This window comes from Miscanthus floridulus, chromosome 6 (assembly GCF_019320115.1).
Source record: "Miscanthus floridulus cultivar M001 chromosome 6, ASM1932011v1, whole genome shotgun sequence".
In the NCBI taxonomy this organism is placed as follows: domain Eukaryota; kingdom Viridiplantae; phylum Streptophyta; class Magnoliopsida; order Poales; family Poaceae; genus Miscanthus; species Miscanthus floridulus.
Window position 1 is genome coordinate 143725809 of NC_089585.1, and position 72089 is coordinate 143797897.

General features: G+C 44.7%; 1 protein-coding gene and 2 long non-coding RNA genes across 5 annotated transcripts; 1 reads left to right on the forward strand and 2 right to left on the reverse strand.

The window, feature by feature from the left end:
* Positions 1 to 6418: 6418 nt before the first annotated feature.
* On the reverse strand, positions 6419 to 18329 carry LOC136460039 (uncharacterized). Of its 2 annotated transcripts, none has more exons than XR_010760311.1 (5): positions 17946 to 18329; positions 17426 to 17598; positions 17243 to 17337; positions 17063 to 17154; positions 6419 to 6963 (listed from the first exon to the last, which is right to left on the reverse strand). It is a non-coding gene; the product is annotated as an uncharacterized lncRNA (long non-coding RNA). The 2 variants fall into 2 exon arrangements; XR_010760310.1 differs by having other exon boundaries at positions 6419 to 6967.
* A 705-nt stretch (positions 18330 to 19034) lies between these two features.
* LOC136460040 (U-box domain-containing protein 1-like) lies at positions 19035 to 20767 on the reverse strand. The gene has a single exon (XM_066459879.1). It carries the CDS (start codon positions 20389 to 20391, stop codon positions 19393 to 19395), a length of 999 nt encoding a protein of 332 aa, XP_066315976.1. The 5' UTR covers positions 20392 to 20767; the 3' UTR covers positions 19035 to 19392.
* A 1402-nt stretch (positions 20768 to 22169) lies between these two features.
* On the forward strand, positions 22170 to 38326 carry LOC136460041 (uncharacterized). Of its 2 annotated transcripts, XR_010760312.1 has the most exons (4): positions 22170 to 22525; positions 22632 to 22689; positions 24173 to 24266; positions 37994 to 38326. It is a non-coding gene; the product is annotated as an uncharacterized lncRNA (long non-coding RNA). The 2 variants fall into 2 exon arrangements; XR_010760313.1 differs by lacking the exon at positions 24173 to 24266.
* Positions 38327 to 72089: the final 33763 nt, after the last annotated feature.

Below are 72089 nucleotides of genomic sequence, written 5' to 3' on the forward strand. Positions count from 1 at the left end.
CCCGAATTACCCGACCCGAAAAAATCGGGTAACCCGAACGCCCAGGCTTGTTTGAGAGCACACTAACATAGGGTAGTGTCATAGCTATTGCGTAAATAGATACTATCTAAACTAGAATTGTGGTAGGTAGCTTGCATTTTGAGTAGGCTAACGCAACTCTTGCTTTGCCTCATAATTGTCTAACCATTTAGTTAAGTGTTGTTGTAGAAATTTTATTAGGCTATTCACCCTCCTCTAGCTATTAGGACCTTTCAGCGGTGCATGGAGTTATTCATGAGAGGACGCCACCATACTCACCATAGTCTAATAGGATTACAGAGAGAAAGAACCATACTCTAACTGATTTGGTTAATGCCATGTTAGAGACTGTGGGGCTATCTAAGGAATGGTGGGGTGAGGCTAGATTGACAGCATGCCATGTCCTGAATAGAGTGCCTACAAAGAACAAAGAAATTACACCATTCGAGGAATGAGAGAAGAAGAGATTAAATCTCTCTTATCTGCGAACTTGGGGTTGTTTGGCAAAGGTGAATGTGCTAATAAACAAAAAGCAAAACCTTTGACCAAAGACTGATGATTGTGTCTTTCTTGGTTATGCTATTCACAGCGTGGGTTATAGATTTTTAATCATAAACTCTAGTGTTCCTGAGATGTCTATTGATACAATCATGGAATCTAGAGACGCTATATTTTTTGAGAATGAGTTTCCCATGAAAAATACACCTAGCACGACTAGTCACGAATTTATAATTCCCCATGAGCATAAAATTTTTACTCTGATAGAACAAACTGAGGAACCCTATATGTAAAATCCTGAGGGGGATGACACTATAGTCATAAGAAAAAGTAAGAGACAGGACTGCAAAGTCTTTTGATGATAACTATATTGTGTACCTTGTGGATGACACACCAATGACCATTGAAGAGGCATATTCCTCTCCTGATGCTGACTTATAGAAGGAAGCAATATGGAGTGAGATGGATTCTATTATGTCAAATGGAACTTGGGAAATTATTGATCGTCCATATGGGTGCAAGCCTATAGGGTGCAAATGGGTGTTCAAGAAAAAGCTTAGGCCTGATGGTACTATCGAGAGGTACAAGGCAAGGCTTGTGGCCAAGGGTTATACTCAAAAGGAAGGTGATGATTTCTTTGATACTTATTCACCGATTGTCCGATTGACCACAATTTGAGTTTTGCTTTCCTTGGCAGCCTTTTGTGGTCTTATCATTCATCAAATGGACGTTAAGACACTTTCTTCAATGGAGAGTTGGAGGAGGAGATTTATATGGATCAGCCAGATGGGTTTGTAGCAAATGATCAAGAAGGCAAGGTGTGTAAATTATTAAAATCATTATATGGCCTAAAACAAGCTCCTAAGCAGTGGCATGAGAAGTTCGACAGAACTTTAACATCTGCTGGCTTTGTTGTGAATGAAGCTGACAAATATGTGTACTATCGGTATGGTGGGGGTGAAGGAGTTATTTTGTGCTTATATGTTGATGACATACTGATCTTTGAATCCAACCTCAAAGTGATCGAGGAGGTGAAGGAATTTTTAACTAATAATTTTGAGATGAAAGATTTAGGAGAGGCTGATGTTATTCTTAATATCAAGCTTCTGAGAGAAGGTGGTGGTGGGGTAACTCGGTTACAATCCCACTATGTGGAAAAGGTGCTGAGTCATTTTGGGTTTAGTGACTGTGCACCTACTCCTACACCTCATGACCCTAGTGTGCTATTGAGGAAAAATCGGAGAATAGCAAGGGATCAGTTGAGATATTTCCAGATCATTGGTTCGCTCATGTATCTTGCTAGTGCAACAAGGCCTGACATCTCTTTTGCTATGTGCAAGCTAAGCCGGTTTGTGTCAAACCTGGGAGATGATCACCGGCGCGCTCTTGAGAGAGTGTTACGCTATCTAAAAGGCACCATGAGCTACGGTATTCATTATATCGGACATCTAAAATTGTTGGAAGGCTATTGTGATGCCAATTGGATCTCTGATGCTGATGAGCTTTATGCCACAAGTGAATATGTGTTTTTGCTTGGAGGTGGCGCTGTTTCCTAGAAGTCTTGCAAGCAGACTATCTTAACGAAGTCTACAATGGAAGCAGAACTCACAGCATTATACACCGCTGGCTCTGAAGCCGAGTGGCTTCGTGATCTCCTTATGAATTTATCGGTTGTTTAAAAACCCATACCGGCTATTTCTATGAACTGTGATAACCAGACTGTGATTACGAAGGTTAATAGTTCTAAGGATAACATGAAGTCTACAAGACATGTTAAGAGGCGACTGAAATTTGTCAGAAAATTAAGAAACTCTGGAGTAATAGCGTTGGACTATATTCATACATCTAACAATCTGACAGATTAGTTCACTAAGGGTCTATTACGCAATGTGATAGAAAGTGCATCGAGAGAGATGGGTTTGAGACCCACTTAAAATTTACTATAGTGGTAACCTGTTCTATGTGATCGGAGATCCCGTGAAGTAGAATGGTGAAACAAGCTAGTAGTAAATTATGAGGAAAGATCCTTAGTAAGACTCATTTCTGATGCATATCTTTCCTATCTGTAAGGCATGTTGGTTTTTACCTTAATGTGTTCCAAGTGGCTTGCTAAAGCAAAGATGTTGTCCTACAGAACATCTTTTGAGGAGCACACCTATATGAGTCAGGCTGCTGGTCACAGTCTATAAGATTTGGGTGATCTCTAAATACTCATGAAAGACATTGGAGTATGACTTATATGCTTCAAATAGAGGGGATGTTTTTTTACAGCCAAGTATCAGCTAAGGACTTTAATGACATTCACCTCACACAAAACTGGCAATTCAAAGCCTAGTCCATTGTTCAGTTGTGACAGAGTAAAACTATTGCTCTAGATGGATGTTCAACTTAACAGCTCCATCGAAACACTGGTATATAAAAGAAATGTGGTTCTGAGACTATTTTGTTACAAACCCTAGAGTTTGGTGGGGATTATTGGATATAATATAGGCTTGACCCATATAATATTTAATAAATTAAATAAAACTCTATGGTACGTAATATTAAGCGTTGTATGGTTTAATACCATACGGAATTTTGACTGAACGTTGACTCAGCTTATATGGTTGAAAATTATTCATATAAATTGAGAAGCTGAGAAAATGATAAAGGCGTGCCACACGCGCGCGCGCCGCCGGCCGGGCCGTGGCCGTGGGCGCGGGCCGGGCCGAGGCCGTGGCCGTGGCCGTGGCCGTGGCGAGGCGAGGCAGGCAGGCGGCGACCGAGCGGACGGGCGTGGCCAGTCTTTTGCCACATAATCACGAGAGTTATTTTCTTTGATAGTGGAGGCGAACTGATTGCGTCGGTTACCGTTCTTTCCGTTTCTCCGTCTTCTGGGATTCTCCGCTGCCTCTCTCCCTTCTCGTCACAGCCATATATCCGCAGTCATCCGTCTTCCAAAAATCGCTCCCAATAGAAACCACATCTCAGCAGCCTTCTGGCTTCCCCGTTCCGTACCTCTGCGCGCACGGAGCAGTGGGAGAGTAGGTGCCTCCAAAACCCTCGTCCGCTTGAAAACCTTGCACGGGGTGTGCGGCGATTAGTTTTTTGGGGAGCGATCCGCGACTGCTCGTCCAAGTACGTCTTCTTCCTAGTGGTGATCGCTCTTGGATCCCGTCCTCTCTTCCCGGTGATTGCCTGCGGAACATCAAGGCGTCTTCTTCCTGGTGATCCATTCGTGGGACTGCACTGTGAACATCGTCATGCACCGACTGTGGTCCACGACTTTGAGCAACGCACTATGTCGACTAGTGCGAATAGAGCCTCTGATACCCTCGGCATGGGACCCTCCGCTGGGTACAGTCTAATATTTCTGATTACTGTAATCTGCGCTTTTACTGTATTTATCTGTATGTTATCTCTGTATGCTGTAGCGTTCGTTAGAGATATACACATGCACATATATGCCGTCACGAACCTGCTGATGTTATTTTTCTGGATTAAACTGATAATAAAAATGCCTAAATTTCTAACATATTTAGTCGAAGTTGTTTTCCTAGAAGTGAAAACGACAGATATTTAGGGACTATCCTTGAAAGAATAGATTCCTAGTAAGTTTAAGACACATTAGCACATAAGAGAAAAGACCTTGTTACCCTTTATTAAGCCTATTAACTTTAACTGAAGTCACCACTTGCCGAGAAGTTGAGCAATAAGTTTTGGTGTTTCCAATAATATATTAAATGTCGTTGCACCCACCACATCAACCATTGGAGTATGATGTCCTGTAGGAATAAATGAGTATATGTTGACCGCTTGAAACTCTGAGGAAATAAATGGGTCCGATGAGCAGTGATGGCCTAGAAGTTGATTTATTCATAGATAAATTTTTAGTCTAGAAATCTATTATTTCATAACATTTCAGGGACAGAAAGAGTAAGCTGCTAAAGCTGTTTTGGCATCCGGCCGATCTCGTCATTCCATCACCCTTCACCCAGCGGTGCGGCCGCCTGGATGCAATGAACCCCCAACAAGTGGTAGTCCTAGATTAATACAAGTAGTATAGTACATATTTGTTCAGCACGGTGCAACTAGGTAGGGCATGGGCTAGCCAATCTCTACGATTTGTAGTAAGCGGGAAAGCATTCGACATGCTCTTCAACTAATTGTATAATTATGCAAAATTCTTGTGGTTTGGTGTCGCTCTATATATTCTTCCAACTTCAACTTGCATGGAGGTCTGGCTTTCAACCGGGTAGTCTATAGTCCTCTGACTGGTTTCAAAGGTAGCTCTCGATTTTCTAAAAATAACAAAAACACTGGCTTAATCTCTAAAATTCATAACTAATTTAGTTTAAATAAAAAAAGGAAACTAGTATGATTTCCTTCTAAAAATGTTATCTATATGTTGGTGCTATATTTGGAGTTATTTATTTAGATCTTATTTGTTTTAAGTATAAATAATGAGCATGGCTACAAGCAACAAAACAATAAGAACATAAATAAATAAGTTAAAAATAGAGCTATCATTCCAAGCTTGTGATTTGCATGAAGATACCGAAATAGAGTAGTTTGCTATCATTCAATAGAGATAATAATAACTTAAGATAAGAGAGAACAAGAAGTGAATCTGTCAAGACCTGGTGAGTCCAGTTTGACTCAAGCTTGTAATCGAATGCTCAAATGCGGTTGGACCAAAGCCAAGCTTGGTAAGGCTGTTCTACACTTAGAGTGCTTCAATTTCATTAGTTGGTTCGAGTATAGGTTGAGTAGAGCATCATATTTAAGAGGGGTTTCGTTAGCTTGGGTTATTGTGGTTTAAGCCCATAGCAATTGTGGTAGATGGTCACTCTGGGTGGTTAAACGGTTCAGGTTGATTTGAGTTAAAACTTTGTTAGTGGTTAGGGTCTCAGTGGATATGAATTGATTAGCAAAGGGGGATAGAGCATGTGGCTTCTCTATTTGACTGCCATCATGCATTTTGTTAAATGAATGTGGTTGTTCTAGTTCAATTTGGTGAAAATGTTGTTCCTCTTGTAATCCTCTAGGGGAAGAGTATTTATAAGTTATAACCACTATTGATTATTGCCGTGAAAGTTTGTAGCGTAATGGTTGGTCTCGTGGTTTTAACATCCCAGAGTGAGGAGGTTTTTCACGTAAACCACTGTGTTAATTGTGAATGTGGTTAGTATTATTCCGTTGCTAATTCAGTGATTGATGTGCTCCTTTCCATTATCACCGAAAAAAAGTACGAGCAAGCAGCACCTTTGCTCTGACGACAGTGAAAGAAACCGACGGTCCGGTTCCCTGGCCCAACCGACCCACATGAACACATGACCAGCTCTTTATCTCGAGGCCCAGCCCAACCTAATCGTATGTTCACGAGAGTCTGGTTAACACCGGTGTTTGTCCCATGATGAGGTGAGATAAAAATGGGCCGTATTTGGCAAAGATGCCTGTGATCCCGGGCTTTCCCGGCCCGGTCCAACATAGCGTCTGCCGACGCCGATGCCACCGCAGGACAATTCCACGGCGGCCACAGCCACAGATGTGACAGGTCAGGTACACTGCATGGGAGTGGGAGCTGACGAGATGCTGAGAAAAATCTCGAGGGGGTTGACGGGATCAATCCTAGGATCCTTCCTCGTACAGTGATCTGATTTCCAAATCGATAAAAATGAAGCACCTGCAATTCTTGGTGCTATTCAACCTAAACAAAGCTGAAAATAGAGTAGTTTGCAATTTGAATGCGACTATACATTCCGTCTCTCTTATATATATATATATATATATATATATATATATATATATATATATATATATATATACACACACACACTATAAAAGAGCGAATGAATTGAAAAATAGCTCTCACGTAAAGTTTCATACCCACCTTATTCAAGGACCCTCGGATGATTTATATCTTTAAATCTAACGGCAGATGTTAATCTAATGGTGGGCCATGTATGTAAAAAAGGTCTTACAGTCACGTCTTACATGTTCCTGCCATCGCCCTCCCTCGTTATGTTTTTTTTACCAAATAGTTTTCCAACCGCCCGCCGTACCCACGTCGCCCCTCCCGAGTCCTGACCACCCAGAATTGCTTTTCGCGGTTGTCCTATATTAAAGAATCAATAACAAAATTGGATTTTCCCTCACGTAATCATCCTCTTCCTGTAGTCCTAAAATAAAACCTCACGTATACCGGGCCTCGGCACAGACTCACGTACGCGCAACAGGAAGATCAGGAAGTCCGCCGTCTCCTTCCGGGCCTTCGCATACAGCACGTGTCATGAATGCGGCTGGCGGCCGGCGCCACCTTCACATCTGTAGCGGTCGACCTGCCGTCGTGGACACCTTCAGCTCTCTGCCTGACACATCAGAAGATTACAGCTGCGGGTCCCCAGTGGCCGGCGCCGCCTTCACGCCTGTAGCTGCCGACCTGCCGTCGTGGACACCTTCAGCTCTCTGCCTAACACATCAGAAGAATGATTAATGCAGGTGTACAATTATTTATTTTTGTGTTGATATGAACTAGTAAAGATTGATTACGATCTAATAAAGATTGATTAATATAATATGCCATGCATGTTTATAAAAAATATTCTGACATCTCTTTCTCCGACTTGCATGTTGCAACTAAACTGACCCCTCTTTCAACTGTCTGTTTCTAAAAAGTAATCTATTTTCCGACTTGCATGTTGCAACTAAACCTCAATTGCTTAAAATTTTGTCGCTTGACTCTATATGTTGCAACTAAACTGACCTCTCTTTCAACTGTCTGTTTCTAAAAAGTAATCTATTTTCCGACTTGCATGTTGCAACTAAACCTCAATTGCTTAAAATCCCGTCGCTTGACTCTATAACATATTTCTAGTTTATGCATTTAACTTTAATGTTTTGATTCACCATTGCTTTAAAATTCCTTGATTGCAGTGCTCCGTATTAACAATATAAACAAGACAACCTAAACCTTGTTATAGCTTCGACCACAAGACAAGATGTGTCGGGTACCATAAAACGGGGTCCCCTAAGCAAGGACCGAAAAAATCGCTTAGACCTTGTAAACATCGAAGCCAAGAGACAACCACCGGCAAACCCCCACCTTATCCGAGGCCCGGCTGGATCACCCGGCCCACCTCAGACAGTATCCCGACTCACCCGAAGCGAGCTCGGCCCAAAATGAAACCGTGAGGCCTCAGACGAGGTACCGATTCTCCGACTCGCTCGAGGCCCCGCCCGTAAGGCCTCGGACGAGGTACCGATTCTCCGCCTCGCCCGAGGCCCCACACGTAAGGCCTCGGACGAGGTACGGTATCGATTCTCCGCCTCGCCCGAGGCCCCGCCCGTAAGGCCTCGGACGAGGTACCGATTCTCCGCCTCGCCCGAGGCTCCGCACGTAAGGCCTCGGACGAGGTACCGATTCTCCGCCTCGCCCGAGGCCCCGCCCGTAAGGCCTCAGACGAGGTATCGATTCTCCGCCTCGCTCGAGGCCGGCTCGGCAACAACCCCATCGCCTCTGCCTTGACCGACTTCTCTGACAGGACGTCACGTCCAACTAACGCGATCAACCACTCCAGCGACATCAGCCGAACGATGGCTCGATACAGCGGAGTGGCCGACGAGACGTGAGTCACATCGACGCCATGCCATCCGGGACAGAACGGGGCAGGGGTTACCGGCCGCTGTGCTCGGCACTGTACCCACGACTGACACCCGTGCTACACTGTGCTGCCTAACCCCTGCTCCGAGGACAGCGCGGAGTGGAGTCATGTCCGGGTCCCTGTAGCCTCGGAATCGACGTACAAAGACCAACTGCTCCCTCCGAGCCTCGGCTATCCGCTTTGGGGTCTCGATAGCCTCGGGACTCGCGCCCGCCGAGCCCCCACAATGGTTCAGCCTCTGCACCAACTAGGCCTCGGCTCTCTACGTTGTCAACATACAGCGACCGGCACATCGTCCGCAGTACGCACCATACCCTGCGTCAAGCCGTAGGAGCTCCCACATCGCACAGGATCAGGCGTGACCGACGTGTCGCTCCAGTGCACCAAGGACAAGGCCGCTCCACCGACCACGCCGCCACAGGGACAAGCTACAGGGCTCGGACATGCCGCCTCTGCTCACAAAACGCCACGTAGCCAACCCATGTACCGCCCCCGTGCCTCCCTTCGACTATAAAAGGGAGTGACCGGGGCCGCTTCTAGACAGGGACACACGCGCAAGCTACGCACAATGCTCTGTAACACACACGCTTCCTCACTACAAGAGATCAATATCTCAAGCAACCCACGCCGCTCCACGCAGAGACCTAGGACTAGCTCCCTCTCTCGCTCAGCTTATAAACCCCTACTACAAGCACCTCGGTGCAAGGAATACAAGATCGCTCTCTCAGACTGGACGTAGGGCACCTATTACCAAAACCAGTATAAAACTTATGTCTCTTTGCATCACCATCCGAGATTAGGGGCACGCAGTACATTTTCACTAGTCGGTTGAGGGCTCGCCGGTCCAAGACACCGACAAGATGGTAATCTGACCACAATATCATATGGCAATGTTCAAGGTGGTATGTTATTTGGTTTTTAAAAAACAGTCTGTTTGGATTATTTATTTCAAAATCAATTAACCTTTTCAAATATTTGTTAGAGGATGAAGTCGGCTTGGAGAATAGAAATTCAATAAGATGTAAAAGGAAACGTGAAGCACAAGCTACTAATGTAATTGTAACACCCCAGGTGTTTGCCACCAGTTAAGCAATGGGTTTGAGCTCGAACATGGCATATTAAGTGATGATGAAGATGTCAAGGTCCAACCTATAGAAACGAGCCCCAACCTAAACTTGGATATTGCACCTTTGCTCGCCTATAGACCTCTTTTTAAGATATATGCTTGGGTGGTGTGATTGGGATATCTTCATGTGTCTCACATCAATACCCATCTATATTGGGCACTTGAAAAGTTTCATAAAGTTTAGAATCAAAAAGTCACATGAAATGATAAGTTATATCCTTGTTGGAATGATTTTACTAAGTGCTTGAATTGCACTATTAAGTGAATGAGAACATGAGATGTCAACCAAACCTTGCAACCTTGCCAAAATGACTCTAGATGAACTCTACAACAAAAGTCATGAAAGGTTCATGTTGGGCAAATGCCAAGAAAATGCTCCAATGGATCAAAAAGGATAATTTAAGCTTCATCGTGATCCTACTTTGGTCAAAGTAGAACAGCAGGATCTATACCAGTTTTGAGGTTGGACCTTAAATGAAAGTTGTAGTCCATATCATGTAGAACAAACTTTGTTTTTTGACTAAGAGCTAGATCATCTTGGAAGTAAGTCAAATCGAGGTCACAAGATCGAATTTGATGCTGATTTCAGCACTTGAAATATTCTAAGTCTAGAAATTCATCGCCATCGGCATTGACGTCTCGCGTTCTCCAAATTTCGTTAAGTAACTTGACTTGACCCCAAAATGGAAGTTGGAGCTCAGTTCATGGAGAAGGGCATGTAAAAAGATGGCACCAGTTTGACCTCGTTTTCACCATCAATTTGAACGTCTGCTTGTCGCTGTCAATACGCTAACACTAGCAGTTTGTGGCTTAATTACCCGCTGTTGAAGAGCTCTAATGACCTTGGTCTCTAAATGAAAAATGAAGAGCAGTTCGTGGGCTTCAAACTTCGTTTTAGGCCCAATGTCCAATTCGCACCCGAGACGGCCAAAGTCGGCTCCCCACCTCACCCTCACCGTCGCCCGCCACCTATTCGGATTTTCGCCTCAGTGAATGACGTGTGTTGTGGACGTGGCTGCCATGCGCCCTTGCTCTCTGCCACATGCCTCGTGCCTCACTCAATGTAATGGAGCACCAGCACGACTCGCCCTCACTCCCTCAGCCTTTCCTCTGCGCTCTTGCTCGCTCTCGGTGTCGTGCGCTCGCACCAGAGCTCGCCCACCATGGCCGCCGCCGCCAAGCTTCCGTGCCGCCGCTGCTCCCTCTCCTACAGCCCTCCTGCGTCTGCACTGAGTGTCTCTACGCGTCCAACGCCTCACGCCGACCCTCCCGCGCCCATTTTCCAGTCACCACGGCCGTCGTATCGCCGTCGCCACCGGAGCAGCCGCCGACGTTCCGCCTGTGTGTGCGGCCAGGCCAACCCGACCCGCCTCCAGCCAATTTGAGCAGCCCAGCGTGTGCGCCCGAGGGACTCCATGCGAATATGTCGGCGTTCGCACGGAGAAAGTCAACGAGCATGGCTTCCTATTTGATGTCAAGGGTGGCGCTGACCCTCAGCGCTCGGTCGTCGGGGCAGGCGGGGTCGACCGCGATGAGTTTGATGGTTTCCGTGAGCTCAAACGCCCCTGCGCGACGCTTGGAGTCAGGTACCTCGCCACTGAGTTGGTCGAGGTGGGCGATGAGGGTCTCGGCCTCTGCAAGAGCCTCGGCGTACTCGATGCATTCGACGTCGCAGTCGTACGCATGTTCGTACGTGGACTCGACCGTGATGACACCGCTAGGGCCTGGCATTTTAAGCTTGAGGTAGGTATAGTTGGGCACTGCCATGAACTTGGCGTAGCACGGCCGCCCCAGAATGGCGTGGTAGGCTCCCCCGAACCCGACTACCTCAAAGATGAGGACTTCCTTGCGGTAGTTGGAGGGGGTGCCGAAGCAGACAGGAAGGTCGATGCGCCCGAGGGGTCGCGTGCGCTTCCCGGGCACGATGCCGCGAAAGGGTGCGACGTCGCCTCAGAGCCTCGACCGGTCGATCTCTAAGAGCTCCAGGGTGTTGGCGTAGAGGATGTTGAGGCCGCTGCCTCCGTCCATCAACACTTTGGAGAGTCGGGTGTTGCCAATGATCGGGTCGACAACCAGTGGGTACTGTCCGGGATTCAGAATATGGTCAGGGTGGTCATCTCGATCGAAGGTGATCGCCTCTCGAGACCAGTCGAGGTACTAGGGGGTGGCCACCTTGACCGAGAAGACTTCTCGGCGTTCCCTCTTGCGCTGCCGCGCGTAAGGCAGGCCGAGGGCCCACCGAAGATCATGAAGGCGTTGCGTACCTCGGGGAACCCGTCGTCCTTGTCTTCGTCCCGGCCGCCGGCGCCCTTCTGCTTGGCGTCGTCGTCGGGGAGCCCGAGCTTGGCGTAGTAACGCCGCAGCATGGTGCAATCCTCGAGAGCGTGCTTGACCGAGCCCTGGTGGTAAGGGCAGGGTTTCTTAAGCATGTCGTCGAAGGGCCTGGGGCCTTTGAAGCCTCGGGGGTTCTTGCGTTCCGTGGCTGCGACCAGATCAGCCTCTAGGACCTCCTACTTCCCCAGGCGCCCCTTTTTCTTTCTCTTAGGGAGGTGGGACGCTGAGGCCTCAGGGGCCTCGTCCCTCCGCTTACCCTTGGTGTCGGTGTCGGGGAAGATGGCTCCGACAGCCTCTTCACCCGAGGCGAAGCTGGTGGCGATGTCGAGAAGCGCGGCAGCAGAGCGCGGCACATTCCGACCTAACTCTCGGACCAAGTCCCAACAAGTGGTGCCGAAGAGGAAAGCTTGGACGATCTCCGAATCGCCGACGCTGGGCAACTCGGTGCACTGTTTGGAGAAGCGCCGGATGAAGTCTCGGAGAGACTCGTCCGGCTTCTGGCGACAGTTCTTAAGGTCCCAGGAGTTCCCAGGGCGCACGTATGTGCCCTGGAAGTTCCCGACGAATATCCTAACCAAGTCGTGCCAGTCGTGGATTTGCGAGGGAGGAAGGTGCTCGAGCCAGGCTCACGCCGAGTCCGACAGGAGCAAGGGGAGATTGCAGATGATGAGCAGGTCATCGTCCACGCCACCCAGCTGGTAGGCCAGGCGGTAATCGGCAAGCCAGAGCTCCGGGTTGGTCTCGCCGCTGTACTTCGCGAGATTGGCCGACTGCCAGAACTGGGTGGGAAAAAGAGCAGCGCGGATGGCCCTACTGAAGACCCGAGGGCCTGGCGGTTCAGGGGAAGGACTGCGGTCCTCCCCGCTATCGTAGCGACCGCCTCGGTGTGGGTGGTAGCCCCGAGCGGGGCCCTCGTTGTTGTGGCGTCGTCGCCTGCTGACCACCTCAAGGTCTCCCTGCACCTCGCGTCGATTGCCAAGGCGGTCTAGAAGCATGGGGACCCTATGGGCTATTGGCGCTCGGTCGGGCTCGGGACGAGCCGGGGCTTCCCTCTCCTGCCGAGGCGACGCCGTGGGCAGGTTCGAGGCGCCCCCGTGCCGTCGGGAGGCGGAACTCTCGGCCTGCTGAACCGCAGCGGTCTCTAGGAGATCGCGGAGCTCGCCGCGGACCCGCCGCCCCTCCGTGGTAGAAGGCTCGGGCATTACGCGGACCAGCATTGCCGCAGCCGCGACGTTCTGGCTAGCGCGATTGAAAACTGGGGGTTGCTCACTCCCTTCGTCGTCGTGGATGCGGTGATGCACATCACGGGCCCTCTGTCGGGCTCCCCCGCCTTCGCCGCGGCCTCGCTGTTCTTGTTCGAGAGAGTCTCGAAGCTGCTGCAGAAGGAGTTGGTCTTGTTCGACCTTGGCCTGGAGCTCACGGAGCTGCTCTAGGTCTGGGCGCTGAGGTCGTGCAAGAGCGACGTTCTCATTTTGTGCGGCCGGCAGGGCAATGCGTGGGGGCGTGGCGACGCCCACCCCTGGACGAAGCGGGGAACGGCTACCTGCCCCCTCATCCTCTTCGCCAGCCCTTGGCATCCCGAGCCCGACGTGAAAACACTCGCAAGTGGGGTCGTAAGTGCCTTCGTCGTCGGAGTCGAAGTAGCCGAGGCAGTAGTCGCTTGCGGCCAAGAACTGGCGCATAGCCCCAGGGTCGTGGAGTCCGGAGAAATCCACTCCGAGCCATGCCTCGTCCTCATCCGAGGGGTCGGCGTGGGTACTCAGGTCGAGAGCGAAGCGCCAGCGACGTTCCGAGGGATCCTCGTGAGCGGCAGCGTAAGCATAGGCGTAAGAGGCGGCGGCATTTCTCAACCCAAAGGGGTATGGGGATGGTGCCGTCGCCCGATTCTACTCCGCCGGGGTCGGTTCTTCAGGGAGTGGTGGAGCAGAGCTTGATGACTAGGCATCGCCGCGCGTCACCGGCGATTTTCCTTTGTCCAAGCTCAGGCTAGACAGGTCCCTAGCCAGGGACTCTGTGCCAAAAGCTGGTCGTAGGATATCGGCGGGGAGTGGCGCGCCGCCCTAGGTTCGCGTAGCGTCGGGGCGGCCTTGCTCGCGTCGTGCCTGGTGAGCGCGGCGAGAGCGGCCACCCGGGTGCCGCCTGCGCATGGGCTGCCGGTGCGTAACTTCACCGTCGGACGATGGGGCTCGAGGTGTGAGGAGTACCATGTCGTACTCATGCCCTAGAGACATGAACTCTAGGCTCCCGAACCAAACTACGGTGCCGAGACGCAATGGTCGTACGGGGTCTGCCATCCGGAACCTGCTGGGATGACGAAACTGACACGCAGAGCCCCCTACCTGGCACGCCAACTGTCGGTGTTTCGGACCGGGGGGTCCTCAACCGACTAGTGAATTTGTTCTGCGTGCTCCCGATTCCGGATGGTGATGCAAAGAGACACAAGATTTATACTGGTTCGGGCAATCAGTGCCCTACGTCCAGTCTGATAGATCAAACTTGTATTCCTTGCACCGAAGTGCTCGTAGTAGGGGGTTACAAGCTAAGGGAGAGAGGGAACTAGTCCCAGGTCTCGGCAAGGTGTCGTGTGGGCTGTTCCTGTGGCGACGTGGTCGTCGGAGTGGTCCGTCCTTGGAGTACTAGGGTGGCGTGGTCGTCCCATCATATCCTGTGTGTCGTGGGAGCCCCGGGAATGCCTCGGAGTGGACGCGGCGGCGAACGTGCAAGCCACTGTGGACGGACTGTGCGCGAGGCCGAGACTTGGTCGATGCCGAGGCTTGTACTGCGGTGGGGGGGTCTCGACAGGCACGAACCCCAAGATCGCCGAGGCCCTGATGTACAGTGCCGAGGCCTTGAGTGGGCGGCTGATCATGGGTACAGCGTTAGGACACAGTGGCCGGTAATCCCCGTCGTACCATGTCCCAGCCGGTATGGCGCTGATCGTGGACACAGTGTTAGGACACAGTGGCTGGTAATCCCCGCCGTGCCCTGTCCTGGCCGGCATGGCGCTGATCGTGAACACAGTGTTAGGACACAGTGGCCGGTAATCCCCGCCGTGCCCTGTCCCACCCGGTATGGCGCTGATGCGACCTCGGGTCGCGCCGGCCATTCTGTGGCGTTAAGCCACCGTCCGGCTGAGATTGTGGGAGTGGTTGAAGCATTAATGAGACATGACGCGCTGTCGGGATGGTCGGCCGAGGCGGGGGGCGACGGACCGCGGACGAGCTGGCCCCAAGCGACACGGAGAATGAGGCCTCGCGCGAGACGGAGATCAGGCTCCTTGCCGAGGCCTCGCGCGATACGGAGAACGCGCCTCCTGCCAAGGCCTTCCGTGGAGAGCCTCGGGTGAGGCGGAGACGACGTTCCCTGCCGAGGCCTTCCTTGGGGAGCCTCGCACGAAGCGAAGTTTGCGTCAGGATACCGAGGCCTCCTGCTCGAGGCTCGAGGCGAGGAGGGGGAGGACCCAGTGGGCTCGGTCGTGGCGGGTGAGGGGCCCACGACTTACCTTCTAGCTTTTATTATTTTTTTAGATGGGACTTTAGCGACCCATTTGATGTTTTGCTTGGGATACCCTATTCTAAGGTACCCGACAGTACGCTAGATGAACCACATGAATGATGTGATGTGGTGCCGAACTCGAAGATTTAGTTTGGTTGATCTATCCCGAAGATAGAAGGACTAAGCAAGTGCTAGGACCGGAGATGTCACCAAGACGGTGCAAGCTAACTGAACTGACTTGTGTCGGATCCCAGGCAAGTCCCGGAGCATTCTAAGTCTCCTACTTTATAAAAGCAATTCTTTCTATATATGAGTTATATATTGTTGCATTAAGTTGTAGGAGTTGATTGAAACCGTTGATGCATTTATTACTATCCTTGCCTACCTTATTACCCTGTTAGGTCAGGATCAAATAACTGCTTAGCCTTGCTTAGACCGGTAGCGATCGGTGATATCCGGTCACCTACATTTATAGGTGGTTACTGGAAGAATTTAGCTATGGAAAGAATGATATCCTAGAATTAACCATGTGTGATGGATAATTAAAGACCGAACAGAAAAGTTGGAGGCAACCAGACAGGGTTCTGGGGTGCTGTTAGTTTCCATCTATGTCGATTAAGGACCGACCGCTGCTCGTCCCTCTTGTCATGTTGAACGTATGCCTTACATTTAGCTGGCCGAATAAAGTACCTTTCGACCGCAAAGCTGAAAGATTATTCGGGCCGAGTAGATTGCCCGCAACGCACTGTACCGAAGCAAGTGTGGTAGGACACGGGGGCGTGATGATAAGACCGAAAGGCAGTCGGTCGGCCCCCGGGTACATGTGGTTCCTGGCAAACTCGAGATTTTTCCTGGATAGTTGACTCGGTGACCGATACCTCACTTTAGCGGGTGAGTGAGGTTTGTGTAAGGAATAAATCACCAGCTGGTTAGAAATCGATTCGAATCGCCATCGCTCCTGGATAGTAAGCACTTGACTCGAGTTACGGCATCGTAGTAATTATTATGGAACAATGATGGTTATCTGGATGGTATGGGATATACTAAATCTAAATTGGTGAATGGATCGTTATTGGTTAATCAAGTGATTGCTATAGTACAGGTGCTTACCTAGATGGATAGGCTATAATAAAGATGATGCAAAGTACTTAAAATGATTTCTTCATGATAGCTTATGCTTTTCGTAAACAAGTCAGCTAACCCACTAAAGAAAGCCATGCATAATCCTTGGTGTCACTTTATTTTGGTTTAAGACGGGTAAGTCTGGCTGAGTACATTCGAATACTCAGGGTTTATCCCACCTTGTTGCAGGTGATGTTCTCGACCTGTTGATGATGGTGGCTAACCGCCGGTGGGCTCGGTGATTATATACTTACTTCTCATCTATATGCTTTTGTCGGATGATACCACTTATGCTAGCAATATATTTAGAACTTATATTAATGTAATCATTTGAAAGCTATGTTGTTTTCACTAAGCGGTTTTGAAATCCAAACTGGTACTTTTATTTGTGAACCCATTTGTAATATTATTTCCGCTGCAACTCTGCGTATGTGATGTGTATTTGCTTAATCACGCGATCTTGGTTGTGATGTTGATTTACCGAGGTCCTTCGTGACACTCGGCGGACTACCGGGTTTGTATAAGTGAAAGTATGCGTGTGTCAACGTGTTAGCGGGAACAGCCATACTTGATCTTGTATAAATTGAGCGGTTCTGTCACAGTAATGTCTGGTGATAAAGATGTTGAAAGACAGTCTAGAAACCGAGAATATCAGCGTAACTATCGTGCACGGTTACGGGGTAAGGCTAATGGCAACCAAAAAGAACACCCTGATCCTGGCGTGATAATAGTGAAACAACCAGGTTCGATTAAAAATAATGTTACTAAAAAAATGACAAGTTAGATTTAGGTGATGACTTTTGAAGTAAAATATTGCAGTACACACCTTTGCTTTTCAGATTTTTTTCACCTTTTCAAGGTCGCCAATGGGAGCTTCCTTTGATACCATAGCATCCTTTGACAACAAATGTGGTTGCTCTGGTTCAACATAACATCTTGCTTCAGTATTGGAAAATACTAACCATGGCAAAAACATTAAACAAAACAAAGAAATTTACATTACAACCTGGATCTGTTTTATGTGATTTCCCCTTATGCTTTCCAGCATGAGAAGTCTCGTTTGCCTCATCTTTTAAATCGGAGTCCTTCACTTGCATTGCACTGCTCACAAGCAAATAAAACAAATGACAGTCAGATCCACAATCTACTGAGTTTCAGCAGCAGCAAACTGTTAGGAGAGGAGCCTCACTATTCTCCTTCTTTTGCAAACGTTCCTTCAGTGGAGCACTGATTCATTTCTAGCTTAACTCTGATTTTCCTACCAGAAACAGGAAATCCATTCTTTTGTTGAATAGCTCGATCAGCATCTTGAACAGTTGCACTGGCATATACGGGAACACATTATATTATCATTGCTATTTTCTGCAGTCAGGATGACAAGAAAGTAGTCAATCAGTAACTTTTACTGGACTGAACTACATTATCATTGCTATTTTCTGCGGTAATGAGATGTTCAGAGTGTTCGCTCAGATCCTGCTATGATAGCCTCTTCTATTATTTTTAAAATTGTAGATCCACCACTACAATTCTTATTTTAGAAAGCTAATTTCCTTACGAAGTTTGGAAAGGAAAAGTATTTTTTTTTACAGATATAATGCAGCATGCCAACTGTCAGCGTGAGATACTAAATCTTTCTCCATTCCTGGTCCCGCTGTAGATGATGATGAGGAAGATTACGACAGCCAATGAGTCTGAGCGACTGAACTTACCATGAAATAGAGCGCGGCAAGGAGACGCGAGCTGCTGAAGCCACCACTGGACTCGCCGAGTAGGAGCCGAAGGCGCCCTCCGGACGGCGCGACTAGCAACGGCAACCGGTCCGGTGGCGCGGCCCTGCCCCGGCGGCCAGCAGGCATCGCGGCCAGACCCGGCGCAGCCCTGCCCCGGCGTACGGTGGGCGGATCTACCAGCTCCGGCGGCCAGCCCTGACGGCGGTGCTCTGCACGGCTCGCATTGTTCCCCAACATCTACGGCGAGGAACCATGGCGGGATCGGAGGATTGGAGCTGGGGCGGAGTACGGAGAGGAGCTGGAGAGAAATGGGGAAGACATTGAATTGGGATGCGCCGCTGTACATAAATTTGTGCCGATAGGAGCAATTAAGGAAGCTTGGGCTTGGGCAGTGTTCGGCTCGCCGGTTGGCTACAGTTTTTAATCGGATTAGCGTTTTTTCTCACGATATTTTAGAATGAAAAAATTTAAGTCCGCCGAACACGGGTCTGCTCGCTGCTACCAGTGGGGCAGTGGCCTTTTGGTCAAATTAGAATTAGAAAATAGAATATATATATATATATATATATATATATAAGTACAAAGTTGCTAAAAAACTTATGAGGGATTTAAAATTATGAAAGTAAAAAAAAAGAAATAGAATTCATCAAAACAAAAATAAATTGGATACAAATACAAATGTTTAAAAAAAATCCCATATATTGAAACGAAAAATCAAAAAATAAATGAATTTATATACAACAAAAATTACAGATGCAAGAATAAAAAAATGTTGGTTTCAAATAAACATAGAAATACTAGAATAAGATGATAACGAAAAGCAAGCTAGAAAATAGCAAATAAAAAATACAAATGCCTTATAAGCACGTGCGAACGTGCGTGTCGCACGTGTATGTTAACTATAGAAAAATGAGCTTGGGAAGGGATTTGCACGAAGAGACCGAAAGAGAAAGAGAGGGGCAGAGAACGGAGATGCTAATGTCCATGGTGACATACTTAGATCCAAATTTTTTTTGATTCGGTTGGATTAATTTGAAGGTTTGAATGCAGGCAGAGTTTGAACAAATCTTGCACAAACATGACGACATGCAGTATTCACATCAATCAACAAATGTATTAGACTATGGGCCTTTTTGGCAGGGCTTCGGCGGCTCCGGCTCCCGCATCTGTCGGCCGCCCATGGGCCGATAGATGCCAGGCGAAGCCCGAAAAACGAGCTTCTCTGGCTCCGCCTCTGTCTGTGAGAGAGGAAAAGAAGAAGAGAGAAAAACAGCTCTAATGAACAGTAGCCTCCTATCGACCCATGGACGGCCGACAGGTGCGGAAGAACGGGAGCCCTACCAAAGAGGCCTATGTATTTTTTTAGCCAAGCTACACTACGAACGATGCTACTATTTTTTTGTACAAAGAAGACGTCAGCCTTTGACTAGCCGTGCGTGGACGCCGACGCCGGCGACGAGATGTAGGGATCGGACTGCACGAGGCCGTCGAGGAAATCGGAGAGGCGGTGCTCGCGCCTCCTGGCGGCGGGACCGGCGCCCTCGAGCGCGCGCAGCAGCGCCTCTGCCTTGGCCTTCCCGCGGGGGCTGGCGGCGCTGTCCTCGGCGAGCTCGCGCACGGTCTCCTCAGCACCCCCGACGGCGACCACCTCAGCCGCGGCCGCCTCGCCGCCGGCGACGACGAGGTTAAGCAGCGCGGCGGCGGCGTTCTCCCTTGCCCTGGGCGTGGCGGCGCCGCCCGCCTCGACGAGGTCGAGGAGGATGCGCACCCCGGACACCCACCGGAACGCCTCGAGGCTCTCGGCGCACCCGGCCACCTGCGCGACCACGGCGGTGGCGTCCTCCACGATGCCGTTCCGCTCGTCCGTCATCACCAGCGCGAAGAGCGCCTGCACGACGCCCAGGGAGACCAGCGTCGCGCGGCTCGGCGTGTACAGCGCCACGCCGAACAGCGCCTTGAGCGCGTCCTTGGTGGCGCGCGTGCTTGGCTTGGGCGACGCGCGGAGGAGCGCCACCAGCGCCGATAGCAGCGGCCGCCGCGCGCACACCGCCGCGCGGTGGGACTCCCCGCCGCAGAGGAGGCTGTAGACCACGGCCGCCGCGTGGTGCGCGGCGTGGCCGGATCGCAGCGCCGACGTCAGCGCGTCCAGCACGCCGGGAGCCGTCGCCACCTGGTCCCGCGCCGAGATGGAGATGTTGAGGAGCGCGGCCGCCGCGTCCACGGACACGGGCGACGCGTGGTGGAGCTGCGCGGCGAGGAGGGGCACCGCGCCCGCGTCCGCTAGCGGCGCCCGGATCTCGGGGTCTTCCTTGGAGGCGAGGCGGATCTCGGACACCGCCGCCGCCGCCGCGGCCCCGTCGCAAGCCGCGGTGGCGCCGTGCAGGCGGCCCACCAGGACCCGTGCCGTGTGCGGCTTCACTTCCATCGCTGTCGGTGTCGCGGGAGGAGGATCGGGATTTGGAGGCGGTCGAGTTGCGTGCAGACAAGCGCGGCGGGTTCGGTTTTGGAGCCGTCTGCGGGAGCTTGGAGTTGAAGGCGGTTTTTGTTGCTTATTAGGTGGCGGATCGCGGCAGGTGGAGTGGTGGGGAAGCACGCACGCGGCTCGCCGGGCCGGAACGCGGGAGGAAGGCGGCGATGATAAGGATCGAATGGAGTGAACGGGACGTAATTACCGCGCGCGCGCGCGTGTTCTTGAAGCTTTTTCGTTTTTCCGCCCTGCTTCTGTGCCTCGTGGCTCGTGGTGTTGAACGTTTCTACGGCATTTCAACTTTCGGAGCGCACGCCGTCATGTGTTCAAACCTCTTTTCCCGTTTCCCTTCCTTTTGGCAAGTGCTAAAGGATTCTTGGGAATTTTTATTTTTCGGGACGCATTTGTTCCAAATAGTCGTGTAAAAGTAAAAGCATACAGGAAATTGGTTTTCAGGTGACGGATAATGATCTGTTTGCTCTTGAAGTTTGAACTTGGCTGATTCTGCCCGGCAGGTGGTTGGGAAATTTAAGAGCAGGGGAGGTGGAGGCATCCAAGTGTCGCTTCACCCGGCTGCTATCCTCCCTCCACGCTGACGAAGTAGTCAAGGCCCCGCTGAAACGGCTGGAAAAACGCAGTTCCGGCTAAATTGTTGTAAAACAAAAATATTGTTTCAGTTAAAAAAAAATAAATCGAATGAGTCGAACGTGGGATAAGAGGAAAGTAGTTGGACCGCCTAATCGTGACGAGGAAGCCGTCACTTGAGTAGGCATTATTCTACTTCTCTGCGTGCTGCAACTGAAAGAGACAAAGGGAACATGAACAGCAATGGGTACTACACAGTAAGCGACTGTCGAGGTCGTCAGCGCGTTGACAGTTGACACCGTGCTGCAGCATCCTTCGATTTTTCATTTTTTATTCAGGCCTTATTTAGATTGGGGTTAAGAATCAGTATCGGGTACGGTAGCACTTTTGTTTGTATTTGATAATTATTGTCCAATCATGGCCTAACTAGGCTCAAAAGATTTGTCTCGTAATTTATAATTAAACTATGTAATTAGTTATTTTTTTATCTACATTTAATACTTCATGCATGTGTCCAAAGATTTGATGTGACGGAGAGAGAGTGAAAAAACTTACGATCTAAACGAGCCCCGCTTGACCTTCGCGGCTCACCCTGATGTGATCTCAGTTAAAATTCTAAAACAAACAAAGATAACATGGTATTCTGTGACGCTCACGTGTTGTTTAACTGACCGAGTCGGACGTAATGGGCAGGTTAATTATTTAACTATAGTTTAACTAGGTGCGTTGCCAAGATTACGATGCGAGTCACGATTGCTGCTGACAGAATCAGAATCCATCCATCCTCTCAAGTCTCAAAGTCCCACTGATCGCGTTTTGTGCGCCAATCCGTGGCGTTTGCGTCGGCACCCGGTCAAGTCGCTCCCAGCTAAACTTGTGCGGATACTTTGACCACGGTAATTTTTTAGTCCCATGAACGATTCCACAGCTGATGGTCGTTCACATGCATGGCCTTAGGCCACGCCACCAGGCAACGCGGCAGACCACATGAAATCTCCGACAACTAAAAATAACAAAACATATATTTTTTTTTTTTTGCGACATTCGTCCATCGTCCTGTCAACCCGCCCATGCGATTTTTCTCCGCGCACCGTCCACCCGTCTCCTAAGTAAAGAAACGCCCACCCTGCTCCCATGCCCGCCCACGCCCACCCGCATCTGGGCGCGCCGCCGGCGGCCGCGTAGAGCTGGGGAACCCCCATCTAGCCTTCTTGGTGGCTCCGTGCGTCGCTCCTCGACGTACTCGCTCTCCATCTCTCTCGCGTGCGCGAGGGCACGGGCGCACGCCCGCACCTGCACGGGGGCACGGGAGGTCCCATGCAGGCTTCTCCGATCCCCAACAAGTCGGCAGCAGTGATCCCAAGCGGCCTCCCATGCTTTCCGTGCCCATGCCGAGCGAGTCTCCTGTCGTGCAGAAGAAAGAAATGGCGCTGCTGCCGCTAGCGCGCCGCCGCCACCGCTGCCTCCGTTCCTGCGTGTGCACCTTGAACGCCGGTTGCAGATCCAGGTGCTCCTCCTCTAGATCCCGTTTCCATCTCCTCCATATCATCTTCTTGTCATTCCCCTTCACTTCCCCTTCCCCTTCTTGATTCGATTTGATGGTTCCAATGCAGGATGCATCCCGTCGAGCTTTGATTCAAATTCGAGTGCAGGGCACGACTTCTTTATGAGGTAAACATGGGCGATACATGGAACTCCAGCTTTCCCCCTCCACGCCAAACCCTTTTTCAGTAATATTTATGTTTATTGAAGAGATGTACATGCTACTACTGGATAGTAAATGCGTTAGTGTTTGAGGAATCCATCATCGTCAGACCATTTGATGACACACAGGCAGAGGCGGAACAGGGGCACGACTTCTAAAACCAACTTATGGTTATAACATTCTAACACTTCCTTGTAGGTGACTCTGGAATGAAATGATCTCCATTCGGCTTAGTTGCTGCTTTTGTAGAGATTGAAGATGTTCTAACACTCATGAAGATGTACTGTTTCCATCAATATATTGATTTCTTGTACTGTTTCTTATCTTATTCATCTCAAAATGCACTTCTGAAAAATCAGCAAATCCAGAAAAGTTCAATTTCAATTCCTTGGTTCTGATGCAAATACATCTGTATTTGTCTTACAATCTCGAGCCATAAGTAACATGTATTGCTAAACTTGCTGCATGACTCTATTTAATTTTAGAAAAGGCAAGTCAAGTTGTTTAATGATTAGTATCTTGAGTCAAATGAATTAAAAAGGCAAGCCAAGTTGTCTAATGTTTAGTATCTTGAGGCATTTATATTCAGATAGCCTTACTTTCAATTTAATCATTAATAGTTCAATAAAAAAGTTTTAGAAATAACATATTGATTTTTCACCATGACTTCTTCCTGATTTTTCAAAAGATCAGAACTGCTAAATAAATTTTGTAGTATACTGTATCTAAATGTCTATTGTCTATCATTGTTCCTGGTTCTTTTTTACTGGCGCTCTTTGGTATCTTCATTTTAGAACGGTAAAGATAAATTTTGTCTTTTACTATTTGCTGGACCTGACAGATTCTTGTTTTACTGGGTACAATGTTTTTTACTGAAACAAAACTCTCGATTATTTAAAAAAAACTCTACTGTAACTAATATGTTCTTTTTACTTCTGTATTCTGCCTGTTCGTTAAACTTAAGTCTTTTTGCTACTAGATACATTAAAATATTTTATTGGCCTTGCTAAAAGATGTTTGTTCCTACAGTTCATACTTTGATAGTCATTTGTTTTTATGATATCGATTTGGTGTAGCTGCACAAAGAATATATTTGTTCCTGCAGTATATAGTCATCTTGTATTCTTGTTTATTCTGTTAGATGGGTTTGCCTGACCAAAGGATATAATATTTGATAATGCAACTATATATCTACTATATAAATTGTCCAATTCTTTCATATCGCGTGGTGTCCCTGAATAATTGCAAATCTATATTTTTATCGGCCGACGGTGTCCATGAAAAGTATTAGTTGCATTAGGCTTCTTTTTCTATCGAAATACTTGCCCCTGTGCCGACCCCATCGAAGGCTTTGATGATCTCGCTGATTATTAGGAGCGCCATTGTATTGGGCATTATTGTGGTATATTGGTATAGCAGTAGACAATTAACAAAAAGCTACTACTTTAGAATTATTTTAGGCATAGATGCACTGGGAAATATGAGGCGCATCTGTGGTACAACCGTTGCAGAAGGGAAGAACAAACTTGCAAGGGTCGTCAAGGTTGTTATTTTAAATATGTATATTTTTTATAAATTTAATCTTTCCACAATGTTGTTATGTATTTACATTTACTAACATTACTTTGCTTTTGTCATTTTTTGGATTTGTTGTGATGATTTGCTGGATTGAAATCAATTCTTGAATCTACGGTCTATTTAGATACGCAATTTCACTTGATTTGGATCCAACTACTTAATTTAGTTTGTTTCTTTTTTTCCCTATATAAACATCATTTTTTTATCTCTACTTGGGCACCTTCAGTAAGTAGCAGAAATTCTTATGAAATAAATGGCTAAGGGGGCAACAACAATTTACCACATATGTGTCACTATTAGTTTCATGATTTAGTTTTTAACAGAAGTGCAGGTTCATCATCAAGGCACAGTTGCTTTAAGTTTTCCAGTTATTTAGTTCATAGATGGTTATAGAATGTCCTTATTTTGTCTTCTTACTACAGGGTGTTGCTTAGTGTGTAGGCTATATATATTTGTATCACATCCGTGTGAAATCAATGAATAATGAAAATAATCTCATTTGCTGTTGAAATAAAATTAGTGGAACTTTTCAGTCTCCTATTTCATATTAAATTGGTGCATGACAACGTAGATTGCCTGGTTTGAACATTGTACAACTCGTGGAAGAGGTAATACTGCTAGGACGACTATGGATCACGGCGTTGGTGGTGCTCGTGCTAATAGTGGGATAAGGGAGAGAACGGCCCATCTCCAGGCCGGTGCCGCTCGCCGCCCATCTCCAGGCTGTGCGGCGGCCCTCACCAGTCATGCTCGTAGACCTAGCTCGGGCCGCACGGCACTGGCCCTAGCCAGGTCAAGCGGAGCCGCGTTCGCTGGCCCGCCCCATGCCACGCGCGACTGTCGATGCCGCCCCTACGCGTGCCTGCAAGGGCTGCACGCACCGCCGCCTCCGCGTGCCGCTTCCTGGCATCATGGGCCGTCCTCGCCGCCGCCTATGCGTGCGGCTTCCAAGGCAGCATGGGCCACCCTCGCCGCGTTGTTCGGCCCAAGCCTCCTCGTTCGCTGCGGTCTAAGACCACCCGGTGCCGGAGATCTCATCGCCGACGGCTGTCCGAGTGCGACTCGTGGCGACCAGCCTCAACTTTGCCACGTTCTTCTAGGTGCAGGCCAAGTACCAGGAGCGGCCCCTACTCCTGTTCGTGCCTGGATCCGACTACTCTGGCATGGCGTGGTCGACGTAGTACGGCCCGGCGTCTTCGCTGAGCAAATCCTCGCCGAGGAGAAGCAGCTGTGAGTTCTTAGTTGTGCTAATTCCTTTTAGTTTTCTTTTTTTGTTTGAGGTCACGGTGGTTAGATGGTTTGGATTCTCCAGGATATATATATATTTTAATTTCTTTCTTGGATCATTGGATGGTTACGTTACGTGTAGATGGGGGGTCTCAGGAGTAAAAATGTTGTTGTTTTTTTGGAATAGGTAAATCTCTTGGTACTTTGTGAGTTGCCACAAATGATAGTTCAATGGTGGCATGAAAAGAATCTATTGGGTTCACGATGCAAATATGGTCCTTTGTTCGATAGTAGAAGTATAGTAGTACTATTGTGATAGCTTGGTAGTGGCGTTGAAAATGTTTATCTGTTAGGATTTTCGTTTATGTGTTCATGTGTAACTAGACAATGTACATATAAACGGATAATGCCTTCCATGGCCATACATGCTAATAACAAACAAAAAATTCTTTGCAGGCAACATGCCCTGTTGTCGAGAAATAGTGACCATTCAGATTACTTTAGCTTTTTGTACTGCTAATTCTTGTTGATTTATTCTTGTAAGTTGATTCTCCTGCACAAGCTTCTTTTTCTTTTCTGTTGTGATGGTTATGGAGTGCAGTGGATTGTTGCTGAATTTTCTACCGGTCTAAATCATAGGAATCGTGCTAGGGTTGTATGAGGACAATAGATACAAGTCTGAATAAAAAAGGTGCACCTGAAATAGGTTGATATTATTGGACTGGGTTATGGTGCTGAGGTGGATCAAAAACTTAAGTAGGCTAATGATCTTTCGTCGGGTGTGATATTCGGAAGAGAGCTTGTGAACTCTCCACTCTTCGGCAAATGTCCTTACCCCTGGTCCATGGATCTTTCTTGATTGTGAAAGCATCTAAGCCCCTAGTTGAGTTTTGGTGATTAATGACAATACATAATTACTATGACTAACGTGTGTTTTGCAGAGGCAATTAAGTTAGGTAATGGTAATGGAGATTGGTTGGGCAATCATGGTTGTCATGCCCATACAATGGAAATCATTTTGGTTTTCAAAGGATGGACGACAAGGTTAATGATGGACTAGTTCTAAGTGTCGTTTGGAGTTGGAGAGACACTTAGAGTAGTTAGAACTATTAAGGGGGGTATGGATGGGTAGCTTGACCTAGGTGAGTCTAGTGAGTTAGGTGTGGTGTACACTTATCAAATCTAGCACTAGGTAGCTCCTAAAAAGCCCTTAGATCAATTGGAGCAAACTTCATTCACATATGATTGCGAGATGGAAGTGAATGGAGGGTCAAATACTGATTGGATGCTGGTTCCGGTGTGACTGAACGCTGGCGTAGAGTCTGGTCAGGTTATTTGATCAAGGTGCAATCATCTAGCGCGACCGGATGCTGAGAGATGAGTGACCGGATGCTGGGTGCCAGCGTCTGGTCGACTCCAGTAAGGTTTTAGAGAGGGAAAATCATGACCGGACGTGTTCGGTCAGTGCTGACCGGACGCTGTCCAACGTCCGGTCACAACTTAAACACTGGGTTTTGGGGAGAACTGACCGGAGTATCCGGTCAACTTGACTAGAGCGTTCGATCACCCCGAAGAGGCACATAACGGTTTGTTTTGAACATGGGTGTATAAATACTTCCTTCATTCGTGTGAGGGGGTACTTTTGCTCATTCCAACAGCTGAGAAACACCCTTGAGAGTGCCAAGAAGAGCAAGGTCCTAGTGAGGTGATTAAGATTTGAGAATCCAAGAGTGAGACCTCATTAGTGAAAGCAAGAGTAGCAAAGTGTGCATCCACCCTTCTCATTAGGCTTGTCATGGTCAAGTGAGAGTTCATGCTTGTTACTCTTAGTAATCGCCATCACCTAGATGGCTTGGTGGTGATTGGGAGCTTGGTGATCATCCGGTGGAGCTTGTGGTTGTGGATGACCCAACTCAAGTTGTAAACGGTTGTGGGTGATTTATCACGACGGAGTGTCAAAGAATCAACCCTTAGAGAGCATTTAATCCTTGTGTGGATCAAGGGGAAGCTACACCCTTGCACGGGTGCTCCAATGAGGACTAGTGGGGAGTGGTGACTCTCTGATACCTCGGCAAAACATCGCTGCGTTCCTCCTTCTCTCTTTACTTTGAGCATTTACTTTAAGCAATTCAATTCTTGTCTTTACATTCATAGAGTTGCCATGCTAGAGTAGGATTGGAACTTAGGTTGCAAGACTTTTTGTATGGTAGAATATTAGAAACACTTTCTAGGCACAAGGGGTGAAGTTGGGCTAACTGTAGGGTTTAATTATTGCAAAGAAATTTAGAATTAACCCAATTCACCCCCCCTCTTGGGCATCTTGATTATTTCAATTGGTATCAGGGCCTCATGCTCACGTATTTAGGCTTAACCGCCTAGAGAAAGATGTCTCATAGAGATGGACCTCCTCCTATCTTTGAGGGGATGATTTTCCTTATTGGAAAATCCGTATGGAGGCGTATTTAGAAGCTCTAGATGTTAGAATACTTAGAGCCACCTCATAAGGTTTCCCAAAACCTCGGGATGCCACACACCTACAAGGCGATGAGGTCAATTACAAAAAATGGAATGCAAAGGCTTGAAACACCATCTTTAGAGGCCTTTACAAAGATGTGTTCAACCGGGTGAGGAACCACAAAGATGCACATACACTATGGTCAGATATTTGTGCGCTCCATGAGGGAACAAAGAGCGAGCATGAGGAACGCTATCATCTTGTCAAGAAAAAACTAAATTCATTTGAAATTCTTCCTAAAGGGAGTGCTAATAAAATGTACTCACGCTTGAATGTTCTTGTAGAGGAAGTTAATGGGCTTGGACTTACTCAAATGCAACCATCCGACGTTGTAAGAAATATTTTGAGTGTCCTCCCCATTGATAAATATGGGCATATTGTGACCGTGCTTCATCAAGGTGATCTTTCCACCACTACATCAACACAAATCTTGGGAAAGATCAATGCTCATGAGATATACATACACATCACACCACAAGATGGCTCATCCTCTACTAAGAAGAAAGAAAAAGACTTAGCATTCAAAGCTAGCCAAGAGAAGGGCAAAGCAAGGCTTGAGTATGAGAGCTCAAGTGATGATGAAATTGATGATGCAAGTCTTGCTCTCATGGTGAGAAGAATCACCAAGATGCTAAAGAAGCTTAACAAGAGTGGCATCAAGTTTGATGGCAAGAAAAAGAAGTTCTTCACTAGCTCTAGAAGGAAGCCAATCTCGGAGATGGATTGCTACAATTGTGGAGAACTAGGTCATCTAGCACATCAATGCACAAAGCCCAAGAAAGACAAGTACAAGAATAAGAACAAGGGCAAGAAAGATGACTCAAGTGATGAAGATGAGAAGAAGAAAAATAAGCCATACAAGAAGAAGGATGGCAAGAAGAAGAAATTCTACAAGAAGAAAAAAAGTGGAAAGGCATACATCATCGGTGATTAGCTCACAGACATTGATTCATCAAGTTGCTCATCCGATGATGATAGTGATAATGAGAAGGTGGCCGCCATTGTGATTGACTCTTCATTATCTTCACCAACACCACCGCTATCAACCTCTACACACCTATGCCTTATGGCCAAGGGTGAACGAAAGGTATCAAATGATGATGATTGTAGTAGTGATGATCATGCTAACAATGATGATTGTGATAGTGATAGTGATGATGATGAATTTGAATCACCTTCATATGATGAACTTGTCAAATTGCTAAACAAATATACTAGGATCATTAGAAAGACTAGAGCTAAGAATGACAAGCTAGAAGCTAAGAATGACTCTCTTTTAGCTAAATGTGATATAGCCGAAAAGGCTAGTGTTGAGCTTAGAGAAGCAAATGATGCTATATCATCCAAACTCAAGGAGTTCAAATCTTCTAAGAAAGAGCTTAAAGAAAAACATGATAAACTTGAGAGGATACACAATGAGTTTATCACTAGCCACAACATACTAAAAGAAGAATATACTACTCTTAAGATTAATCATGATAATCTTGTCATTGCTCAAGAATTTTTATCCAATGAGCCACATGATGCTACTAACAATGTTGTTAAGATTGATATAGCTATATCATGTGATGATTTGATCATTGAGAGCATTGAGCAAAGTTCTAGTAGCAAGGACAAGCAAGTGGTTGAGACCGATAATCATGATGAGTATGTCAAGCTCAAGAATGACAATGAAAAGCTAAAGAAAGATCTTGAAGAGCTCAAAACCACCAACACTATAGTGCTAGAAACTCTTGATCATGATGGTGGCTTGATTCTTGAGAATGAGAATCTCAAAGAAGAGAACAAGAAACTCAAGGAAGAGAAAAACAATGATGCACTCAAGGAAGAGAACAAGAAGCTCAAGTTAGAGAAAGAGCATCTTAAGATTAGATTGAGTAAATTCACAAGAAGCAAGCATCTTCAAAGTGAGCTACTAATGAACACCGTCATGAAGATAGATAGAAGTGGTATTGGGTACTTGGCAAACCAAGATAAGAAGGCTCAAGCTCAACAACAACACAAGTCAAAGCCAAAGCCAAAGAGATGTTTTGAGTGTGGACAAGAAGGCCACTTTGCCCATAAGTGTCAAACTCCACCACCACAACCCTTGCCCAAGCATGCTAGACCTTTTGCTTTCAATGCTCATTACATGCTTAGAAAGGATTCTAGTGGAAAGTTGAAAGTCATGTTCTTAGGACCTCCCAACAAGAATAGGCCTAAGAAAATTTGGGTAGTAAAGTCACTTGTTGAGAAGGTGAAGGGCCCTCAACAAGTTTGAGTTCCTAAAGCTTGATCTCTTGTGTGTAGGTGAACTACAAGACCGGTGGAAATTATTGGATAATTGATAGTGGTTGCACACAACATATGACCGATGATCCTTGTATGTTCACCTCACTAGATGAAGAAGCAGATGGACAAGAAAGAATCATATTTGGAGATAATTCAAAGGGCAAGGTTAAAGGATTGGGCAAAGTGGTAATATCAAATGACCATTCAATCTCAAATGTGCTATATGTTGCTTCATTGAGCTTCAACTTGCTATCCGTTGGACAATTGTATGATCTTAGCTTCCAATGCTTGTTTATCGAGAAGGAAGTTGTTGTATCTAAGAAGGATGATGATCAATTAGTATTCAAAGGATTTAGATACAACAAGCTATATTTAGTGGATTTCACCTCCAAAGATGCTAACTTGAAGACATACCTATTCACCAAAACAACACTTGGGTGGCTATGGCATAGAAGACTTGCTCATGTTAGGATGAGCTCACTCAAGAAGCTAATGAAGAATGATTTGGTGAGATGGTTGAAGGATGTGAAGTTTGAGAAGGACAAACTTTGTAATGCATGTCAAGCCGACAAGCAAGTTGCAAATACTCATCCAACAAAAGCTTTCATGTCAACCACAAGAGTGCTAGAACTTCTTCACATGGACTTATTTGGATCAACAACATACAAGAGTTTGGGAGGAAATCTTTATTGTCTTATGATTGTTGATGGCTATTCAAGATACACATGGGTGTTCTTCCTTTATGACAAATCCAAAGTTGCATCATGCTTTAAGAAGTTTGCCAAGAGAGCATAAAATGAATTGAAGTAAAGTTTAAGAAGATTAGAAGTGACAACAGCAAAGAATTTGATAACACAAACATAGAAGCCTATTGTGATGAAGTTGAGATCAAGCATGAGGTCTCCGCAATATATACTCCTCAACAAAATGGTATAGTTGAGAGAAAGAACCAGACATTGATCACTCTTGCAAGAACAATGCTTGATGAGTACCACACTCCCGAGGCTCTATGGGCGGAAGCTATCAACACCGCTTGCTATGCATCCAATCGCCTATTCCTTCAAAAATTTCTTGGCAAGACACCTTATGAGTTGCTCAATGGGAAGAAACCGGACGTCTCCTTCTTTAGGGTGTTTGGTTGCAAATGCTACATCTAAAAGAAGCAGCAACACCTAGGGAAGTTTTAAAGACATTGTGATATTGGTTTTCTTATTGGTTACTCATCAAAGTCCAAAGCATATAGAGTATTTAATCATGCCACCGGCTTGGTTGAATAAACATATGATGTGGAATTAGTTGGCTATTCTGATTCATTGGCCTTTGGTATCCCAAATGAGCTATATTTGAATTAGTTGGCTATTCTGATTCGGATTATGCCGGTTGCAAAGTTGATAGAAAAAGCACATCTAGAGGGTGCCATTTGCTTGGTAGATCACTTGTGTCTTGGTCCTCAAAGAAATAAAATAGTGTGGCTTTGTCCACCGCCGAAGGAGAATACATTATCACGGGTGCTTGTCATGCACAAATACTTTATATGAAACAAACTTTGCTAGACTATGGTGTAGTTCTAGAAAAATACCTCTTTTGTGCAACAATGAAAGTGCGGTAAAACTTGCAAATAATCCGGTTCAACACTCTTGCACCAAGCACATAGATATCCGCCATCACTTTCTTAGAGATCGTGTTGCAAAGAATAATATATCACTAGAAGGTGTAAGGACCGAGGATCAATTGGCGGATATCTTCACCAAACCGCTAGATGAGGCGACTTTTTGTCGATTGCGAAATGAGCTCACTGTTCTTGATTTTAGCAACTTCACTAGAAAATGAGCTTATGTTGTCCCTTGCATTGCATTGTAATATACAACATATTTAATCTTTGGTAATGCATATATGGCTTGTCTAACATGGTTAACGCCAAAAAGCGAGTGAAGAAGCTTAACCTTGGATCAAACTTGACAAGCAACTAGATTTACTTTCAAGTATTGCACTACATATGCATGAATGTTGTTTTGTCATTTATTTTCAATTGTCCTCTTATTGCCTATTTTCTTAAAAACAATTATAGCCTAAGACAAAATATTTTGAAAATTTTGAGGGTTTGAGAGAGGTCACTTACATCAGTCCCAATTGGTGTTTATTTGGATCTATTGAAGTTAGGACTTGATTGGGAACAGGCAGCACGAAGGAACTTTGAAGATTTGCTAGAAAAGAGTGACTGGACGTTGCAACGGACTCTGAAGTCCAGCGTTTGGTCAGTTCATAAGAGGTGAACCTTGCTGCAAAGGTGTGACTGGACTCTGTTATCTAGCGTCCAGTCAGAGGACGTTTCTACGTTCGGTCGAGCGAAGAAGAAGGAGACAAGTTGGACCGGACTCTGGCTGCATCCGGTCAATGGTGATCGGACGCATTCGGTTGTGATTCCAGGGGGTTTGGACCTCTCTGGAATCGACCGGACTCTGTGTGGCAGCGTCCGGTTATTGCCGCTGGAGCGTCCGGTTAGTAGAAAACGTGCGGGTTCTGAACTCTTACTTGTTTTCTTTTCTAATCCATCGGGGGCCACCATAAATCGCGCCACGCCGTGACCTATCCACATCCACCACGCTGACTTCACCACTCCTGCCTGCACACGCCTATGCCCTAGCTGCGCCACCACGCCATCTTCTCCAGCGTCGCCTCCCGTGCCGCCGTGCTGCGCCATCTGCGCCCATGCCTACGCCTTAGCTCCACTCGTGCCCGCGCTGCTCCTACAACAGCGCCACCATGCTACGTCAACCTTGCCACGCCACCGTGCCCACATTCGCCATGAGCCTATGCCCTAGTGCCACCGACTGATCCTCGCTAGAGTCCCTGCTTCCTTCACTAGCGCCTCTAGTGCCTACATGCATCTTCCCTGCCACCGATCCACGCCGACCAACGAACCCTAACCCTAGCTTCACAAGTGTCAATCTGGTGGTTCCTCGATTCATTCCCCTTCTCGTCGATTCGCCTGTTCGTTAGGTAGCAAGCCCTCGTTTTCAATTTTGTATCTGTTGCTTGTTTCTTAGGGTTTCATATCTCTAGATATATTATAATTATTTATATATCCGATCTATTCTAACGTGCAGCGAGTCGGTGTTTCTGAGGTCATCTTAGCAGTTGTCAGTCAACTCGGGGCCAAGCTCATGAGTACAGATCGAGGCTAAGCCTCGGAAGTGATAGTTAGTAGTTGATCTTTGTTAGAGGTAGTAGTTTGTTTTAGATGGCCCGTGTCAAGAATGCCGGTGGTGGTCTAGGTGATGAGGATCCGAGGCTTCCGCCTCACTTGCCTACTGATGCAAAAGGTAAGGCGATGAATAAGCTTGCAACGAAGAAGCGCAAGTATCCAGATGCTGACATAGCAAGAGCAGCCATAGTTGTAGCCGCCACAGAGCGTGCAGAGGTAGGAGGTGCTAGGAGTGGTGTAGTGATTGTAGAGCAGCTTTCTCTAGCTCAGAGGGCCACTGTCCAGGAGGTTGAGTGTCGTCATGGTGGTCCAGCTAGGACAACCATGGTTGGAGGACGGCGTGTCGCTATTAATGAGAGTCAGCCTCAGGGGGAGTCACAGCAGGGGCCATAGCCAGTCGAGCAGACTCAGGAGGGAGTGCAGTCTAAGGAGACAGAGCTGCCACCTCAGCCACAATTACACCACTCTGGTCATACTCGTACCCAGGTGACACTGAGGGCAGAGATACAGTGGAGGGGTTCTCGCCTACCACCTAGACCACATGATCCACCTCCAGTAACTCACTTGGATTTGAGGGCCGCCACGGCCAAGCAGGTGCAGCAGCTCAGGTTTGTTCAATTTGACGAGTGGTTTCCGCTGAGTTGGGATGAGCGTGCATCAGAGGGCTTCTACACACCACTATAGGAGGATTTTTATCATGCATATCTTAATAGTGGGGTTGTATTTAGATCACAGAGGGTGTGCAACATTGAGTCTATTGTAGCGGCAGTTGGAGAACATATTCACCCTTACCTATCCTACTTGCCAGGGCTGACAGACTTACTCTGACGGATAGGCTTATATGTTCCATCTTAGGTCCATGAGTTCTATGCTACACTTTGGATTGACCCGTAGCACAGATTTATACATTCTGCTTTTAGAGGCAGAGACTATAGGCTGATGAGCTTTAGGGTCAGAGAGATATTCAGGCTTCAAGAGCAGCCCATCTGGCTACATGAGGTGTGCTATGGACAGATAGAGCCTCCCAAATGCTCTCATGGCGGTCTTGTACCCTCTACAGATCTAGTCCGTCATTGCTTCATAGAGCCTTTTGGCGAGGGGTTGAGCAGGACTCCCAGAGACTCACTCCTATAGCTAGAGTGCTTGATGCCATTATGGGGAGGACTCTGCTTCCAAGGATGGGATATCACAAGGGCCTGACTCACATACAGTTATGGCTTCTAAACTCTCTAATGCAGCAGACTGTATTTGATATTTGGGATCTCCTTCTATCAGAGATGGAGGATACTATTGCAGAGGGGTTCAGAGGTCATCGACAGTTGCCCTATGCCCACTGGATTACTTTTCTAATACACAGGGCAGTTACTATGAGGCCACTTGAGAAGCTAACAGAGTATAGTGGTGCTACTACAGAGTTCCCTGCATACATCATGACTCAGATGCTCCACCATAGTGTAGGGAGGACACCCAGCCAGTCACACCATTATCTAGAGGTGCCAGAGATTGTAGCCCAGTAGGATGAGACCATCAGAGGCATAGCAGCTATAGAGGAGGAGCAGTTAGATGCTTAGCAGGAGGGGATGGTCGAGAGTGACCCTAGTGATAGCTCAGATGATGACTACTAGGCTATCCCTTAGATGCCTCCATGATGACATGATCATGAGGCCAGTAGCTCCAGTTTAGCTCCACCTACACCACAGACAGACCCTGCTCTATTTGCTATCCTTGAGCGGATGAGGCAGGATTAGGCTTGTCAGACCCAAGAAACCACTGCTACATTTGCACAGTTCTAGACTAGGCAGGATGAGTTCCAGCGACAGCAGCAGGCTATACAGCAGCAGTAGCAGGCTATGCAATAGCAGTAGCAGGCCATGCATTAGTAGCAGCTCCTCATGCAGCAGCAGCTCCTTAGATTCATGCAGCATGTTGTGACAGCTATTGGGGCTCCACCGCCACAGCCTTCATCCCAGATCAGCTAGCCTACCACCACTTCTACAACTCTAGCTTTATAGCCTAGTGGGCTTCAGAGTCAAGGACAATCACCAACATAGTTTCCTTCTCCTACAGAGTAGGTGTCCTAATGGTTTGCCTCACCAGTGCCAGTCCCATAGTTCACACCTTTTCAGACAGGCTTCACACCGGCTCATACTTCCTCGCTGCTTGTACCAAAAACTACAGTCTTTAGGAGATTTGGTGCTACCTTCAATGAGCTGACAGGGCAGCCGACTCCGCCATATCTACATGTCCTAGGTCCTTCCATAGTTGCACCTATTACTGGGACTACAGAGACGCTCCCTTTTTCAGTTGCATCATTAGAGCCGCCTGCTATAGTCATACCTATAGAGTCTTAGGCCACACTAGTCCCTGATCCCCAGACCACTTCAGCATCGCTTCTAGCTACAGAGGGTCAAATAACTTAGAGCTCAGGATCAGATAATGATGGCACATAGTTCCAGCTCGCTCCTCGTACCTCAGCGCCCGACTCGTTCGCTGTAGCCCCACCGACCGACCCTTAGGTTTTGGTGTTTGACGCCAAAGGGGGAGAGGGATCGAGTATGTTAGACTTAGGGAGAGTGACTTATCTAGGGGAGTTTAGATTATCTATTATATTTGGTTTTTATGTGTGATACACTATTATGCATTCATGTGTTTACTTTCATGCATCAAACTATATTTATGTGATAGTGATATCTACGTGATCGTGATATTTGACATGCGTGCTCTCTACTTTGAATTATTTATATGTCATATCACTTGTGTTATACTCATTTGCTTTGCTTTCGCGTTTTACTCTGATACAAATAAGCTTTATTACTTGTACTCATGCTTATTTCATATCTTTTGAGTACATCATGTTGGCTTGGGTCATATAAGCTTGTCGAACACTTTTGTTCTTATTGTCAAAAGCTTATATGAACCAAGCATGTTAAAAACCTCATCTCTTTTACATACTCGAGGTGGTATTGTCATCAGTTACCAAAAAGGAGGAGATTGAAAGCATCTAGGCCCTAGTTGGGTTTCGGTGATTAATGACAATATGTAATTACTATAACTAACGTGTGTTTTGTAGAGGCAATTAAGTTAGGTCATGGTAATGGAGATTGGTTGGAAAATCATGGTTGTCATGCCCCTACGATGGAAATCGTTTTGGTTTTCAAAGGATGGACGACATGGTTAAGGATGGACTAGTTCTAAGTGTCATTTGGAGTTAGAGAGACACTTAGAGTAGTTTAGGACTTTTTTCCTTTAGCCGTACTATTAAGGGAGGGTATGGATGGGTAGCTTGACCTAGGTGAGTCTAGTAAGTTAGGTGTGGTGCACACTTATCAAATCTAGCACTAGATAGCTCCTAAAAAGCCCTTAGATCAATTGAAGCAAACTCCATTCATATATGATTGTGAGATGGAAGTGAATGGAGGGTCAAATGTTGATCGGACACTGGTTCCGGTGTGACCAGGCGCTGGCGCATTGTCTGGTTAGGTCATTTGATCAAGGTAAAATCGTCTGGTGCGATCGGATGCTGAGAGGTGAGTGACCGGACGCTGGGTGCCAGCGTCCGGTCGACTCTAGTAAGGTTCTAGAGAGGGAAAATCATGACCGGACACGTCCGGTTACAACTTAAACACTGGGATTCGGGGAGAACTGATCGGAGCGTCCGGTCACCCTATAGAGGCACATAACGGTTCATTTTGAACACGGGTGTATAAATACTTCCTCCATTCATGTGAGGGGGTGCTTTTACTCATTCCAACAGCTGAGAAACACCCTTGAGAGTGCCAAGAAGAGCAAGGCCCTAGTGAGGTGATTGAGATTTAAGAATCCAAGAGTGAGACCTCATTAGTAAAAGCAAGAGTAGCAAAGTGTGCATCCACCCTTCTCATTAGGCTTATCATGGTCAAGTGAGAGTTCGTGCTTGTTACTCTTGGTGATCGCCATCACCTAGATGGCTTGGTAGTGATTGGGAGCTTGGTGATCATCCGGCGGAGCTTATGGATGACCCAACTCAAGTTATGAGCGGTTGTAGGTGATTCACCATGATGGAGTGTTAAAGAATCAACCCATAGAGAGCACTTGATCCTTGCGTGGATCAAGGGGGAGCTACACCCTTGTGCGGGTGCTCCAACGAGGACTAGTGGGGAATGACGACTCTCCAATACCTCGACAAAAGATCACTGCGTTCCTCCTTCTCTCTTTACTTTGAGCAATTCAATTCTTGTCTTTACATTCATAGAATTGTCATGCTAGAGTAGGATTGGAACTTAGGTCGCAAGACTTTTTATGCGGTAGAACATTAGAAACACTTTCTAGGCACAAGGGATAAAGTTGGGCTAACCGTAGGGTTTAATTATTGCAAAGAAATTTAGAATTAGCCCAATTCACCCCCCCCCCCCTCTTGGGCATCTTGATCCTTTCAGATTGTTCTTCATAGATTTCTTGTCAGTATACTTATTGCAGTCATCCTTTGTCCTTTCAGCTGTGCTTGCGGAGGAGGCGTCAAAGATCGCTTCTACTTTCAGTAATGTGTTCACTGCCACAATACTAGATGTAGAGAAATGCAAATAGTTGAAGATGGGTTCCTACTTGGGAGTTGTTGCATCTTCTGCTAACCCAAGTCACTTCATCATTTTGTGCTACAAACCCACTGATGGGAACGTTAAGAGAAAGCTGGCTATTGTTGAGAAGGGTTTAACTTTTGATAGGTTTGTACATTGTAGTACTTGAGACATACTCAGTGGCTTTATGAAAAACTAGAAGTAGACATGAAGGTGGAACAATTTTCTATCTTTCTTATGCTATGATTTTTCCCTTCCCACAGGTTCATTAGTTTATTTCTAATGTAACCCCACTCATGTGTGGTGAAATGATCAATTCATCCTTCTGACTCTGTAAGTCATTTAGGACATTGACACAATCTCCAAAATAACACTTGGACATAATTTTTTTTGTAAAAGTGTTGTATTTTAATGAGATACATTTATAAATTGTTATGAAAGTAATTTGTATGGGTTCCCTTCATTGTCGTGCCTCAGCTCCGCACTCAGCTTACCCGGCCTGTTTTGCAAAATTTGGCATTGATGGAGACTCTGTTAGCTTGAGTTGGATGCTATGCATGTGGAATCCGGTAAAAGCAACAAATGGTCCATAATTCTATTTTGTCATATATTATTTGGTTTATAGTTGAAGCTAAAAAAAATTCCTCAGAGCTTGCTAAACCTGATAATATACTTGCTGGTATATGGATTGATCCAAGTTCTAACACAAGGAGTCGAATGTAAGTAATGGAATTTATATGATTTTGTATATGGGAAGACGTACTTGTAATTTTTCTGTAGTTCATTTCCGGTTCTTCTCTTTAGGTCCTTATATACTGGGATCGGTATCCATTTTCTAAAGTGGTGAATGGATACAAGGATAATGCGAAGGTTAATTTTGTAGGATGGTAATTTTCCCATTATTCTTCAACAGTCCTTTGTTTTAGTATGATAACGAATTATAGCATGCTGTTGTTTTTCCTAATCACATTTATTCTCTATCCTGAATTCCAGGTCACTAGATGATCAGCATGTGGCATTCACTGTGTCTATGAACATCAGGGCGCCACTGCTTGCTAATAAATTGATGATTTTATCATCACAATGATTTCCTGATTTCTCACTTGTTCCATAAATTTCTATAGCTTATAATTCTAGGTTGACAGTACGTACTCTGGAGGTTGGCATTCAACTACGCTACCTAAAGAGGGAGAGATATTTCCATTATCTTCAACTAAGGATTGCCATTTTGTATGATGTTGTTCTGTTCTGTGACTCTGTCAAGCCACCAGCAGCCTCCCTAAAAGACTATTTGCTCCTGTTTAGTGATTCTTCAGAATGTGGTTGTTTCCTGATTTTTTTAAACAAAAAATGATGCAGGCAATGAAGGAAGACAATGCTGAATTTTGACTAAAGATGAATTTTGAATTTCTTGGAACTATCTGGTGTGTGTGTGTGTGTGTATGAAGCCGTTGTAAACCTGTTACTCATATTCTGTGGAAGCCGTGAGGTGATAATTCAGCTCGATTCTGATAAAGCTGTTGTAAACATGTTACTCTCTCTTCTCCACCTTGAGAAATCCAAATATTGCATGCTTTTGTTAGCAGAACTCAACCTGATTGCAGAATACTCATATTCATCAGATGAACTAAAGTGTGAATAAACTATTCACCTGGTGAACTAAAGTGAGAAATAACGACGTTGAAGAAATGCTGAGATTGCAGTTTAGTTCCAAATCTGAAATCTATGTGCTGCCTTTTAGTTTTTGATTTATTTGATTATGTGCTTGTTGATGAAGTCAGACGTCGTCGAGTTCAAGAATTTGCTAAGGACACCGTGTCGTGTCTCATAGATTTAGAGAACTAAATAATATTAAAATTATTTACACGCTTGTGATATGCACTTTGAATAGATGATGGACATGAATTTAGTTTAATATAATAGTTATTTTGTGCATTTTCATTGGTCAAATAGGTTCAAAATATGTGGATTGAGTAATGTTTGTCTGACATATTTGATTGCTTCATTTAGTTTGTAATATCGAAGACTTCTTGCCGATATAAAACATTATTTTAGCCGTATCACGGAAAAGTCTATATAGTAGAGTTTATGAGTCTACGATGCCATACTCTTAGTGATTGTTAATTTCACAAACTTTACTTTTTGGATTAAATGTTAGTTTAATGACTGACAATATTATTATCTTATCGTGCGATCCATGTATTTTTAGTACAAAAATTTAGTTGTCCTGTAGCAACGCACTGACACACTACGTAGTAACTTTAGAAATCCATAGTTCGTAGGTTGTTTTTGGGTGAATGAGCATAATGTTAGCTTGTCGTATGGCATGAGACATGATTAAGAAAACATGTGACTAAAAGCTGTGACAGAATAAAACCATTCACGATTTATAACATAATTATGAATAACTGGATGGTATCTATATATATTGAACATGGTCGCTAGACAAAAGAGCAAAAACGAAAAGTTTGCAAGGGACACCAGTCGACACCAATATATAAACTCTGCAAGCACCAGTACATTATATCTGTATTTATCGAGTCCAGGACTATAGGAATAACAAAATCTTGATTACAATGTAGTAAAAATATCAGAGACCAGGATTATAGGAGTAACAAAATCTTGATTACAATGTGGTAAAAATATCGGATTGGGGATGCAGTGAAAATTCCTATAAGACCAGATCTATTATTCATCAGCAAAATATTGTGTCAACATTTTTAGGCTCCCATCTGACAAAGAATATTATCGCCTTGGATTGGTCTGCATAAATATGATCCATTATTTAGAAAATAGAAAATAGTATCATTTAAGAACGATTTCATAATAGAGGCTATGACAATTGTGGAGTCCCTACACCATGCACATTGAGTAGCTTCTCTCTAAAGTTAGGCTTAAAAATTATTCACTAATTAAAAAGATAAAAGAACAGGGGTACAATAGCAAACTTATCTCATCTTGGTATATTAAATTACATCTAAAACAATTCAAAAATGGTTTTTTTGCAGCTAGTCAATATTTATGCCTATATCATGATCATGCACAGACCAAGTTGGAAGCATAGTTACATATGATCAAAGAATTTTTCTTTTATATGAGACTACTTTTTCTTCAAGAAAATATATAAGATGATGCGACCAAAAGAAATGATCGGCAGAGAGCCTTCTACGTTCATCAATAGTTAGATCAATGAGGGACTCCGTGTAGTAACTAATTCTAATTTCAACGTGGTTCACACTCTCACTCTTAAAACTAAACAAACTTCATTGGATACGATGCCATCCATGTTGCATAGTATCATAATAATGTGTTACGAAAATAATTAAAAATGGAATTGTTCACAACATCAGATAAATAGAGGGTAGGTAATCTACCACAAGAAGACCTGACGATAGAGTATCGGAAGCAATACCAGGGCTTGTCAGCAATGCTGTCAATTAATGGCATTTTAGAGATACCCCTTGGGTTGTTACCAGTAAAAAGGTCGGCTGGGACGAACCTATATACTGGAATGAGAAAAATGATATCAACGTGGTGAGGAAGCGCTAACTCACCTATTGAACAGCACTACCATGCACACATATTTGTCCCTTGCTGAGAAAAGAAAGAAGTGGGAAACCAAAGATAAATCCCCGATTCATATTAGGGTACAATCGACATAAATCCAGCATAAGCATTTGAACAACCTATATATATACTGAAATGACAAAAATGGTATTAATATGGTGCGGAAGCACTAACTCAGTTATCCAACGGAACTACCATGCAGTCATGGTCGCCCCTGGGTAAGAAAAGCAAGAGGAAATAGTGGAAAACCGAAGATGTTGTACAGTTTTTCATATGGAGTTGTACTTAAAATTTATCATGCATACAACATGCATCTCTCATGGTTTTATAAGACCTAACATAGATTTAATTAATAGGACCAATTTGAAGTTACCAATAATAATTGTCTTCCTGTTTTTTTCTAGCTTCCAAATCAGTGATTATAGGGTGCTAAGAATTTTAAATGGTGGATTAAAAATGCATTCGTTGGAACTAACTGATTCAGGTCAACAGAACCAACACGTGCTTGCTGAAGAAAATGAGTACATTATTATGGCAGCCACATAAATAGAAGCTATCTTTCGAAAATAGCAGCCACACAAGGAGGTAGATGATACATGGCCTTCTTAATATTGCAGTGAGGATCCATGAGGAGCTGATAGTAAAACTAATCAAACAGGAAGAGGAATACGTTTGAAAGAGTACTTCTTATAGAGTTATTTTAGACATGTTTCATCTAAAACCAGTGTACTGCTCTCACCAGTGCAGATGAATTTTACATTATATGTTAATACAATAGCCTAACATGTAGAAGAAATTACCTGTGCTTCGGATTGGCAGTGCCTGAAAGGATCTTTTTTCCTGAATCAACGACTGGGTATATCTTATGTACAGGAAAATGTCAACATACCACCATAGATTAGGGCAAACAAAAAACTGATTAGGCACAGTGAGGTCAACTAACCTTGCATAGTCTCTATAGTCTGAATCTAAAGTATAAAAAGTAACATAGTAAGCCATTTTAGGCTTTGTAATGAACGGATATATAATAACTTGAAATCTCCACGGGAAAAATCAATGTCATAATACACCAATAATATTGGAACTAACCCAAGAAGCAATTTTCTGAATGATTGGCAAATGGTCTCTGCCTGATGTATGTGCCCTGGCTGACATATATACATTATTATGGCAGCCACATGAATAGAAGCTATCTTTCGAAAATAGCAGCCACACAAGGTAGATGATACATGGTGATGAGGACATCACTTCTTCAGATGCATCCGCTGATCCTCCAACCGTCATGCAAGGTCCAATGACCCGGGCTCGAATGCGTCAACTCAATTTAGAGGTGTGCTCGTTCTTAAGCGATCATTTTCATACTTTTGAGAATAGACTACTACCTAATGATGTTATCTTGCTTAGGAACATTGGAGAGGGTCATGAAAGACTTAGAGGACGTGGTGGAGGAGATGATGACCAGCAAGGACGTCCAATAGAAACCGGAGTCCTGATCCAACATGATTTCGAGTCTGTCTCGGCCTCTAGGACCAGTCTGCCTTAAACTGGTCACCCAGGACGCATCCGGACTCCGTTTTCGATGACCCATAGATGGTTGGAAAGCTAATTTGATAAGGAAGCTAATCCAAGTGGTCTCACGTCAAAAGGCCTCCAAAATCAATGGAAATCGTTAGAACAAGTCAGCGTCCAGAATCTGTCAGGGTGCTGCGACACCGTCTTTTGGTCCGATGGACCGTGTATCGTGTTTGGGCCCATTAGGGGGCGTATCCAGGGTAGGCGACGACCCTAAGACCTTTATAATCATACGCCGCTGCCATCATTAGGTTTTCGGTTTTGCTTAGATTATTCTGTCAAGAACAGTTTCGCCGTTCATTGGTTTGTGAGACCCCAACTTCGTGAGATTAATCATTCATCTGTAATTTGGTTGCTTTCTTTCTTGTTCTTGCTTGTGTTCTTCATTGCGCAGGCAGGGATTAGCCTTCTTGGCGAGGTCAACTGGATTCGTGTCTTGATTGATAACCAGAGGAGTTGTGGTGCTAAGATTGCAGGGTTCGATCTTTCGATCTGAAGCCGAATCGGTGTGTCATTCTCCGCCACAACGATAGTTACCTCTACCTGACGGAAGATTAGGACCCTGTTCCCATTACATGGCCTTCTTAATATTGCAATGAGGATCCATGAGGAGCCGATAGTAAAAAAGAATCAAACAGGAAGAGGAATACGTTTGAAAGAGTACTTCTTATAGAGTTATTTTAGACATGTTTCATCTAAAACCAGTGTACTGCTCTCACTGGTGCAGATGAATTTTACATTATATGTTAATACAATAGCCTAACATGTAGAAGAAATTACCTATGCTTCGGATTGGCAGTGCCTGAAAGGATCTTTTTTCCTGAATCAACGACTAGGTATCTTATGTACAGGAAAATGTCAACATACCACCATAGATTAGGGCAAACAAAAAAAAAACTGATCAGGCATAGTGAGGTCAACAAACCTTGCAAATTCTCTATAGTCTGAGTCTAAAGTATGAAAAGTAACATAGTAAGCCATTTTAGGCTTTGTAATGAATGAATATATAATAACTTGAAATCTCCACGAGAAAAATCAATGTCATAATACACCAATAATATTGGAACTAACACAAGAAGCTATTTTCTGAATGATTGGCAATTGGTCTCTGCCTGATGTACGTGCCCTGGCTGACATATATAATTACGTTAGCACCATGTCGTCTAGACCTTGCACGTACTATAATGGTTGTAGTCAATTTAAATACGACGATTAAAGAAATAATTTCATCATCAAGGTGCACAGAAGGCCATCTGTTCTAGTCGCACAGAAAGCACTGGTTGAGGAATACCATGTGAATAGAACAATAGGTAATTAGTATAAGCATGCAACAATAGCTAATTAGCATAAGCACCGAACAAATTTCGGAACAAAATCTAAGAGCAATAGATTTAGATATATGTACCAACCCTAGTTGATAATCACCATATCTCAGAAACATAAGTAAATATCATTGGAAAAAGGGGAAAGGCTAACTCACAGTATCAAGATACAGATTTGATGTAGTCAAATATGTATCTCACAAACAGCCATGCATTTCGGTATGTCTACCAGAGTATATATGAAGGCAAGCACGCATGTCATCTATACCTAATACTAAAGAGGCAAAATTTCTTGCCACCCTAAATTTTCATCCAACCTACTAATCCTAAAGTAGCTCGGTCTCGCCATTCCCTCCCCCTCCGTGTGGAATCAGGCGTGACTTCCGACCGTGGTATGATTCTAACTACGGAACAAGGAGGAGTTAAGGGAGGAATTAGAAATAAATAACGGCGTTCCAGATGCAAAGGTACCAGAGATAAAGAAATAGTAAAAGGGCTTAAACGGTTTTAGAAATAAATTTAGGGTTCCTGATACAAAACTTCCTTTTTCTTTTTTTTTCTTTTTTTAAGCATGGGGCTGTTGTGGTGGGCCTCGGATTCAGCCCAAGGCTGGGCTGGCTGCGCTGTGGTCTGGGCCGAAGCCAATGACCCAGTCACACAACCCTTTTCCTTTCTTTTCTGTTTTCTTTTCTTTTAAACCAGTATTTTTACACTCCTTTTGACTAGGGTTACACAGTAAACATATAATATCATATGCTTTAGTATAAAGATTTTGTTGTTTCTATAGATCTATGCTTTTGTGTAATTAATTTACTAAATTTTTTATTTATTTCTATATCTACTCTCACTGTGCTCCAATTTTTTACTTGTGCCCCTTTTTTTGGGTCCACCTTCCCTTAACCACCCAATAGTGTAGTTTCTTTCATCCAGACTTATATAACCCGTGCTCATGCGAGTTAGAATAGCTCACATCTAGCGCGATACGGAGTCCGATTCCAAGTTGTATTGGGTTGTGTATATGATGCCGACTCATGAGCCGTGCATATACAACTTAGAACAACTCACGTCTAAAGATAATTAAGTTGAGTGCGAACCAACGGTGACAACTTAAAACAGATCTGGCCGCAACCCCCACCCTCGCCCTAAATGGCGCGGGCACATCTCACCAAACAGTAGATGGCGGCAGGTTGATGGTGGTCGTGCTTGACCTGAATCGATATAAGGAGCTGGGACAAAGAAAATACACGCGTGACGAAAAAACCCGAAGAGTGAAGGAAACAACTTGCTACTGAATGTGGAAAGTTAGTTGGAGAAGAATTTTAGCAGCTTCTTATTTGTAAGTGTATAACTGTCTTTGCTCGTGCCACTGGCAACGCGATAAAATGTTCTTCCGTTACAACACGCGGGCATATTTTCTAGTAAATTCTAAATAAAGAAACACAGGCTTCAAAATAAAAGATAAAGATAGGATGGTAGGAACTTAGCAAGGAGCACACCACAATATTTTTCTCTTCGCAGCAGGTAGTGAGCCTAAACCTGAAACAAAACACCACACAATCTCAGTGGAGGTAAGCAGTATCGCGCAGAATAAAACAAGACATAGGAACAACCCAGCAACAGTTGTACATACCACCACGACAAACCAAGTACATTACAGGCTGGCATGATTGGCCGCAACCACGAAAATAGGTAACCAGATCGGACAACTCGAGCTGAGGCAAGTCCAGATCGAAGACCAGATCAAGATGAAGGAGGAGACATAAACCTGAGGTGGCGAGGTGTAGTCGAGGACGGCGGCGAGGCAGACCTTGGGGGAACCGCATGGTTAGCGGCGAGATGAGGATGAGGGTGGCCTGTAGCAGTCGCTTCTTCCCCGGGCCTGCCCGCGCCCCAAGCGTCATCGCCATCCATGTGCTCTCTGTCTTGATGCTTGTTAAATATAAATAGATCTATAACTAAGCAATACATGATCTAAGAGTATGAAATTTTTGCTACAGTTAAATCATACAATAATTATCTCACCATAAAAATTTCATCACAATTGAACCATAGAAACTACAGCTATGAATTATTCTAATTAATTACAGAAAAGGATAGATATAAAGCTACAGCAAAAACTTTATACTAAAGCATGACATATTATATGTTCCCTATGTAGATCTACTCATGTAGAGTCCAACAAAATTGGATTTTCCATTTTATGATTTTTCTTTGATTTTGTATGATTTTTCAAAGATTCAATCAAAATAAATAAATAAAAAGATAAAATCGTCTTTAAAACTGCTTATAACATGGTCAGAGAGTAAGATGAACGATTTTAAAAGTTAAAGTAAATATTTTGCTTGGTTTTCGAGTTTAAAGAGAAAAATTAGAATTGAGGGAGGTAACCTGGCCCAACCCGTATCCTGCTGCATTGGCGTTCCATCTGCCTTGCGCTGAGTGCCTCGATAGTTTTTCGCGTCTTCCACGGCACACTCACGGCACGGTATGTATCTGATCAATACAGTTTGATAGACGTTTATATATATTTTTGATAAAACATAATAGTGAATTTGGAGAAGTTTGATTTTTCTTATGAACCACAATGTAGATTTAGGAAGGATAAAACTAAAACGACGACAAAAAAATCAATTCGGATGCCCCCGCGTCGCTCCTGTGGAGCGGCGCGGGCGGACCCCGACCCCAGCGCCGCCGCCCACAAATCCTCCTCACGTCTGCCTCGCCGCCGCCCGAGTGGCTCACCGGAAGCCCGTGCTGCCACGAGGAAGGCGGCGACGGGGTTCTCCTGACCAGTTGGAACCCGACGAAAGCTTCAGTAGCGATGGCAGCGGTGGCTCCTTCGGTGGCCGGCCCCAGTGCTCCAGCGAGCAGATCTGCCTCCCCCATGGCCGGATCTGCGTGGAGAGGCCGGATCCGGTGGGCCCATGCCCGAATTCGGTTGTTTCGGCCCGGGCAGCGACTGCAGAGGCGCCGTCAGAGTGGACCGGGCAGCGGCTGTGGAGGCGACGTCCGGAGCGGCTCGTCTTTGGGCCCAAGTGCGAGGAGGTGCTACGAGGGCGTGGCACTGAGGAGGTGGTGCCGTGGAAGCTGTGCAGGCAGCGGCGCCGCCTGGCTCGATGGCTGTGGCCGCGTGCGAGGTGCCATGGCCTGTTGCTGCGATGGTGACGGACTTGGGGGCTCCGGGTGGCTCTCCGGCGACGTCCACATCAACCCGTGCAAGGGGGCTGGCCGGTCTTTGGCCTCGCCGTGGTCGTCTGAGCGTGAGCAGTTCCTCGTGTGCACGCCTCATGCTTCTTAGGGCATTCGTGGTGGCCGGCGATGGCCGAGCTGACATCGGTCCTGGCGACTGGCGCGGTAACAGATAGCCATGTTAATAGTGCTAGCTTGGTGCAGCAGCGGCAGCTGGTCCGATGCGGCTCACCACGGTCGTGGCCAATGGCGACTGGCAACGCTGTGCATTGGCCAATTCGGTATGGCTACGGTGGTTCCTAAACTTTGGTGAGGCTGCGGGTACGGTGGCAGCAACAACGGACTACTACCAACCTTGGAGCATGTCGGAATGTTCGGTTGTTTGGACCATTGCGAGCAGATGGTAGTGTCACGAGTTTTTCTTTGTTCACGATCTGTAGTGGGCTGGTTTCTGTTGGCTGGCAGCGGTCTGTATAGACCGGCGCGACGGTGACTAGCCACGCATGCCTGTGGCTGGCTTACCGTCGCTGCGACAGCCAGCGGATGGTGACCCTTTGTGGATGGTGGCCTGCGGAGGGATGCTCGTGCCATTGCCTTTAAGCTTGGTGGTTGGCAAGGTACGGTGATGGTGGAGCTCCTTGCATTGGTGCAGGAACAAGGTGTTGTGTCTACACGGTGGCTGGTGCTAGGCTGGAAGGAGGCGGCCTTTGTAGGTCGGCGTGGCGGAGACAGGTAACGCATGCCTGTAACCTTGTCGTCGATGTAGCGATCTCCTGCCTATGGTGGCTTGCTGTGATCGTTGTTTCGGTGGCTTGTTTCGCGTAGCGTTGGCAAGTTGGTGTTGCAACGATGGCACACTTTGTGCTGGGTGTTTCAGTTTGGTGGGTGGAAGACTTTCGGGCGCTGGCAATGGTGACGAGGTCCTCGTTGGAGGCATTGTCACGAGGTGTACCCTCCAAGGTTTAGGTTGAAAAATCTTGGTCTCTCGGTTGGCGTTTGACGACATCCATGGATGCCGTTTTTCTCCTTAGAGGCATCGTCGTAGGGACCATCCTCACACCTAAGCTCTTTGCATGTTCCTTGGGCCGTGCAAGGTGGCTTTTGTTCATCACTGTTTTGTGGCTTTGTGGGCAGTTTTTTTTTATGGTGGGTGTCATGTTGTTGCTTCCACTATGTGGGTGGTTTTATAGTGTTTTTTTTGTTGTTGTTGTACGATACTTCTTCTCTATTAATACATGTCCGGCAAATTCTTGCATGAGGTTTTTTGTCGACAAAAGATGCTGGACAGTCCACCAAGGGGTATCCCATGATGGTAGATTTGTCGTAGAGGTGAGCGAGATCAGGAATGAGATGGTGATAAGACACAAGATTTAGATAGGTTCAGGCCATCGGCGTGACATAATAATATCATAATCCTGTGTCCCGTCTGTTTGTATTGGATATCGTATATGATGGCGCATGTTTTGAGGAGTCCTCTACCTGTCTTATATAGCTCGGCGATAGGGTTACATGCCGATCAGGTCTACAACTAATCGGGTAACAAATAAGATTTATATGGAATATTACATTCGGCATATCCTAACAGATTCTACATGATCTTCGGGATGTCGCCGAAATGTCTTGCGACGTGCGCCGAGCTATGCCGTGAGCCGCAAGTTATCATTTCGTGGGCTGGACCGTCCCTTGCGGTGCGGTCCATGTAGTCCGCCGTAGGTACCTGGGGTCAGACCTCGGCACTTTTCAAAAAAAAAAAAAACTAAAACGACTTACAAGTTACAACTTAAAACAGATAGGATATGTAGGTACGTAATGGAACTGGAATTAGGAGCGACAGTTACGGATCCAAAGAAAACTGTAGACAACATCCTCGCCGAAAAAACGCTTGAGTTCTAAGACAAGGGTAGTCTTTTCTGATGTAGGCCCCGTTCGCTGGTCTGAAACTTGGCTGAAACTGGCTGAAAAACACTGTTCAGGCTGAATTGTTGTGAGAGAAAAACACTGTTCCGGCTGAAAAAAGAAGCCGAACAAGCCATTTTTAAGACAAGCGAACGGGGCCGTATTCTCGACGTAATTATTTTTTTGTATTACGTGATAAAAGCCTGATTGGACGTTAGGAATTTCATATAAAAAAACAATGAAACAGAAAAAAAAAATCCTCCATTCTAAATGCGGCCTAAACCTTATGTCATTTTATTACCACGGATGTCAGATAGATCCAAAACTTACAAAAAGGATCTATTTGTAAAAAAAATCTAATATACCACATTTTTATAAAACTTATTAATTAAGTTCTCGATGAGAAAATAAACTAAATTAGCTTTTTTGAACAACACCACTCTCTTTTATTTTACTAAGAGTTATAAGAGTTGCATACAACGTTCGGTGGACTCAACAACCAAACATGCCGACACCTATGTCAGCATGGATAGCACCACGAGCCGTGCCAGTGCAACTATCTCTCTATCCGCACCAGTTGGGCCAGGCGCTTCCGTACTGGGCCCCAAGCCTGGAACCACATTCATTTCCTTTTGGTGAGATGAATTGAAAGGCCAGCCATGCTTTCCAGCTGCCACGATCGGCTGACTGGCGATTTTTTTTTTAAGCTGAAGCAGTATTTTTTTTTCATAAAAAACCTGCTGCTACAGTATTTTTAGCTTCTAAATTAATGCCAGGCCGAACAGCTCGTACAACTGCCGGCAGTTCTTGGTGCGGTGTCCCGCTTGCGCAACAGGTGCCGCGCGCGCCAGCAGGCCAGCTGGAAACCGGACGCCACGCAGGCCAAGCCCACTGACCTTGTACTTGCACTGTTCTGGTACCAGGGAACATTCTCTGCACGGCAATGCAATCTGGTGAGATCCAGGAAAGAACGGTACGGCCGGTGTGCATGGTGTAGTAGAATCTGGAGTACTACTACACAGTTGACGCTTTACTCTCCGAGAAAAAAAAAGAGTTTCGCTACTTATCTATTGATATTTTTTTTACTAAATCTGTCATATTTATAGCTTTAGGATTTCTACTCTAACTGTTGGGTCGTACCACACTATAAAAGAAAGAGCGAGTTTTTTTTAAGGCTCTGCCTCTATAATAACCGTTCGATCTATACGCCGTGCTAGCCATCCATCATGTGTTATCTTACTTTTCCTCTATAGCAAACGTTCAATCTACACGGCATGCTATATGAGTCCTCTATCATCTGTGATCTATGTAAGATTCTTGTTCAATCTCAAATACGTCTCACGGTACGTCTATAATACCACCCACCATACACTACGTCAGATTTGCACATCACTGCCGGTATCATCACTGCCGGATTTATGAGAACCGGCAGTGATGTACTTTCACTGCCGGTTATGAGCTTGAAAATGAAAAAAAAAATGATTGGGGCTGGGCTAAAATCGGCAGTGAAGGACCACATTACTGCCGATTTATGGTTTGAACCGACAGTTTTTTGGCGGGCACTCATCACTGCCGGTTCAAGCCACAAACCGGCAGTGATTGTGCTCTATCACTGTCGGTTCTAGCCAAAGAGCTGATGGTGATAAGCCTACTGCATAAAAAGGCTGCAACCGTCCTCTTCTTTCTCCCCTCTTCCATCCCGAGAACAGAGGCGCGCTTTTGGGCCCTTCCCTCCATTGTTGCGGCTGCTCTTCACCATGAAGCTAGTGCTTGGATTTTGAAGAATGGCTTGATCTTTTTGCTTTAAGGTTAGTAACAAACATCCACTCCTTTGATTTTGTTGTTTAATTAGCTTCGTTTTGATGGCTACATTACTTGATTCTCATTCTAGTTTTTTCTCCATTCTAGAGAGTACTTTTCCAATTGGACATTTGTGCAAGGCTCAAATTATGGTGAATCCATCATCCAAAAGGTTGATGTCTATGAACACATTTAAATTCCTAGCTAATTATTCCATGGTGGTCAAGATCATCATTGTTAGTATGTGATGCTATATTTAGTTCTTAGAAGTAGAGTAGAATAGTTGTTCTTCAATATTGTGCAATAATTGTTTTTTACTACGATTTTTAATTTACAGGGCCGGGGCTACCAATTTCAATTTTTCAATAATTAGTGTACAATAATGTTTTTCAAAAATGGTACTTTCGAGCTACAATTGTTGTTTATGAAGCTCGATTTCTTTTTAATTCTTTGTAATTACTGTCTCAGTATTTTTTTATGTAGAGATGGATCGAGAGTGGATGCATCTATCTCGAACGGACAAGCGGTACATGCATGGCTTCAGTCAGTTTATCACCGATGCCAAAGCCCATGCTGGGAATGGGAACTCTATCTTCTGCCCATGCAAAGATTACAAGAATCATAGGAACTTTCGTTAAATTGAGTCTATACGATCACACTTGATTACCAGGGGGTTCGTGCCAAACTATACGATATGGACTATGCATGGCGAGGTTGGTGTGAATGTTCTGTGGGAAAACGATGATGATGTGGACATGCCTGATGTAGCCATCCACGATGCTGATGAGGAACCCGGTGTCAACATGGAACCTATGGCCACAGTTAATAATATGTTTAGGAACACGCTAGCTGACGACATCGAGGATAACGATGGCATTTCCCAGCTGCTACATAATGTAGAGATCGGATGTCTTAGTGAAAGATAGCTGAGAAAGCTAGAGAAAATAAGATAAGATGGCAAAACACCGTTGTATAGGAATTGTCCAATGAGCAAACTGGAAGCCAACATCATGCTATTAGAGTTCAAATCGACAAACGGATTGAGCGATAAAGGCTTCGATCAATTGTTAGCTATAATAAGAAAAATGCTCCCAGAAAAAAACGAGTTACCAGAAAAGACATACTTGGCTAAGCAAATGATCTGCCCCATCGGCCTCGAGGTTGAAAAAATCCACGTGTGTTTCAATGATTGCATATTGTACCGTGGAGAAAAATACAAAGACTTGAACAAGTGCCCCAAGTGTGAAACTCCACGGTATAAGGAAGGGCCGTCAGATGAGGGTACAAAGACCAGAGAAGGTCCCGTAAAGGTCGTTTGGTATTTCTCTATAGCTCCCTAGGTGCATAGGCTATTTGCATGTGCAAAGTCAGCCAAGCTATTGTGCTGGCATGGCGAAGAGCGTAAGAAAGATACAATGATGAGGCACCCCGCCGATGGACATGACTGGAGGACTGTCAATACTATGTTCTATAAGGACATCGGTGGAGAGGTAAGGCACCTTTGGTTTGCTTTGAGCACAGATGGGATGAATCCTTTCAACCAGGTTAGAAGCAATCATAGCACCTTGCCAGTGACACTCTATATATACAACCTTCCACCTTGGGTCTATATGAATCGGTCGTACATCCAGATGCCACTACTGATCCAAGGGCCAAGACAGCCTGGGAATGACATCGATGTGTTTCTGGAACCAGTGATCGATGAACTAGTGGAGATGTTTGAAAAGGGTGTGCTGGATGTTTAGGATGAGTACAAAAAGGAACATGTCACGATCAAGGGAGTACTTATCGCTACAATCACCGACCTGCCAGGTCGAGGTTCGTTGTCTGAAGAGAAAACAAAAGGCTATACTAGATGTGTCGAGTGCTTGGATGACACTGATGCGGTAAATCTGCCAAATAACTCAAAGATAGTTTATATGGGACACCATAGGTTCCAACCTAAGGATCACCCTTACCGCAGGAACAAAAAAGATTTCAACGGTACTATTAAGAAACGCTTAGCTCCAAAATATTGAGATGGGCCTATGATACTTCGAGAACTCAACAAACTGGAGGTTGTTCTTGGGAAGTGTGGCAGAACCTCCTAAGCAATCGGGCCCACGTGCACCTATCGTTGTCTTAACAGACCTCGGATAGCGTTCACGAGTTCCCAACAACTCAACAAGTCTGTCGGGTGTCCTTGGGAAACCCGAATCATCCATGATTCTCTTTTCAAACAAGATCCCAATCACAGACATTGCAGATTACAACAGTTTATTGAAATATATACATCAGAGTAAAAGATAGCGAAAGTCTTAAGGTAACATAGTTTATAAACCAGTTGTTTTCAAACTTACAATACCATAAGTGTCATACAACCATAGTAGCGGGATAATATTACATTAACATTATTTATCATACAAACTAGTGCCTTGTCCAAAGGCCATTCATCATTCCTCATCGTCATTGACTTCAAACACAGACATGCAGCAGGGACCAAAACAAGCCTGCGCATGCGACTCACCTGCAACAAGGGTTAACAAACCCTGAGTACAAAAGTACTCAACAAGACTAACCCGACGTAACAGGGGGTGAAAGATTTTAAAGATGCAGGTGTTGAGACAAGGTAAGGATGTAGCAAGATTCAAAAGTTCTTTACCAAAAGCTTACTATTCTTCATCCTATTTTCAAGTTTTACCCCTAAGTCCTTTTAGTTCATTATCTCAACTAAATGTACATTTCTCATATACCATTCCTTCTCATTCCATTCTTTTTCTCATATTTTAGTAATTCACCAGTCCTGCATTGCTTCTGTAATGAATCGAGTCTCCATATCTGCGGAGCACCGGCAATTCGAATTGATTTAAGTCCCAGCTAGGGATTCCATATCACACGACATATGTAGAACTTAATATTGCATATATCAACCTCGCTACCGGATCCTCCTATACTAAGCCATCTCCACGCCACCCGAGAGCACAACACACCTCAAATCCGGCCACATTCTAGCCATGAGGGTACACGCTACTCCCGCCATCTCTCCACTCCCAGTGCGTGGGCATTCGTCTTAGTATCGGATTAGCCAAAGTAGGCTTACCGGAGTATGTGACCAGTACTAAAAAGTGTCTCGTTCAGAAGATCCACAATGAGTGGCCTTTAAGCGACATAGTCGGCAACATTACCCAACATTCAAGATAAGTCACCCGACTAGTCTCTAGTTCATTCTACCTTCTTTCTTTCTTTGTCCAGTATGCCATCTTTGATTGTATCAAAACCTTTACTTTGAAAGCCTACCATAAAGCATACTAAGCATTCTACGCCTTTGTAAAAGAAAACATCTTCAAGGATGGTAAACAATTAACAAGGTAGGCATTGCATCAAGTAGGTAACATTTGAATTAATCAACTTAATGCAATAAGTAACATAAGTGATAAACTTTTCAAAGTAAACAAGGTAATGGTTTTATGCATAAACCGAGGCTTGCCTTTGTTGACGACCTCGGGTTCCGGATCAGTACCACAAATATCAAATCCCGTGACAACCGAGGATTCTTCCAGAACTTGCTCAACTAGAATCATTTCACTCTCAGGTTCTACACGAAATGATAACATATGCTTTAACATGATGATAATATAAACATGATGCTTTCACGGTACATGAAATGTAAAAACACCCCGAATACGATTTTCCTTCACGATACAGTTGCAAGCCAACAAAAACAACTTGCAATCCTACCGTCAAGAACCACACATGTGACTTGACCAAACTAATCTTGAAACCCTACTAGTCACAAAACATGACCAAAACAAGATCAAGCACTAATCTAACACTTAGGGTTTGCTTTTATTTATTTTTGAATTAATTTAGAAATAAGCTAAAAAATGAACTTGTTCCAAATGATCTCAAAATTTTATGTAAGCTTCCTCATGACAAATTAGTGTACCAAAATAAATTTCATAATTTTTTGGAATTATACAGTGGCCTACAAAAATCATGGAAATTGCATTTATTAATTAATGGACTGAATATTTGAACATTAAAAATTTATTCAAATTTCAAGTTTCAAATTTTTGAACCATACTATAACATGTACAGAAGCTACACACAAATTTTCAGAATTTTTGGAGCTATGATTATTTTCCGATAAATTTCCAAAGATTTAGCACTATTCAAAATCAGAAAATACCAAAACCTTACTGTTCTTCTCTTTCTCCCTCACTGACAACCCAACCCCACTCGTCAGTGTCACATAACAGGACATGGCGGCGCTGCCATCACTGACCAGCCCAAAACGCACCGACGGCGATGCTCCAGCGAGGCAGACCGCACCCAAATGATCTACACCATCCTACGAATCCATCCCAGCCCTCAGAACGGCAGAAGGTGCACCAGAGAAAGCTCCATGCCGGCCATGGCGGCTCGGGCACGACGGCGCACGGCATAACCCTGGCAACGATGTAGTAGAGTCTAAAGCAAAGCAATCATCACGTTTAGTAGCTCACCATGATCATGCCGGTGTGCTTGGTGAAGACGGAGATGGACTGGAACGACATGGCCACGTGAGGTCGATGGTGGCGGTACTCCGGCCGGCTCTGAGGAAGAAGACGTTGCGCCGAGCGATTTCGGCCAACCCAAGCAAGCGAGCAAGCCGAAGAGGAGCGCAAGGCCGAGACGATCGCGTTGGCATAGCTGGACACGACGGACGTGACTCGACGGTGGCTACAGCGAGGAGCGGAGCTGAGCAGAGGGGAAAATGGAGAGCGACGGCGGCGGTTGCTGCTACTTATAGGCGGGAAGGAGACGCCCTACGTCGACAGCACACGAACGAACTCGCCACGGCACCGGCTGCATGTCAACATGTGAGGAAGCGGCGTAATTTGATCGGCGGTGACAACAGCGTGGTGCCGGCGGCAAGCAGAGAGGTGGCGTTCAGGCAATTTTCAATTTTGAAGTATTTACAGAATTGCCACTGCATTAATTTTGCAAATTACTCACAAATTTTCTAAAGAAGTTGAAAATCTCCAAAAATGAAAGTTGCTCAACTTTTCAAACTCTACAACTTTTCTTCAAGGAACATTTTCAAATTCTACCTCCATTTTGAAATTTGAATTTGGGGTGCATTTGAGCATTTGAATCATTTTAAAATTACTCCAAATTTTATATGTAAACTTAAAAAACTTTGAATACCAAAGTTGATCCTTATAAAATAATCTTCAACTTTGCTTTTGGCCTCAACCCCAAATTGCACATGGATTTTGAATTAGACAAAAGGGGCAAAAAGGACCTTTATGATTTGAATTCGAATTCAAATTTGATTTGTTTACCTTTTTACTTTAATTTTGATTTTTGACCAGTAACATGGCTCATTAGGGTTATTTGAGTCAAATGGCACATGGCCTCACATGATCACATGAAATTTGACCCTTGTGGTCATGATCTTTATTTAGGGTTTTGAATCACTTCACATAAAATAACAACATTACGAAATAAAGCTTATTTAGTGAATGCATTCAAAATTTTCTACTTTATGAATGCTTTGCAATGCATATGATGACATGTCAAATTTTAGTGCTAGGTCAAAATACCAGAGGTGTTATAGGAAGGGGGACAATGCAGAAGCAACGCCTGATGGGAGTGTTTGGAAGAAAAAATTGGTTTTCCGGAAACTACCTTACTGGCCATTTATGAGTGTACACCACTATCTTGATCCATGCACATCACTAAAAACATGTGCGCTAACACTCTTAACACCTTGATGGACACCGGGGAGACATCAAAGGATTCACTAGCCACACGCCTAGACATGCAACACTTGGGAATCAGGAAGGAGCTGCATCCCGTGGAGCTAGAGAATGGCTAGTTTGAACTTTCGGTTGTGTCATGGACATTGAAGAAGGAAGAAAAGCGTGCACTTATTTCTTTCTTCAATGAACTCAAAGTCCCGATGGGCTACTGTGTGAACCAGAAGAGGCTAGTGAACATGAGAGAACTCAAGTTCGATTATGGCCCTATGAAGGCCCATGACTGTCATGTCATTATGACTCAGCTGCTCCCTATTGCCCTGCGTGGTATCCTCCCCCCAAAGGTCCGCGCCCCAATCATAAAGCTTTGCTCGTTCTTCAACGTGATCTTAAAAAGGGTCATTGATGTGTCCACGCTAGAGCAGCTGCAGCGAGACATAGCCGAAACTCTCATTAGGCTTGGGATGCATTTCTCGTTAACTTACTTTGATATTTCATTGCATCTGCTCATTCATCTTGTTGACCAAATTAGAGCCCTTAGCCCAATATACCTGCATCAGATGTTCCCTTTTGAAAGATTGATGAAAGTTTTTAGGAGGTATGTTAGGAACAGATTCAGGCACGAAGGGGGCATAGTTGAAGGATGGTCAATGGAGGAGGCCATTGAGTTCTGCACATATTATCTGGACATCAAAAGGGTTAGAGTTCTAGAATCTCGTCACGAGGGAAGACTACGTGGTAAAGAAACAGTCAGGGAGAAATCTGTTACAGTAGATGACCTTGTTTCTTTTAGACAGGCACAGTTTGTTGTTCTCCAGGAAGCCGAGGGTGTGATGCCATACATTGACAAGCATAGGCAATCGCTGCAAACTCTATATCCGAGCAAGTCACAGGCTTGGCTAGATAAAAAACATAAGGAGGAATTTGTCAGCTGGTTGCGACGTCGCTTGCTTGGAATAAAGTTGGGTAATCAACTGGATGCCTTAGCCAAGGGACCTTCAAGTACATATCTTAAGTACCAAGGGTATGAGATCAATAGATTCACATTTTACACAAAAAAGCAAGATGGAAAGAGCACATACCAAAATTGTGGTGTTTATTTTGATGCTCACGATGAAAACAGCAACGTGCAGGCGACATACTATGGTTTCATAGAGGAGATATGGGAGCTAGCCTATGGTCCATTGAAGGCAGCTCTTTTTCACTGCCAGTGGGTCCGGCTCGAGGAAATCAACACTGACAGTAAAAGGTTCACTACCGTTGATCTCACTAAGATGACATATAGAGACGACCCCTTTATCCTTGCAAGAGATGTTATGCAAGTCTTCTATGCAAGGGACAACAAGACAAAAGAAAGGCTAAAAGTAGTCCTAGAAGGGAAAAGGAAAATTGTCGGTGTTGATGGAGTGACGGACGAAGAAGACTACAGGGACTATCAGGAAATGCCTCCATTCGGGGTGAACGTACCCCTACCTATCATTCAAGAGGGTGACGAACCTGCTTACATACGAATTGATCACAATGAGGCCCTCATTGTTGATGCACCTAAAGATAGTTAGATTATTGTTAACTATGTAATCATTATGCAGATGTTGTATCAGTAATTCGCACTGAATATTTAATTTATATTTTGTGCGCATCTCTACAATTTAATTATTGACTATGTAATCAAATATTAAGATGATGTTCACAAACATTATTATTTGATAATTATAGACCATTAATTCATTATCATAGAATTAAATAATCAAGACACAAATTTTTGTGTTATTTTAGAATATAAACTAATTGCATTATTTCTATTAATAAATAAATAAAGAAAAGCAAACTAAGTGAACTCCCTGTTCTAGCTCAGCGGTTAAGGCCGCACACTCTGTACTGTGAGACCCGCGCTCAAATCCTAGGCGGGCCAAACTTTTTTATATTTTTTATAAAAGGCTGCGATGACAGGCTCCAAACCGACACTGTTTTTTATATTTTTTACCTAAAGTTGGCCGCAGGGCCCTTCACTGCCGGTTTTGGGTTCAAAACCGGCAGTTATATCTTCTATCACAGTCGGTTGCTCAAACCGACACAGAAGGCCCAATTCACTGTCGGGTTTTAAACTAAAACCGATAGTGATGTGTAGATGCTCCTCACATGCCAACAGTGCTCCCATGACCACAACCGTTGGAACACTGCTCCCACCTACCCCAACAACATTAGTTTAGAAATAAAAATGTATCACGACTGCTAGCCCCTATAAAATGGCCCTTGGCCAAGAGCTAGCCTCTCCATGCATGTTGGTTTTAGCCAGGCCTTATCAGCCATGATACAATGTTTTCCTCTCACAACAAACCATGGATATCGTTATGCATCGTAGTCCACCAAAATGGTGCACACATGAGGTACTAGAAGAATGCTACTGAAGATAGAGCAACGTCAAAGATTGGAGATGCCACAAGGTTCACAGAGCCATCCGCTGTGGTGTGCTCTAGACTATATGTCCAGAGAGACCTGGTGTGCTCTGGGCAATTTCCCGTCCTAGAGCGACATTGGTTCATCGGTGCGGTGTCGAGCTAAATCCGATGTGCTCTGGACTGTACCGAGAAAAAGGCCATGTATAGCAGAGGCATGGATTCATCGATGCCACCTTGTCATCTCCAACCGGTATAGCTCGTAGACCACCTCGGTGCTGTTATTTGACCCTAGTTGGTGCTAGAAGAATGCTACTGAGGTGGTTAAATTATAATGTGTTGATACACATTGATGGTAACATTGACCTGTACACAAATAGGTCTTTGTTATCGTATATGGAATTTTAGTGTAAGGTCTTTGTTATCGTATATGCAACTTATTTCTAATTTTTTTTGTAATTTTTTGATGTATTTCATTACTATCTAAATAAATATATCGTTGTTGTTAAAACTTTCCCACTGTAGTATCTAAATAAATATATCCTTTATATATATGCACCTTCACTTTCGGTTCTATGTAGAAGCCGGTAGTGATAGTCACCTTCACTGTCGGTTCTATTTAAAAACCGGCAGTGATATCCACCTTCACTATCGGTTCTATTTAAAAATCAGCAGTGATGTCCATACCCCTCTATTTAAAACAAACTGCCGGCCACATACATCGATCCCACCCACCCATAAACTCTCTCAGTCTCATTTGTCACTTTTCACTCTCACTTCTCGAGACATCCACTCTCTCTCTCTACGTGATTTGGTCGTGGCTCCTGCATTTTTCAATGGTATTGATATGTTGTCTTCTCCAATATTCTATCTATATTCATTTGATCTATATTTATATTCATGTTTCTTTGCATTCTACATTTATATATATTCTTATTCCTTGCATTCGATCTATATTTAATTATGTTGTCACATTTTACTTGGAAGAATTTTTTGTGCATATATTTTATGTTCATATTTTTTTGCATTTTATCGATCAGGTGGTATGAACAGCAGACCTCCCCCACCACAAGAACCAGGTTTCCACCCTGGCGATGAGCCATTCGCTCCTAATGTGGCCATTCCACGGTTCCCTGTTCCACCTATTGTATGAAATATTTTTCAACATCTTTTGTTTTTTCATGCTAACAAATAACTGTAATTAGTTTAATATCATTGTTGCATGCATATATGTCACAGACTATATCCCCAATAGATTGGCTGTGAACAACACTTAGCTGGTTCTTTATCTCGGATATCATCGAGAACACGACATCTAATGTAAGTGGTCGGCTATGGACGTGTAAACTCAGTTTTTTCATCTCTCTGAGGGGTTCAAATCATCGGAACCATATCCACGGGACCAGAATACAGAGCCTGGATGTGATAAGCGCCCATTTAATTCATGTGCGCATCTGTTTAGAGGCACTTCGATGTATTTGCTATGATGTGCTTGATTTCTCGCACTTCGAATACTGGTGATATCCCCGTCCCACAAGCAAGCGAATGGTTTGCGAGCTACAACCATGCGGATGTGGTAAAATGGTTACTTATACCTGAGTCGTAGTTATTTGTTGTTTATTATTGTAATAACATTCTCTAATTTTTTTCTTTTTCTCCGCATGCAGATTGCGCTATAGGATCTTACCTATGCTGCATGTGGCTTGTGGGCCATTCTAGACCAAGCTACGGAGCAACTCAGGTACGATTGGGACTTCTGCAATAGAAACCTTGGCCAGCTCACTATAGATTGACGCCAGTACTACATAAGGATTACTAACAGGGGCAGTGGTCGTTTAGTAGGTTACATCTATGGCCGACCATTTTTTTGGTATTGTGAGGCACGAGAGAGTGCACTCATACGGACATTGGACTTCATCGATACAAGCGGATACATAATCCGTGACTCATACGAGCATGTTAGTGTGTGTGGCCTGATTGATCCCGGTACTGATTCCGATAGTAATTAATGTTTATTTAGCTAGGTTTTCAAGGCCGTAGTTTAATTGGGTTCTAATTTTAATATGTACGGCTTTGTGTGTTTAATTATTGTCATGCAAGTAATTCGTGTAACATTCCGGTGTCGTATTTGTCTCAAACTTATTCTTAGGCTTGCACGTGCCACGTGTGAAGGAAATACAAAGTTTGGGATTTTCCGGAGATGGTTTGCTACTTTATGAGGTTTAATTGAATTTCTGCGCGATGACACTGTTTAATTATAGGTTAAACTGAGTCAACCCACTAAAAGATCTAGAATGGTGCCAAACTTTTATACAGGCTCTAATATGCCCTAGGGATAAGAATTTTGTGGAGGTAGATGAAAAAATCTATTGGGTCTAAGATGAAATTCATCCTCTTTTGTATCATTTGGCATAGAGAAAAATATAATAAATAAAAAAAATGAACAGAAAAACCTAAGATCCTGTGTGGAGTCTTAATTTGGGTGTACATGCTTGTCAAAAAATTTCAAGCCATGTCGACATAGGCGGAGTATACATGCTTCACAGAGGTATATGTGCCCTTTCATCGAATCATGACTATACACATAGGTTATCGAGGTTTCTGTGGTTCATAGGCTTTCCGGTGTCGTGTTGGTCTCAAACTTTTTCTTAGGCTTACACGTGCCACGTGTGAAGGAAACACCAAGTTTGGGATTTTTTAGGGAAGGTTTGCTACTTTCTGAGGTTTAATTGAATTTTCACGCGACGAGATCGTTTAATTATAGGTTGAACTGAGTCTACCCACGAAAACATCCGAAATGGTGCCAAACCTTTACACAGGCTCTAATGTGCCCTAGGAATAAGAATTTTGTGGAGGTGGATGAAAAAATCTTTTAGGTCCAAGATGAAATTTACCCTCTTTTGTCTCATTCAGCACACAGAAAAATATAATTAATAAAAAAATAATTAGAAAAACCTAAGATCCTGTGTGTGATCTTAATTTGGGTGTACACGCTTGCCAAAAAAATTCAAGCCATTTTAACATAGGAATACATATGCTTCTATTTATTAAGTATATGAAAGAATTTTTTTTAATATATATAAACATCACTGTCGGTTTCAAGAAACCGGCAGTGATGAGGGGAAACCGACTGTGATGAGAGGAAACCGACAGTGATGCCTATTATTACTGTCGGTTTATTTTGAAAACCGGCAGTGATATATAAAAAATTAAAAAAAATTATGTCAGCCCTCGGGTTTGAGCTCGGGTCTCGGCCCACAGAGTTCAGACACTTAACCGCTGCGCTAGTATATGATATGTGCCATGGTTTATTTATTTTATCTTTTTGACCTTTACACCGCTTAATAAATTATAAAATTAAACAAAAAATTGGGCCGCCCTGGATTCGAACACGGGTATCGGGGGCTAAGTTGTGGGGTCTTAACCGTTGAGCCAGTAGGAGGTATTCAAAATAAGTGGAAAAGATAAGTTACTTATTCTGTAACCACTACACGGAAATCACTGCCGGTTTAAAGAATGGCCCGACAGTGATGTGACAGATGACAGACATGCTGCAACACGGTATTATCTAGAAGAGCAAAACGAAGTAAGCAAAACGAGGTCATACAAAATGCAACATCCAATATGTAAGCAAATAAAACGAGAGATCATGCAATGCAAAGTATCAACCCAATTCAGGTGATGATGATCAAACAAAGGATTCGACGACATGTTTTTTTAGCACCAGTAAATTATTACATCGCCCTATATAAAGGCATTGATTAATCACTAGTGTTACTAATTACTATCGGTGCTACCGCATGCGTCGTCCCCCGGCTACCGGTGGCGGTGCTCCTCTTCGCGCTTCTTTTGCTCAGCCCTGCGCCGGTGCCACCGTTCCACATCCATCGCAAGACGTCGCTCGGTCTCCTCCTGGTGGGGGTGCTCCTCCTTCTCGCGACGGTGCTCATCCTCCTTGGAGATCTCAACGACGCGCTTTAGGATGTAGTCGTCGGTCTCCTTCTGTGTGATGGCGCGGAGGTGCCGGTCCTCCTCCTCCTTTCGAGCCATCTCCAACGAATTGAAGACGACCTCCTCCACCGGAAGAGGTTCCGATTCCTCCTCTAATGCGGTCTCCTAGACTGGATCGTCCTCGAGGTTCACCTCGAGGTCCGATTTGGATGACGGCATCGATGGAGTCGGGGGGCGACGTGAGGACGACGGGTTGAGCTTCACCCATGTTGTCTTCAAGCAGCGAGGCATTGTGCGTGGTGGCGGGTACGTCGAGGGCCGGGGCGAGGTGTGCGTGGGAAGGGCAGTGCTTGGCTTTCTTGACGTGCGGTGGTGTGGCGGCCGACTGTGTGCATGGGGGCCTAGCTTATATAGGCGTGTCGATATGGAACTGATCATGGTGCAATAACTCGCACCCCCTCGGAAACGGAGCGTGCGCCTACGTTGGGAAACTACATTGAACCGCCATTGCGCCTGCGTTGAGCGCGCCTACGTTTGGGAACCGGCACGAGTAGCCAAAGGACGTGTAAACGCGGTGTCTCTTTATGGGGAACTGAAGGGCTCTCCCCTCAGAAACAGAGCGCGCCTGCATTGGGAAATGCCATTGAACCGCCATTGCGCGTTCGTTGGGAGCGCGCCTGCTTTTGGGAACCGATGTGAGCAGCCAATGGACCAGCGTTTGGTAATTCAAACAGTGGCTCTTCATGGGAAACCACGTGACCAATGTGGCCGGGGAGTTGAAGGGGCCTACGCGCAAAGCCAGGATAGATAATCACTCAAAAGAATAAATTCCTTCAAACATTCGGAAATCAGGCAATAGCTTAATGTTTTGTCCGCTGCTCTAGAACTTGTAGGCTTCGGTTCGATTCAGGAATGCAACACATTTATTTTATATTTTTGACCTTTAGACCGCTTAATAAATTATAAAATTAAACCAAAAAAATTGGGCTGCCTGGGACTCGAACACGGGTCTCGGGGGCTAAGTTGAGGGGTCTTAACCGTTGCGTCAGTAGGAGGAGTTTGAAAGATAACAGAAACTTATCCTACTTAACACCTAAGTTAAACCTAACCGCTACACAATATCACTACCAGTTTGGGGGATGACCAGGCAGTGATGTACACCATCACTGTCGGTTTACAAGCAAAACCGACAGTGATGAGCTATTTCTCGAAATAAATTAATAATTTATAAAATAGAACAAAAAAATTTGACCCGCCTGGGACTCGAACAAGGATCTCGGGGGCTAAGTTGAGGGATCTTAACCGTTGCGCCAGTAGGAGGAGTTCGAAAGAAAACAAAAACTTATCCTACTTAACACCTAACTGCTACAGAACATCACTGCCGGTTTGGGTAGTGACCCGGTAGTGATGTTCCCATCACTGTCGGTTTACAAGAAGAACCGGTAGTGATGAGCTACTGCTATAAAAGTGGCATGGTTTGAAATTATCCCAATTCATTTCAACCCCGTGCCAACCCCTCCCCCCGCGCCGTGGGAGCACCGCCCCACGCCATCCACCGCCCCATGCCAGAGCACCGCCCCACGTTGGAGTAGCGCCCCAGGCCGGAGCACCGCCCCACGCCGGAGCACCGCCCCAAGCCGGAGCACCGCGCCGTCCGTGCCAAGCCGGAGCACCGCGCCATCTAAAGCACCGCTGAGTCCTTTAGGAGCACACAGACAGCTGCTTTCCCACCCCCACGGTGAGTGCGTGGCTCACTGCCCGCTACGTGTCTGATGAAATGTCCCACAGTTGCTTACTTGAATCAGTTTGATCATGCAGTGTGTGCTGTCATATGGTTTGATCATGCAGCTGTGAATGCTAGAACCTAGGTTTGCCACACAGTGTGTGCTATCTGTTTCTTTGTGTTTCTAGACGCATTGCTAGTAAGTAGTACATTGTTACTTAGTAGCACGTTGCTCAGCTCTATTCATCAGTATACTGATAAGAACAAAAGCGTAATTTTATTTTTGGTTACCAGGATAAACATAGCAGGGACTCGTTATACTTGACAGAAATTGCTCTTTGAACGTTAATGGTAGTTTGTTTTCGGAGTACTTGCATTTTCTCTGTGAAACAAACTTATGTTTTCTCTATGAAACCATCTTCTCCATGCTATCAGCATAAAGATGCATAATTACTAACTTATGCAAGATTACAAGTAATACATAGTTATGTAGCCTTGTGCATTAAACTGGGAATATTTTCCAACAATTCTATCTTATTATGAGTTTTTGCATGTCACTTTCCTAGGATAGTATGAGATGCATATTTGCCCCTACCAACCATGTAAGTTTCAGATCAAAGTATCACTAATTTGGAAAGATGCTTATCTGCAATGATACTTGTGAAAGAACCTCGCGCCGATGGTTGGGGGATTTATAGTGAGACTAAAGACTCTTAGACATCTCTAGGAGTATATCCAAAAGTATTAAACTGGCTCTCTAAATCATCATTTGGTTTTTAACGAATAAAAAATATTCTTTATATCTTTCCTACATCTAACAACTATTACTAAGGCACGTGAATAGCTATTTTCCAAACACTCCTATCTATGCAATGGTCATGTGTTATTCGTAAATATATTAAATTGTATAAGAATCATGTTTTAATGACAACCTAATTTACTTAAATGTATATGCAACCATGGCATGGTATGTAGTGCATGTTGGTCATATGCCTGGGATTTATCGAACCTAGGAAGATTGCTATGCTTAAGTCAATCGCTACTCTGGTAATTTGCATAAAAAATACAACACAGAAGATGAAGCTTTGAGGGCCTACTATAGTCATCCGGCCTACCTTGCAAACCATGGGCAACCGGCCTACTATGGTCCAATGAATGCAAACCATGGCCATCCGCTGGCACTGGAGATCGAAGAGAAGCCACCCGCCGGAGATGTGAAGATTAGGAGAATTGCTCCTTGGTCTTGGAAAGATGTCATGCTTTTATTTATGGCTATGGTCATCGCTTTTCTTATTTGGAAGGTGATATAGGCTTAGTTTCATAGAAGAGTAGGTGGACTTTGTTGTATGTGGTCAATCAAACAATGAATTTGTTATAGGTGAACATATGCTATTATTTGGCTTTGTTGTATGTGGACTTATTATTAGACTTTGCATTAAACATATTATATATATATATATGAACATATGCTATTAGTAGTTGTCCACAGCCAACACTAACCATGATCGTGTCATAGCCATGACTCATCATCGCCTGTTACCCCATCGCCGAAGAACTGATCGGCTACAAGAAGCGGCTGATATCGCTGGGACGGGAGAGCCGCATGATCTGACAAACGGTGACGGTGTCAATCAGGTCGGTGAGAACGAGCAGCCATGGACCTCGTCTGGCCTGCTCGATCTAGGTCAAAATGACCAAGATGGCCAGGTAACTTTGGTATCATGTCACTATGTAGCCACACACGCTAATCAATTGAGAGGGTCATACCTTACTTGGTGTCTCTAGCAGGAGCCTCTGCCGGCTGAGGAGCCAGAGGGTTCGGGTAGCAAGAAGGCCAGATCCAAGCAAGGCATGTCAAAGATTCTTGTTGGTAGGAATGCACATTGGCACATTACTGAGTTCGATGAATTTAGGGATCCACTCTCACCGCCTATAGCTTTGACCAAATACAAGACTATCCTCAGGTTACTTGTTAGGGACTTCATCCCGATTAAGTACAGGAAGTGGATTGTGAAAGATGATGACCGATGGAGGGTTCCCGAAAGCGAGAAGAATTACATATGGGATGTCAAGATCCCAGAGTATTTCACTTTCCCAGCCGAGTATGATAGGGAGTTAGTCAAGAAAAAAGCAAAAGAAATCATGGGAACATGCTTCAAGAATTTTAAGGGGACATTGTACAAGAATTTTGTCCTCCAAAATAAAGAGCCAGATTTTGATGGTGGACAGTTTAGCAAGCAGAAGGACTTCTGGCAGGCTTTCAAAGAATACAGGTTATCCGAGGAGTACTTAGAACTGAGTAGGAAGAATAAGGAGAATTCACAGAAAGCGACGAATCCTCATCATCTCGGCTCTTGTGGCTACACCAAAAAGATGCTAGAATTTGAAGCAGAACTTTAAAAGATGGATCGCCTTGCTGAGGAAGGCGTTTAGGTTGAGACCGCCGATTAGGAGCCCAGATCGGTAATATACTGTATGGGGAGGAATGTACGGCACACCGAGGACGGGAGCTTTAACTCCTCAAATCTACCCATGAGTGAACTCATCCAGAGGATCTCCCAGGTAACCGAGGAGGTGAGGCAAGGGAGTCGCACTTCTAATAGGGAGAAAGACATGCTCACCCAAGCACTTGGAACTAAGGAGCACCCTGGTCGTACTAGAGGAACCGGTGTTGTTCCTTAGAAACTAGCATTCCCCCAAGAATCTAATACTTACCGGAGCCGCTCGAGGGGTAGAGAGGAACATGAGGTAGAGTATTTGAGGAGACTAAAAGAGATGGAAGACAGAATGGAAGCACGGATTGAGGCAACCGTTGAAGCGCGAGTCGAGCAAATTTTGCTATCCAAGGGGTCAGTAGTACCACAAAACCCTACGCCTACTGCATTTAGCCCACAGTTTAGGGGTCGCAGCAGCTGCGGATCGACCCCGCTCGACGAAGAAGAGGTGAATGTGCCTCATCCAGTGGACGACATCACTAAACCCGTCAATGTCAGGTTGTACATCCGTCAGGAATGGACAAAGGATAAGGTGGTGCTCGGCCAGGCCTGGCCTATGGGAGACGGGACAATTAATGGCCGCCCAATTCCACTGGGGTATGCTCGCGTCACCATTGACAAAATACTTGTTAAGAAGTATAACAAGCTACCCATTGAGTACCCCGTAGCGGAAGATAGGCCGAAACTTGGTCATAACAAGGGATCTCAAGTGGCCTAGCATAAGTGCTTCATTAAGCTTGACCACCAATTGTCCTCTGATGATGAGGACGACTGCGAGTCTTCGCCCACCCACGATGATAACTCACCATCTCCCAATAGAGATCACTCCCCTTCTCATCCAGAGCCATCACCCCCGAGAAGATAGAGGTCTCCTTCTATTCCTCCTCGTCCGACTCCATCTTCATCAGCCCTGAGAAAAGAGACTCCTCCTCCTCCTCCTTCTTGTCCGACTCCATCTTCATCAGCGCCGGGAAAACAGAATTCTCGTCGTCATCCTCCTCCTCCACCTCAGTCCAAAACAAGATCAAGGACATCCTCGAAGTCATAGAAAAGGTCTTTGGATTCGGTCACTAATGCTCCCAAAGTGGACCAACAGAAAAGAAAAAGGCCATTCAGTGACAACATTACCACCTTGATGGAAGAAAAATTTAAAGGCCTCACTGCCTTCGTTTATGTTGAAGTCCGAATTCGAAAGGCAAACACAGAATAAATACGCTACAACAAGAGACAAAGAAATACACAATAAAGATTTAAGGAACATACAGAAGTACGTCAAAGACAACCCAGGATTAACCATGGAAGAGGCCGCGACCATCTATTATGATGTACAAGGGACGACAACACCAGCAATGAAGTATGTAAGGGGCAATTTTTTGGTTCCCGATCATGAGTTTAAAAATCTAACAATATATATGCGTCATTTACATGAATATTACATGGCTCAAGCAATAGAGTCGGACAGCTTTGGTTTTGAGGTTATTATCCGTTCGCCACATGTTTTCAATTATCCTAAAGAAGAGAAGTTCGATGTCGAGTGGGAGTACTTGTTCTAGCTATACTAGAAACACGATCTCGATGTTCAACTGTTGATGTTGTGAACTATGTAAGTACCCTACATGCACGATATTACAATTAACTACTCTCTCGAGACACAAATTATTAACTTTGAGCACTTCCCATAATTTTATGTAGGTGTATAGCAAAATTTTATATTCTAAAAAGCAAATGGGATTACATAGGCTTCTTGGAGCCCATGCGAGTCAATGAAAGGACATGTCTAGGCCTCTATGGATGTGATGTGGAAGACCTGAAACAGAGATTGATTGCTATTTTCGATGAATTCACGATGAAGAAGAAAACCCACATACTTCTAGTCTACAACTGCGAGTATATATTCTTGGCTTTTAATTTTATGCTTCTTTTTTCGTTAAGATTATTCGATAATTAGGATTCTGTGATTGCAGCAACCATTTTGTCTTCATTTATGTTAATCTTGCCAAAAATCTGCTCGAGGTGTGGGACTCGAAGAAAAAACCATTTCATCATCTGGATACACTGGTATCAGTGCTGAATTAGTAAGCGATCCTAATAATATATTATTTTCTAATCACACACACCCGCTTTCTAATGTTTCTCCTTTTAATGTTGCTCAGTGTCCGAAGAAGTTATATCGGTGGGAAGCCGGTCCCATTCAAGGTTTTCAAAATGAAGGGGAAGTACCTATCATAGCTGGCGGGAAACAATGAATGCGGGTTTTATGTAATGTGGGCGATGCTTCGCTACATCGGCGGAAAATCAGAAGAAGCTGATAAGTTGGTGTGTATAATCCCCATTTCATTTATGTCTGTTAATAATTCAACAAAATGATTTACTATTCCTCTTTGGATATCATCTTTTTTGAACGACAGTGCAAGAAATTTAAGCACCAAAAGGCTGCTAGAGATGGAGATCGTCGCACTACAATCGGAGCTGACAAAATTCATCTTAGCCGAGGTATTGGAAAAAGATGGAGTATTTTCCATTGCATAATCCATGAAGTACAAGGACCAGTATGGCCCAGAGCGGCTTGCCAGATTATTGTAAGAAGTCCGAGAACATTTCTTTTTTATTTTGAGGGATCGAGATCTGGATAAGAACATTTAAATTGTAACCGTAACATTTGTAATGTTTAATATTGATAGACCTGTCATCTACGTAGCATATATAAAGCGAAACCTGATCCCACGAAAAAATATAAATTAAAATAAATTATAAAACAATAATATACGAACGGGCCATCACCACCGGTTAGCAACAAACCAGCAGTGTTGTCGTAACCATCACTGCCGGTTAGAAACAAACCGATAGTGTTGGCTTGCCCAATACTACCGGATTGAACCATGAACCGACACTGATGATTAGGACAACACTGCCGGTTTGATCCATCAACCGACAGTATAGGCTTCCTCAACACTGCTGGCTTGAGCCAAGAACCGACACTGATATTTACTACAACACTGCCGGTTTGATCCATGAACCGACACTGATATTTACAACGACACTGCCGGTTCGATCCATCAACCGACACTGATATTTACGACAACACTGCCGGTTTGATCCATGAACCGACAGTGTAGGCTTGCTCAACACTGCTGGCTTGAGCCAAGAACCGACACTCTTGAAACAACCGTAACTGTCGGTTGGAATTACAAACCGGCAGTGTTGTTCAACTAGACACTGCCGGGTGGATCCAGCAATCGACACTGTTTCCTGTAGATCAGTGTCAGTTTTTAAGGACCGACAGTGATATCAACCCAACATCACTGTCGGTATGCCACTATCGGTTCAAAATCCGGCAGTGAAGTGGGTTTTTGAACTGGCAGTGATATCCAGATCTAGGGTAGTGATAAGTCACGTTTATTTTAGATACATGAGTCAAATACAACTTCTGTCCTCGACATACACCATCTTTTTTTTATATATAAAACCAATTTGCTGCATCGAGCTAATCAAATCAAACAATAACTAATATCAGTCATCGTATTTTGTTTACGCTTCTTTTCCTATTTTGCCTATCAGGATCATGTACATGCAAACGTGACACTTGGATTCTAGCTCCAACTCCAATCCCTTCCTTCACGTGTGCATGTGACTTGTCCGAATACCGGCGTGCAAAAAATTTGTAAACATAACTCACGCCGTCACGCGTGAACAACATCATGCAAAAATCCACTTCGTGGTATAATCGGATTCTGCTTCTTCCTTCTTAATAATAAGGTTCTTATTTAGCTTCAAATCTAGCTAGCTATCCAGAACCAATCTTCTACAACTAAAAAGAACAAAGTGTGGACATCGTTTTGGTACGACAATTGCCTTGGGTTCGTCCGTCTGTCACCCCATGCGATCGATCCCACCTCCCACGCTGTCCAACGGACGAGCGAGAAAAGGAAAGGCGCGATAGAAAAATAAACTGTCATCCCTGCAATCCCCGCCTGCTTTGAAGGAAATAAATCGATCACCTAAGGCCACATGCATGTAAGAAAATAATAATCATGCATGTAAGGAAACAATAATCATGCATGGAAGGAAACAATGATCATGTATGGAAGAAAACATCAGTGGTGCCAAATAAAAGATGTGCATGTTATACATGGTGAGACTGATGAACCTTCTGCAATTTTCTAAACGAATATTCCCACCATTAGTATATAGGTCCATTCCTCTGTGTTTTTTCGTACTCCCATTAGTATATAATATGAAAGTATTGCTGTGTTCATCACCACTTCCAGTTAACTACTCCCATTAGCATATACTTCCTCTACCCCAAAATATAAGTCGTTATGGGATGCGTGGAGGTCAAACTTTCTCAACTTTGACTAGGTTTGTAAAAAATACGTGTAACAT

Bases quoted from the DNA above. Each gene is read 5' to 3' on its own strand.
- LOC136460040 (XM_066459879.1), bottom strand. From the start codon at position 20,391: ATGGAAGTGAAGCCGCACACGGCACGGGTCCTGGTGGGCCGCCTGCAC.